Source organism: Chrysochloris asiatica, unplaced genomic scaffold, assembly GCF_000296735.1.
Source record: "Chrysochloris asiatica unplaced genomic scaffold, ChrAsi1.0 scaffold00174, whole genome shotgun sequence".
NCBI lineage: Eukaryota > Metazoa > Chordata > Mammalia > Afrosoricida > Chrysochloridae > Chrysochloris > Chrysochloris asiatica.
Window position 1 is genome coordinate 4,073,649 of NW_006408692.1, and position 59,375 is coordinate 4,133,023.

The 59,375-nt window shown below is 41.1% G+C and overlaps 2 protein-coding genes across 2 annotated transcripts in view; one reads left to right on the top strand and one right to left on the bottom strand.

The window, feature by feature from the left end:
- Positions 1-19,072, top strand: part of AMDHD1 (amidohydrolase domain containing 1) — a 33,873-nt gene extending 14,801 nt beyond the window's left edge. The window contains exons 3-9 of the mRNA XM_006871800.1: positions 1,260-1,324; positions 3,185-3,462; positions 6,162-6,387; positions 8,891-9,015; positions 16,802-16,895; positions 17,780-17,940; positions 18,985-19,072. Of these exons, the coding sequence (XP_006871862.1) occupies positions 1,260-1,324; positions 3,185-3,462; positions 6,162-6,387; positions 8,891-9,015; positions 16,802-16,895; positions 17,780-17,940; positions 18,985-19,072 (1,037 nt within the window). The remainder of the gene's footprint in view (positions 1-1,259; positions 1,325-3,184; positions 3,463-6,161; positions 6,388-8,890; positions 9,016-16,801; positions 16,896-17,779; positions 17,941-18,984) is intronic.
- Positions 19,073-27,568: 8,496 nt separating this feature from the next.
- On the bottom strand, positions 27,569-58,982 carry HAL (histidine ammonia-lyase). The gene is made up of 20 exons (XM_006871801.1): positions 58,736-58,982; positions 57,754-57,814; positions 57,618-57,645; positions 57,008-57,082; positions 56,844-56,916; positions 56,684-56,750; positions 56,288-56,325; positions 55,521-55,646; positions 53,344-53,483; positions 47,003-47,050; positions 45,829-45,976; positions 44,669-44,764; positions 44,514-44,572; positions 42,023-42,103; positions 38,961-39,026; positions 38,721-38,886; positions 37,482-37,616; positions 30,600-30,708; positions 30,441-30,510; positions 27,569-27,709 (listed from the first exon to the last, which is right to left on the bottom strand). Exons 1-20 carry the CDS (start codon positions 58,980-58,982, stop codon positions 27,569-27,571), a joined length of 1,974 nt encoding a protein of 657 aa, XP_006871863.1.
- Positions 58,983-59,375: the final 393 nt, after the last annotated feature.

Genomic DNA, 59,375 nt, shown 5'->3' on the forward strand with positions numbered 1-59,375 from the left:
TATACATATACATACCCCTGGTGTGGCACTGTGGGTTAATGGGTTAATGCATGTGCTGTTCTGCAAAGTCAGTTTGAACTGCAAGGTCAGCAGTTCAAGTTCACCAGTTGCTTCTCAGAAACCCTATACAGGGTCACTGTGGGACGAAACTAGCTTGGCAGCACTTAACAACAACATATACAAAAATATATATAATGGGTAGAAAGATGAGGCTTTCTGCTCCCATAAAGGTTTACAGCCATCCACTCAATTCTGACTCACAGCAGTCCTTTAGGACAAAGTAGAAGTGTCCCCATGGTATTTCCTAGGCAGGGAGCAGACTGCCAGGTCTTTTATCCTACAGAGTGGTTGGTGGATTTGAATGATCAACCTTTGAGTTAGCAGCCAAACACTTAATCATTAGACTAAAAATTTTAAATGTATAATGTACACATCTGACAGAACTTCTATTCTTTGCCTCAGAGGGGTCTTATGAGAAAGAACAGAATTAGTAGAAAGCAATCTGAATAGGGGCTTTGGATTTTAGTTCATCCTGAACTGCTAATGAGCCATTTAATTAGTTGTTGATTAGACCCTATGTATGTCAGAGTAGAACTGTGCTTCCCTCAGTTTTCAATGCCTGTGACTTTGCAAATGTAGATGCACAGGCCTATTCTCTGAGGTTGTACTTGAACCTTCAACCTTTTGGTTAGCAGCCAAGTTCATTAACACTACCTCTCATGTACTCCTATTTAATCCAAAAGACATTTTAGATATTCTTGGCGAACATGCTTTACTGAATTGTACCTGGATGAACAGAACTCTAGTGATTGCTTTACTTAAATATATTTAATTAAAATATATTTCTTTGTTGAAGAAAGCTTCAGAATTCTGATTTCACATTTTCCATAACAAAGTTGGGTGGGGGTTACATTATTCTGTTTTTACACCCAGATGATGCCTTGGTTTTGCTCAACTAATGGATTTGACATCCTGGTTTAAGTCTGTCTAGTGAGTATGGAGTTAGTGAACAAAAGGAGCTGGCTGTACTTCCTTTAGGGACACACATCATCTCTCTCTCCTTTATAGCCATCTAAACCAGACACACTGTCTTTTTTCCTCGGGCCTTGGCACTTTCTGAGGAAACCAGACAAATTCTTCCTTCTTCAAGACACGTGCCTATCCACCATATTTTTTTCCCTGAACAATCTGGTGAAATCTGCCTGTTACCTAAGCACTTTCTATTATTAAACTAACATGCCTTAACTTCTTGATTACAGGTTTGGTGGACGCACACACACACCCAGTGTGGGCTGGTGAGAGAGTTCACGAGTTTGCGATGAAGGTAACTGTAATAAATGAGGAGAAGCGGAAGTAAACCACAAATATAGATATGTTTTTTTCTGAAGAGTTCATAGGCTCTATCAGACTTTGCATGCCTACACATCTTGTTAATGGATATTTTTCCTGGCTGGAATCGTGGAAAATAAATAACAACAAAACTAACTTATTTGTAACTGCCCCAAATCTCTACACCATACACAGGGCTAGCAGTCATTTGAAATATCACTGTTGTTGTTGTTAAGTGCCATCGAGTAGGTTCTGACTCATAGCGACCCTATATAGCGTTTCTGAGGTACAATAGTCCTCAGAATTGTTTTGCTCTAGAATCCTCTATTGAAAACAGAACTGAGCTGCCTTGTCTGTTAATTTCACCTCTTTACTTCTCCCCTCTTCCATTCCAGTTCTAGAAGCCTTTGAAAGGTCTCCAAGAAACAGTTTAAAATCACCTTTCATTAGAGTCTCTTGGAAAAATAGATTACTAGTCACAAAAATAAATCATATTACTCTCTTCCCCACCCCAGGAAAATGAACTTAATTAATAATCTTTAAATATAGTCTATAACCATCATTTATTAAACATAAAAACCAAACCAAACCCATTGCTTCTGAGTTCAGTCCAACTCATGCCAACCCCATGTGTTACAAAGTAGAAACAAACTCTATGGGGATTTCTTGCAAATCTGTAGGCCTTTCTACTGGGTGAGTTTGAACCACCAACATTTAGTTTACTAGTTCCGTGTAAACCACTAACACCATCTTGTTGTTGTATGCCTCAAGTCGGTTCATAGGGTTTATGAAGAATGGCTTGTAGGTTTGAACCGCTGACCTTGTGGTTAGCAGCCCAGTGCTTATCCTACAGTGCCATACCAGGACTTAGATTGTTGTTGTTGTTAAATGTCCTTGAGTCAGTTCCAACTCATAGAGATGCTGTGTAGGGTTTCCAAGGAGCGGCTGGTAGGTTTGAACCTCCTACCTGTGGTGAAAATTGACCTTGCATCTCAGTGCTTTATCCCACAGTGCCACACCAGGACCTATATTAGCCAGCATCAACACACCTAAATCCATGGTTGGAGCCATTTTCACTTTTTTTTTTTAAAGTACATCTCAACAGCTAAATTGGATTCTTTTAGTAAAACCACACTTTTTTTCTTCAGGTATTGTGTAACTTCCTCAATAAACTGGAGTTTTTTTGTTTATTTTTTAAGACTATTTTATGAAACCACAGAATTTCCAAACCAAAAGCAACCGTAGAGATTATACTCTGATCTCTCATTGTATATATAGATTGGAGAAAGTGAGGTACAGGAATGGAAAGGGAATTGACTGAAACCACCAGAATCCAGACTTCCTGGCCAGCATACTTGGTTAGCACCACACTCCTTGCTGCCCAGAGGAATTGGAGGCCAGCACAAAGAGTCTCTGTATTTGCTTGAGTGAGAGGCCAAGCCCCAAACTCTCCTGGTCAAATATTCAGATATGGAAGTAGTATCCAGGTCTCTTCAGAGAATTGGATAACTGCAGAATGGTTCTCTGAATTTCCCAGACTTTATTTTCTCAAATCACTGAGGGACCCAGAGAGGGCTGAGATTCAGCTGGTACACACTGGGGCCAACTGGGTTGTTGAATATTGAAATACTTCTTGACCAGGTGGTAAATTGCCATTGCCTTAAGAACCCAAGTGTCCTTCATTAGGGATTCCCCATCAGGGTTCCCACAATCCAGCCACTGGCAGAGTAGAGCCTCCAAAACTGTATGACCCAGCATCCTTTCTGTGCCACATCGGTAGGCAAGCATCTTGACTATGTTCCCTGGGCGTGGTTTCTGTGCATTGACTCATCCTAAGCGGTGGGCCTTTGTTCAGTTGGCAGGAGCCTCGTACATGGATATTCACCAGGCTGGAGGAGGGATCAACTTCACAGTGGAGTGCACTCGCCACGCCTCTGAAGAAGAACTATTAGGCTCCTTCCAGCAGCGCCTATTGTGCATGATGAGGGCTGGAACCACGCTGGTGGAGTGCAAGAGCGGATATGGCCTCAACCTGCAGACTGAGCTCAAGATGCTGCGCGTAATTGCGCGTGCCCAACGGAAACTGGACATCAGCATTTCTGCTACTTATTGCGGAGCTCACTCAGTGCCCAAGTAATTTCAATTTATGCAGTCAGGGTTTGATTCACAGCCTAATCTGGGTTGAAGGGGATGGAAGGGCATCAAGTACTTTGTAACTCCTGCAGAGAGACCAGTAGAAGAAGCCTTTGCAAAAGTTTTTGTATTCTAAAGGCCAGTCATCGCTCTTAAACATGGTTTTAGGAAGGAGATCCACCAGATTCATCAATTTGCTAGTCATTTAATGATTCATCATTAAAGAAGAGCATCTGTCCAAAGCTTTTGGTTAACAAGAACAAATATACCTTTTGTAGCCTGAATAGTTTCTTATGACATTTTATTAGCATAAAAGCAGTTCAGAGATCAATAGTAACAACCTGAAGAGTCAAACCTTGAAATGTCCCTGACTTTGAAGATTTTTGTTTTAGTCCATCTTGTGTACTTGGTTAATAGCAAACAGTTTTTGTTTTATTAATGTAAATATTTGTCACCTTTCAACTTTAGGGACCTTGGTTGACACAAACTGTTAATGTGCTCAGAGGGGCCTCAGAAGAAAGAGCTGGCTGTCTGCTTCTGAAAAATTAGCCATTGAAAACCTATGGCGCACAGTTCCGTTCTGAAAACATGGGGTTACCATGAGTCAGACAGAGTCTACTTTACAGCAATTGATTTGTGTGTGTGTTTTACCTAAACTGTTTCTCCTACTTGGCTTTACTATGGAGAATTCTGTCCCCTTTTGCACCTGCATTTTATCTGTCCAGAGTTCCTCTTGCTCCTGGAATGACTGGACAAGAAGGCCTTGAGATACCAGAACTGAAAGAAAAGAAAATGTAGATAATACATTTGGTATCCCCAATGTCTTAGAGCCATTTTATATTTAATTACTTTTGAAATATAAATACTACAGATTTATAAAAGTATTTGAAAGCTGAATCTTTTAAATTTATTTTACACTTATTTCGTTTAGAAAACTTTCAAAAATACATCTTTAGATTTTTTTTAAAAAAATTGTTTCATTCAATGTTTGCCATCTTCAATCAAAGGAACTAAACCCATCAACATTAAAATCTATTGTTCAAAATTCACAGATAGCTAGAAAAGAAACATAAGTACTCTGTTTCCAGTGATGTCTGTTACAAGTTTTTGGTTTTGTTTTAGCATTTATGCTTCTGAAATTCTTAAAGCTTAAAACTACACTAAGACTTTGGGGACAGCTTGTCTATAGGAAACAATAGATGTTTTCAAATGGAGTACAAGGTAAGTGGTAATCTATCTGCTGGTTTTTCAGGAGGGAACGCAACATGGCATAATAAAAAAGGCTCAGGCTTTGGAATGATAACAGATCTGAGTTTTAATTCAACTTACTACTTCCACCTGGTTCTTGGGGCATCGACTCACTTACAAAATAGGACTAATTAATAATAATAATAATAATAATAATAATAACAGCAGTTCCGGTAGTAGCATCTCCAACTCATAGTGACTCTGTGGGTGTCAGAGTAGAGCTGTGCTCCATAAGGTTTTCAATGGCTGATTTTTCTAAGACTTTTCTTCCAAGGTGCCTCTAGGATAGACTTGAACCTCCAACCTTTTGGTTAGCCACTGAGCATTTGTTAACAGCTTGCACCACCCAAGGACTACAGGCCTAGATGTCATTCTGTTTATCTGATGGTCTTGAGAATTACAATGTACGTACGTGATCACCTTTCTCAGTCCATCCCCAGGAAAATCTAGCCATTTTGTTGAGCAAGCACCTTTTGTGCGCTCATGTTTATGAGTCTCTGAGTTCTGAGTTTTGATTCCCACTGATAACTTCTGAGTTTCAGAGCATGTTCTTGTTGTTGTTGTTAGGTGCCATCAGTTCCAACTCATAGTGACCCTATGCACAACAGAAGGAAACACTACTGGGTTCTGTGCCAGAGCATACTGCTGTTGCTTGCCATCAAGTCTGTTCTGACTCATAAAACCTTGTATATGTTTCTGAGACTATAACTCTTTATAGGAACAGAAAGCCCCATCTGTCTCCCATGGAATAGATGGTGGGCTTGAACAGCTGGACTTGCAGTTAGCAGCCCGAAGTATTACTCACTACATTGCAGGATTCCTTCCAAATCATGTTTTGTTGTTGTTGTTGTTTTTAAGTGCCATTGAGTCAGTTGCTAATGTGTCCTGAGTTTTGTAACCAATAAGGGTGGAATGCTATCAGAATTCAAAAGTCTATCCCCTTTCTCATATATAACTCCCCCAGGACTTCAAGAGAATCTCATGACTTTCGACAATTTTCTTCCCTTATTTCTTCAAATAGTGAGGCAGGGGGGCGTAAGCAAATGCTTTGGAAAACAGTATGGAGGAGGAATAATGGCAAGGGGACAGATGAAACCTCAGTTGGGTTGTCAGGGAAGCAGCCAGGATGCTCCCTGAGTGTCCATGATGGGAAGATTCAGTTTCTCAGCTAGATGGCCTTGCTGGCATCCTAAAAGACCACACGGATGTTCCATATAGGTCTCTGGGTATATATGGTCAGTGCATTTACAAGTCTTGTTAATTCCTCTGCCATGTAGCATGCCCCAGTTGTCATGAGTCCTGGATAACAGCTTGAATTATTTTTCCATCATTTTGAGGCTTGAAGTCACTTTCCTCAACTGTTTCTCAGATTTTTATGGGTCAAATAAGCCTTTTCCCAACTGTTTTATTTTTAAACATTTGCCTCTGATAATCTTACTTTCTTTCCTTAGAGGAAAAACTGCTGCTGAAGCTGCTGATGACATTGTCAATAACCACCTCCCGAAGCTGAAGGAACTTGGCAGAAGTGGAGAAATACATGTAGACAATATAGATGTGTTCTGTGAAAAGGGCGTCTTTGACCTCGATACCACCAGAAGGATTCTTCAAAGTGGAAAAGACATAGGGTTACAGATTAACTTCCATGGGGATGAGCTCCACCCAATGAAGGCTGCCGAGGTACAACTACTCTTTTATTTTGATTTGGGCAGCGTGAATTCTCACACATTTGCATTGTGGAAAACTTCATGAGTTTGTTCAAAGTTTGGAGTAGTCTTCTGGAAAGATAGAAAAGGGAGACGTTTGAACAGTATACAGATTAATCTGGTAGAACCTTGGAAACCTTGATCTCCATTAAACTTGCTATTCTGCTGGTCATTTATTTTTATTATCATATGCTGGCAATACTAGTAGAAAAAGAAATAACTATAATCTTAATCACTAAAATCACAACAGCATGTTTGGGTGAGCTCATAAAGCCACACGAGCTCCAGCGTGGTATATTAATATCTCACATAGCTTTTAGTGTCTTTCTGTGGCAGCATTCACATAAATTTTGTTGGAATGTGCCAAAAATGGCTTTTAGATATACGTTTCTTGACCAAATTAATTTATTCATTCTTTCAACAAAAATTTGTCTACTGTGTGCCTGGAGCCCTGGTAGCACAATGGATAAGCCTTCAGCTATTAAGTAGAAGGCTGGTTGTTGGAACTCACCTAGAGACTTCATGGGAGAACGACTCCACAATCTGCTCCCATAAAGATTACATTCTAGAAAACCCTACGGAGCAGTTGTACTTTGTTCCATGTAGTCGCTATGAGTAGAAATCAGCTCAATAGCACATAACAACTGTGGACCAGTCACTGATCTAGATGTTGAGGATACAACTAAGAACCAGCCCAAGATGCTGGCATGAATCTAGGTGTCTCTCCTTAAACAAAGTATAAACATCTGCCCTCAGACATAAGTACAGATATGTACACCCTGCACGTGCCTCAACCACCACATGGCTAGCTGGATCTCTTAATCACTTCCAGTTTTCTTGCTTAGTTTCCTGCCCTAATAATTGACTCCATGATGTAGCTGTTATTTAAGTAAGAAACCTGGGGCTCATTCTCCTCACCTACCACACTTCAACCAACCACCACATCCTCCCAATCCTCCTAATTATCTCTCTGTCTGCTTCTATTTACCCTATTACTTAATTCAAACTACTACCAAATCTCATCTAGATTCCTGTAATGACTGATCTCCGTGCCTACAATCTTGCCTTCTCATTAATCCATTCCCTTAGTGCATCTTGTACTTTCTATCCTTCACTTTGTTGTTGTTAGGTGCCATGAACTGTGCTCTGTTCTGACTCATAACCACCTTATCTATCTATCTATCTATCTATCTATCTATCTATCTATCTATCTATCTATCTATCTATCTATCTATCATCTATATTGTTGTTAAGTGCCTTCCAGTTGGTTCCAACTCAAAGCAACCCTGTATAGGTTTCTGAGGAGCAGCTAGTGTGTTTGAACTGCTGACCTTGTGGTTTGCAGTCCAGTGCTGATCCTACAGCACCACACCAGGTGTCCAAGATATACATAGAGAGAAATACATATGTTATTGTTAAGTGCCATTGTTAAGTTCCAATTGATAGCGAGGAGCACCAGGCTTCCTAGCACCCTTACCTAAAATACTCTTAGACCTCAGCAAGCGCTGATGAGGGAGTCATATCCTCCTGTGACTAGGGGGGAGAAGTCTCCCTGGATCACAGTGAAATGTCAAATATCAGTTCCTTTCCTTGTAAGGCTTAACATAACACTTTTTAGCCCAGGACTCTGTGTGTGAAAATCTAATTAGGGATAAAGTATATGATGGGACCAAGATGAGGAGAAATATCTTTTAATATATAAGGCTGCTTCAAAAAGTTCATATAAAAATGAAAAGAAAATGGAATTTTTCAACAAAATTTTGAAGCCCCCTAGTCTGCTTCCATTATCACCACTGTGTTACCTCCTCTGGGTTTTCTTCTAACACTCTAGCCCAAAGTTTCCATCTGGAGAAAATTTAAACTCAAGTAGATTTTCTCAAATTATGTCAATGATTCTAAATTAAATTTTTTTTGTTGTTTTTTAAAAAATCATTTTACTGATTTGTTTTCACTGAATGTAATGCCAATCCAAGATACCTTTCTTTATTGTATTTTTATGATGCTATAATATTAGATTTCATTACCAATATCACACAAAGTTTTATTCTGACCTGAATTTTCTGTTTTCAGAAGATATATCTGAAGCATATAAGAAAGCATTTGTGTTTAAGGATAGTTTTTGAAGTGGCATGTCAGCTGACTTTCAATTGGATACCCATGAAAACCATCACTGAGAACTATTTTCCCACTTTGAAACCTGTACCTACCAAGAGGTGGTGTTGTTAGGTGCCATCGAGTAGCTTCTAACTCATAGCAATGCTATGTACAGAATGAAACACTACCCAGTCTTGTACCATCCTCACAATTGTTATTGCCACTGTGTCGTTTCATTTCATTGAGGATCTTCTTCTCAAGAGGTAGTTGACAGGAGATCTTAATAATAGAGTACTGCTTGTTTTTGTTGGAAAACAACTGCATGGTTCCTTATTGATTTGTTATTGCAATTTGTCAAATTTCTGTCTGCACATTCTGCTTAGCTTGGGGCTGAACTGGGCGCCCAGGCTATCAGCCACCTGGAAGAAGTGAGTGATGAAGGCATCGCTGCCATGGCAACAGCCAGGTGTGCTGCTGTGCTTCTGCCCACCACGGCCTACATACTGAGGTAACGTAGTTTCTCACCCTTGTACACAATTGCTGCCAATACCAGCGGTGAAGATAAAATGTCTTATATGCCTAGACATTGTTTCATTGCTCTTAACAACCACTGAAAAAGCAGACCAAGAAAAATTAGTTCATGGGAGGTGCCGACTCTGGAAAGATCTTTAGGTGATGCAAATGGTTTGCACTCAACCGCTAACCTAAATGTTTCAAATCCACCCAGAGGAAATGCTGGTCTGCTTCTGTTACAGCCAATGTGACCCCGTAGAACAGTCCCACTCTGTAACATGTGGAGTCACTGTGTGTTGGAAAACCCCCACAGCAGACAACCACACAACCCGGAGGAAGGAGCTTAGACCACAATGGCCTTTGGGGGGATCTTTGGAGAGGGTGGTGTTTTTGTTTTCTTTTGTCTTAGTTTTTGCAATTTTCCAAATCCTTACAAATTAGTATGCATTAGTTTTATGGTCAGAAAACAATAAAGTAGGCTTTCAACTTAGAAAAGCATGAGAAAGATGTTAGGGGAATTTAACCATATTCTGAATCTAACGGAGCCAGTTTTTCTACTGGGCTGCAGGTGCTACCGTAACTGTGTACTAGAATCCTCATCACTCCTGGAAGAATGGGAGGAAATGGGGACATATAAATCTACCCTGTGAAATATCCCCAGGAACTCTGTTGTGTATCCTCTATAGATTGAGTACATCTTTTAAGGAGTCCTGGTAGTGAAGTGGGCTACACACTGGTGGACTGAAATCCACTGAGAGCCCCATGGAAGGAGCTCTTGTACAGTAGTGGTTACGAATCGGGCTGCGAACCACAAGGTCAGCAGATCGAACTACCAGCTGTTCCATGGGAGAAAGATGAGGCTTTCTGCTCCCGTAAAGATTTACAGCCTTGGAAACCCTGTACAGGGTCACTATGAGTCGGAACTGACTCCACGGCATATAACAATAACAACAAGTGCCACATGGAAGAAAAGTGAGGCTTTCTTCTCCCATAAAGATGTAGTCTTAGAAATCCTATACGGGGTCACTGTGGGTCAGAACCGACTCAACAGCATATAACCACCTCTACCACTCTGTCTATCTTTTTAACTTCTGTGGCCCTAATTCTACCACCCATGGGACCCGAGGTCTCCTGAGCCCTTCAACTACTCCACTTATATGACAGCCACCAAGTTTGTGATCTGAGAGGCCAGCATTCTAGAAGAGGTTTGTTTTCTCTTAATGTTGTTGTTAAGTGCCGTAGAGTTGGTTCCAACTCATAGCAACCTGTTTAGTGTTTCTAAGGAGCAGCTGGTGGGTTTGAACTGCCAACCTTGTCATTTGCAGTCCATTGCTGATCCTACAGCACCACACCAGGAGTCTACTACTACTACTCTCTTAATTTAAAAGGTATATACAATCTAGATGACAAAGCAGGAATATCAGTAACTGTTCTCAGTATGACCAAATGTTTTCTTACAAATCCCAATAGTCATCAATTTAAGTCTGGTTTTCTACCACGGGAGGAAACAGCTTATTCTCTCTATATAAAGGCTTCCTTTAACTCCTCTTGAATTTCTGAAAATGGAGCAAAAACCTGAAGCTTCATGGTAGTTGAGGGCAGTTTAGCATCAAAAGTCTAAGCTTTGCCCCTTTGCCAGTGGTGGCTGTCACCTGTCATTGCCCTTGCTTAGATAGCAGGATGATCAAAGGGCAGGCCTCACTCACCTCCCTGGCTCCTCTGTTCCTGTTTTGTCCTCATGCTTCCATCTGGAGGAACCCACAGGCCCCCTGCTGCACCCTGAAACCTTGACTCTCGTTTCTAGAACACCCATTGGTTATGTTACATAAGGGGAACCTTGGTGGGACAGTGGTCAGAGTGCTTGGTGGCTAACAAAATGGTCAGCCGTTTAGACCCACCAGCAGCTCTAGGGGAGAAAGACAAGGCAGTCTGCTTCTGTAGGATTACAGACTTCGAAACCCTATAGGGAGGGCCTGGTGTGGTGCTGTATGATAATGCACCAGACAGCAGGGCCTGGTGTGGTACTGTACAATAATGCACTGGACAGCAGGTCGGTTGAACCACATACAAGGTCAGCAGTTCAAACTCACCAGCTGCTCTTCGAAACCCTATGCCAGGTCGCTATGCATTGGAACCTACAACAACATAGGGTTGCTATGAGTTGGAATTGACTGTCAGAATCAAATCAATGACACTGGATATGTCCTAGGGGTGCTTGCTCCCTTTAATCATGTGTATATATATTTACCAAGAACTAAGAGCCAGGAGTGGACTGCATCCTTTAGACTTGGGGTCCCTGCGCTGTGATGATCCCAGATCCAGAGGAAGACTGATGCGAAGACACATGAAAAACTCTAAGAAGTTCTGAGCCTACTAATGCGAAAGGAGACAAGGACCTTTCTTGAGAACCAATGCTCTGAACTCAGACATCTAGCCTCCTAAACTGTGTGAAAATAATCTCTATTTATTAAACCAAAGAAGAAAAAAGTCATTTAGGAAATACTCACTGCCATTTTCCATAAACCCAAACCCAATGCTATCACATCATTTCTGACTCATGAAGACCCTATATAGGACAGAGCAGATCCTCACGACTGGAGCGATACATACCATCATGATAAATGGAGAAAAGATCAAAGTGGTTACAGACTTCATTTTGCTTGGGTCCACTATCAACTCGTGGAAGGAGCTGTCAAGAAATCAAATGACGTATTGCACAAATCTGCTGCACAAGACCTCTTTAAAGTGTTCAAGAGCAAAGATGTCAGTTTGAGGACTAAGGTGTGCCTGACACAACCCAGGGTCTTTTCATCAGCCTTATGCTCCATATAATAAGCACTGGACTGCAAACCACAGGGTCCATAGTTCGGGCCTGCTAGCTGCTCCACAGGAGAAAGATGAGACTTTCTGCTCCCCGAGAAAGCCTCAGAAACTCTATACAGGGTTGTTATCAGTTAGAACTGACTCACCAGCACTTAACAACAACTCATACAAGTAAAAGTTGGGCATTGAATAAGGGAGACTATAGAATAGTTGATGCATTTGAGTTATGGTGTTAGAGAAGAATATTGAAAGTACCATGGACTGTCAGAAGAACAAACAAATCTGTCTTAGATGAAGTATATCCAGAATGCTCCTTAGAAGCCAAGATGGTGAGAGTTCATCTTTCATACTTCAGATATGTTATCAGGAGGGACCGGTCTCTGGAGAAGGACATCATGCTTAATAAAGTGTAGGATCAGTGAAAAAGAGGAAGGCCCCAAGGATATGGTTTGTCACAGTGGAATCAGCAATGGGCTCAAACGTAACAACAATTGTGAGGACGGCACGGAACATGGCAGTGTTTCATTCTGTTACACTTGGAGTTGCTGAATCAGAATCAACTCGATGGCATCTAACAAAAGAACTCCCTAGGATTTCTGAGACTGTAAATTTTTACAGGAGCAGAAAGTCTCATCTTTCTTCTGTGGAACAGTGAATTTGTTTGAACTGTTGACCTTGAGGTTAGCAGACCAACATTAATAACCCACTATGTCCTAGCGTGGCACTGTGGGTTAATGCACTGGACTTCAAAGTCAGTTTGATCCACAAGGTTGGCAGCTTAAGCTTACCATCTGCTCCTGGAAACTCTATGCAGGGTTGCTATAGATTGGAACCAACTCAATGGCACTTAACAACAACAACATGCCACCAAAGCCTCCTGTTCCCAGCCCCACTAAGTAGTCCTAGAAGGGGAGGGGAGATCATCAGAAAGACCAACAGGGAAGTTTTAAGCTATATCCCTTCCTCACTCACTCTCTGCTTCACTTGTTTCCTCTCCTACATCCTTAGAAAACATTAAGTGGTCTAGAAAATTATCAATCACAAGCTAGAATTCTTTGTGTGCGCTTATTCATTTGCTAGTGAATGCGTTCAACACAGGTATTTAGGGCCAGTTACCTGTCAACACTGTGCTAGGCACTGGAGATTCAACAGCAAACAAAACAAAATCCTTGCTGTCTGATGAACGGCAACACAACATTTAGACAAAGTCTAGTGCTAGAAAGAGAAAGCAAAAGAAGGCTGAATAATAGAAATGGGGAGAATGCTATTATTTTTCTTTAGGTTGTTCAGGGAGGGTCTTTCTGATGATGTTACCCCCAAGCTGTGGTTCTGATGCCTTGGAGCAATTGAGTCCAATTAACAATCACTCCAGATAAACTAAGAAAGAGAAAAGTCTTTATTATTATTATTATTAGGAAGTCGGTTACTGGAACCCCTCACAGCAAGCAGGCTGGTTTAAGTGGTGTTCAGCTGCCTCTTTGTTACAAGCAGTATTTATACTAGCTTTCAACAATGCTAATTAATACAACTAGTGGGCTATAATGCTATCATTCTAACATTACACTGAATCACTAGCTGGTCATGGTATCCCAGTGACACATTAAAAGAGAAAATATGATTAAGTCTTTCGGCACCTGTTTGTCCAGATGGCTACTCCTTATCAGAAGTTTTACAAATAGCTTCAGGCTCCAAGGAGAGCTTGGCCATTAACATTCCAAACTAAAATACAGCATACATCTGAGAAACAAGGACCGATTGGGAGGTGTGTATAGGATGCTTTTAGGCAATAATTGATTATATTCCCTCTGGTTGTTAAGTATCCTCAGTCTGTTCTTACTCATATCAACTCTGTATAGGGTTTTCAAGGTTGTGTGGTGCTATAGTATAAACAGTCAACTGTAAGGTCAGTTTGAATGGCAAGGTTGATGGTTCAAACTCACCAGCTGTTCCTTGGAAACCCTCTACAGGGTTGCTATGAGTTGGAACTGATTTGATAACACTTAACAAAAACAATGACAAATCTTTGTGTGAGGAGAAAACCTCATCTTTCTCCAGAAGAGCATCTGGTGGGCTCGATCTGCCAACCTTGTGGTTCCACAGACCAGTGCTTATCCTATGGAGCACACGGTGGTTTATGTGCTCAAAACAGCTACATTTATGCTGGCCGTGGGAGGGCATTTGACAGAGACCTGCAGGAAGTGAGACAGCGAGCTGAGTTGAAGGAGCAGGTACAGGGCTGTCCTGAAGAGGCAAGTTGAGGGCCAAGCTCAGTGGCAGCTCATTAGGTGTGCTGGAGAAGCAGCAAGGTGAGTGACGCCTGAGTGACTGGACAAGGAGGGACCTGTAGGTGAGCTGGTTAGAGAAAGAGGAGCCCATGGGAAGCCCTCAGAGGATTTTTAACAACACAGAGACACAATCTGACTTACTTCCCTTGTTGTTGTTGTTATGTGCCATCGAGTTGGTTCCGACCCATAGCGACCCTGTATAGGGTTTCCTAGACGACCCCTAAAGAATAGATTGTAGGTGCTGAAGTGAAAGTTAGCATGACCTTGCAAATATCCAGGCAAGTGCTAATGGCGACTTGGAACCATGCAGTAACCAAGATTCCAAATCAAACCCTTCTGAGTCGTTAGACTCAGACCCGATAGGGTTTCCGAGACTGTAAATCTCTACAGGAGTAGCAAGCCTTGTTTTTCTCCTGTGGAGCAGCTGGCAGGTTTGAACTGCTGACCTTGCAGTTAGTAGTCCAGTGCTTATCCTACAGAAATCCCAGGGCTTCTATGGTGGTAGTAGGGGTGGTATAAAAGAAAAGAAAAATAGTTGGATTCTGTATATGTTTTTAAGCGGAGCCAATTTTAAAAAACTTTTAATGGCTTGCCTATAAATTGTGAGGGAAAAGAAGAGTTCCTGAGTGTCTGACACACAGCTCACCCTAATTAGACACTTTTGGAATGGCTAGCTGAATTAATGATCTATCAGGTTTTATTGAGCAGTACATGTGAGATCCCAGACTCTCTTTGGAGGAGCCACAAGAGGTCCCTGTGTTTGGGGAAGAAAATAAAACATGAGTCTTGTTATATTAGACAAATATCTATTGAGCAGTTATTTATGCCAGACAGTGTACAGGGTGCCAGGGATGCAATGGTGAATAAGGCATGACCCCTGCCTTCATGGAACTTGTAGACTACGTATATTAAGTGTGATAATTGAATACACGGTAAGAGCTATAGAACTTCTAAGAGCTATCTCTTTCGGTTGGGAGACCAAGGAAAGGGATCATGGGTAGGCAGGATTGAGCTATGAATTGCAAACCACAATGAATTGCAAAACACAAGACAAGGAAGGGCAGATATTCCAGACAAGGAGAATGGAAAGCTCAGAAATGTACAAGGTCTGATGAGTTCAGTGTTTAGGTCGGGCACTAAAACAAACAAAAAAGGAATCTCTGGGTGGCATAAATGGTTGCAAGCTCAGCTGCAAACAAAAAGTTAGGAAGGGTCAGGCAACCCAAGGGCACCTTGGAAGAAAAGCCTGGCAATCTGCTTCCAAAAAAACCAAACCAAACCCTGGGGAGCACAATTCTATTCTGACACACAAGGGATATGGTGATAATGGGAAATGTGGCCCTAAAAGGAGGAGGTTGAGCTAAGTTGTGGAAGGCCTTGATGCCAAACTCAGGTGGACTTTATTTAAACCGTTAGCAGCACCTAGATGTTTCTAGCACAACCTAAAGTGATTATGCTCCACTAGAACCAGGGCTAGGTCCTTAGACAAAAAGAATGACTCCTCTCAGTGCTCCTTAGTTCCTGCTGAACTTTCCAATAGTTAGACAGAGGCAGTAGACTAAACTGTTTAATCACTGGCTTGGTGAAAGCATCGCTCAGTCAAAAATCAATGTATCATTGTTAAGTGCCATCAAGTCACTTCCAACTCATAGTGACCCTGTGTAGGGTTTTCGAGGAGCAGCTGGTGGATTTGAGCTGCTGACCTTGTGGTTTGCAGTCCAGTGCCATACTAGGAGTCCATCACAAAGGGGTAGGAGGGACCAGGCTACCCTCAGAGTTGTGTCCAGCAGTCAGCAGACAGACTGAATGTTAACCCAGTGGCATCATCCTGAAAGGATTACAAAGGCTAAACTGGAGTCCAGAGTCCTATGGGAGTCCAGAGGAAGTAATGGTTAACAGAGGCAGGTGGGGTTGGTTCTCAGAGGAGGTTACATTTGAATGAAAGATATTTTCCCAGGGAGGTCAGTGAGGCACCTGGTCTTGGAAAAAGCATAAACCTTTAAGTCATTAGATTTATGGGCTTAGAAATTTCAAAGAACCTGCAAAAATGTTTAAGACCTAAAAGGGGATGGGGTATGAATGCAAAATGGAAATGAATAAATGTAGCCATTGTTTTAACCTCATTCATTCATTGTTAACATTTAGAAGTCACAAAAAGTTTATTACATTTGAAAACAGTTTGTAGGTTATTGTTTTCTCTTAGCAAGAATCTCTGACTCTCTGTAAGTGCTTCCAAGATAGACATTCACAAAGTGAACAAGTTAGTCATATCATAGAGTGATTAAATCACTTTAGCTTATGGTCCTGAGCTTCACACCAATTAACCAAAAACCAGTTACCGTTGAGTCCTTTCAGATTCATGGTGACCCATGTGTCAGAGTTGAACTCTAGTCAGTAGGGTTTTCAATGGCTGATTTTTTAAAGGACTGGATCACCAGGTCTCTTTTCAGAGGCACCCCTGAATGGACTTGAACCTCCAACCTTTACTGTTAGCATCCAAGCTTGTGAATGGTTCAAACCACGCAGGCACTAACCACTAATTACTTAATCTGTTTTTGCTATTTCTTGTTCTAGAACATGAAGCGTGTGGGTCTCTCAAGCTCTCCTATCCTGAGTATTGATTCTTCGAAAGTTCCAGCTCTAGAGACTGATCTATTTTTTTCCTCCTCTTAGACTGAAGCAACCTCGAGCCAGGAAGATGTTAGACGAAGGAGTTATAGTTGCTCTAGGAAGCGATTTCAACCCTAATGCATATTGTTTTTCAATGGTAATTATTTTTATTTTGTCTTTCTTTGTAGAATATCAAACTTTTACCAAGCATCTAGAAACTTAAAATATTTCACTGTTAAAAGCATTTTCCTGTGTGGATAGTCATGTCATTGGATATTTCTATGTCACATGAATACCTCCAGTCATAGAAGAAAGTGGGTTCTGTTTACATTATTTTCTGATTCAGCCTCAAGCATTGTCGTTTTACAATAACCCATTTCTGTTTACAGAGAGAAAAAAATTGGAAGTTCAAAGAGGTGTTAGCAAGTAAGGGTGTAGGTGAGGTGCATCTTACACAGTAACTTGAAAAGTTGTAAATTGATGTACTCAAGGGTTACTCTCTCTAATATGGGGCATTGGCAGTTCAAAGGTAGGATTCTTGCCATCCATGCTTTAGAATGGAGACCCAGGTTTGATTCCCAGCCAGGGTACCTCATGTACAACCACTATTCATCTGTCAGTGGAGGCCAAGTGGGGTTATGATGCAGAATCGGTTTTCATAACACTTACAGACTAAGAAGAAAGGTCTTGTGATCTACTTTAAAAAATCAGCCAATGAAAGCCCTGCAGATCACAACAGTCCAATCAGTCCACAGCCAGACATACAGAGGGTGCAGGACTGGGCGCAGTTTTATTCTATTGTGTATTGGTGTGCCGTGAGGTTCCTCAACTCAACTGCCAACAGCAACAATCCCTATAATAAAGGAATCTTTTCTAAAGCATAAGATTCTGTATGTGTACATTTTTATCTTCCCTTACCAATTTCACCAGTTCCTCCTATACACTGAATTGACACTATTTGTTGTGTTGTGTTGAGAAATGGCCTCAGTAGCAGTGACCATTTTGTGACTTTCCTATAACGCTTTTTTCCTCCCCTGCTAGCCAATGGTCATGCACTTGGCATGTGTCAACATGAAAATGTCTATGCCGGAGGCCTTGGCGGCTGCCACCATCAATGCAGCTTATGCCCTGGGAAAATCTCATATACACGGATCTTTGGAGGTTGGCAAACAGGGAGATTTCCTCATCATCAATTCCTCCAGGTGAGTGGACTCCCAAGTTGGCTTTTTTTTTTTTTTTTTTTTTTAATGCCCATTGTAATATGTCGATTTGGTCTAAGTCTTCTTCCTACTAATTGTTAGTGTTGGGTGCTGTCTGGAGTGTTGTGTAGGTTCATAAGCTACCCAAGCCCCCTTTTTCTTCACCCCTTTCTACTAGAAAGTCTACCTGTTGTTGTGTGCTGAAGACAACACTGGAGAACTGCCCCATAGGCTAATGTAGGCTGCAATGTCCAGGAGCAGACCGCCAGGGGGCTTCAAAATGCTGAGCTGTGGTTTAGTAGCCCACTGTGCCCCAGGATTACAGTGTAGACTGAATGTTCGGGCCTCCTCATCCCCCCTACATCTTTCATAGATCTCCAGGGTCTTGCCCTGACTGTTTACCTCGACTTTGGACTTGTGCCTCTGGCACGAGTTTCTGTTTATCCTCTGGACTTCTGAACCCATGCTTGCATGGGGTCACACATGTCCCAGCTCTGGCTTCTCACCCTGGTTCTAATTCAGAACCTCTCTGACTTCGCATACCTACTGGATCCCAATAACCTGGCTTCAGTTTTCCTCTTCTGGCCTCATTATTTTCCCAGTTTTCTGCCACCTGTGCTCCCAGTGTGATGACTGGAATCTGAATTGTCTGAAATCTAGAATCCCATGATTCCTTGATGCTGGTGAACATTACACAGCTCTTGGACTTCATGGTCAGTAGTTATATATAATTAATACAGTTATATAAACCTACTCTTCATACTCATAAACCACTCTCACTATTGAAAATAATGCTGACATTACCACTTGTACCTCACTTATAAAGTGACTATTGTAAAATCAAATACTTACATCAAGTGATATTATTAAACAGCATTGGACTTACCAGAGGGCAGATAATTACAGCCTGTTTTTATTTTTTAGAAATCTAAATGCTAATGACTGAGTGTAAAGAAATTTTTTGGATAATGTGTTTTTAAATAAGTATTTTTTGCTAGGCATATTTTTTGCTTGTGTGCATTGATGTAATTTGTTATTTCTCTCTAGATGGGAGCATTTGATTTACCAGTTTGGAGGCCATCATGAACTAATTGAATATGTTATAGCTAAAGGAAAAGTCATCTATAAAAAATGAGAAGAAAGAGAAGACTCTGTAACTGTATAAAATAAATCAATGCAACTATATTAAAAGTTAAAACACCAGAACTATGTCACTTACACTTAAGCATATTTCAATTTTTGATAATCAGTTCAAGAAGCTAAGGGGTTAATTCATTAAGACTAAGCATATGCACCTGAACATTTAAACAGGTACTATGATGCTAACCTCAAAACATCAATTTATCTCACAAATATTTGTTAGCCAGGTTCTAAGATTACTATGATGCAATATCACAAACATGCCTTTGTGGGGAACGGCAGATGGGAATTAGACAGGCATGGCTTGAAATTTCTATTTTCTGTTGTTAAATTTTTAAATTACATTTAGTAAGCCTTGGGAGATGGATGCAAACCTAAGGGCTATGCCTAAAATCAAGCTAACCTGCATAGCTGCTAACCAAAAGATTAGAGGTTCAAACCCACCTAGAGGTATCTCAGCAGAAAGGCCTAGTAGTTTACTTCAGAAATACCATCCATTGAAAACCCTATGGAGCATACTTCTCCTCGGACACATGGGGTCTTCATGAGTTAGAACTTACTCAGTGAAAACTGGTGGTGGGCTTCTATAATAGGCAAATAGTATTCCCTGTTCCTCCGTCTCTAGTTTGTTTTTCAAGGTGCTCTTGAAATGAATGAGTATCTCTTTATGGACGGTATCTTTCCATATCTAACTTTTCAACCCTAGTAAATCTTCACACCATAGTTCAAGACTTGTCATCTTATACACAAATACAGGTCCCTTCCTGAAATTGATGCATGTCACCAAATCCAGTAATATGATTTCCTTGACACTGTCTTTAAGTTTTTGATTCTTGAGATTACAAATGTATAAAAATCATATGATAGCTCTCAATAAATATATACTGTAGCTGTTGTTGCTTTTTCTTAAGTCCTAGAAGCAGATCAGTGGTATTATCTAACAGAGCTTTTTAGGAAACACACCAAATAAGAAATCATTTGTAAAAAGTGTTTGATTATTGGTATAAATGAGTATTTCTAAAGTCATGTGAGTTTACTTGAACTCTTTTAAAACATTTTAATCATTATCTTCATCATCTCAACTACATTTCACTTTGTCCTATTTATGAAAAAGTCGTTGGAGATGTAAATATTAACTATCCAAATGATTACCAGTTCCAGATTGGTAGAACTTGAGTGACAGGTTTATGCTATTGAATGATAAATCAAAGCAAGAGGCCCTTGTTGGGAGGTTCAGGGTAGCATGTATACATTGCTGCTAGCACAGACCTCTGGCACTCAGTTCATGTGCACAGGAGTCTTGAGGGTTGGGGCCCATGGTTACTGTGGGTGATGCCTCCCCTCTAACCAATCACCTAGCCAATGATGAAGTTTGGAGTGCTGGAGATAGAGATAAAGACCCAGACTAAATGTTAGGTCTGCTCTGGAACCCAAACCACACAGATATAAGAAGTCAGAGAGCTTCCTGTTTTCCCTTCTAGGAGATGCTTTCTCAGACAAGCAGTGTTTAGGTCTGATGTGAATGAAAACAGAAGAGACACCCACTCCAAACTGCTTCAGTTCTTTCAGGCCCTAGGGCTGTTATTGTTGGCTGCTATCAGCCGTTGACTCCTGGAGACCTATACATAATGGAACAAAATGCTGCCTCAGCCTGCACTTGATTGGATTATTGTGATCCAGAAAGTTTCCACTGGTTGATTTTCAGAAGAAAATTGTTATCCTAGTCCATCATAAGGTCTGAAAGATCCTCTGAAACGTGTTCAGCATCCTAGCAACATGGAAGCCTCCACTGATACACGGGTGGAGGCTGCACATGAGGTACATTTGGCTGGGGTTGAACGTGTGGCTCTTGCATGGAAGGTGAGAATTCTACCGAACTGCTTATATCCCCCACTGTAGATAATGGATAATTAAATATTTGTTGTGTGAGTAAACTCTAGAAAGACACCTTAGGTTTTCTTCCTACAGGATATGGAATGGAGTAGGAAGTATCAGATGTTTAAAAGACCTGGTGGAACGTTCTCAAAATATCAGTGTAAGATGGGAAAAGTCCTTATTCTGTTCTTCACAGAGCACTATGTTGCTGGGTTACGTGCTGTTGAGTTGGCACCGACCCATAGTGACCCTATGCACAACAGAACAAAACACTGCCCAGTCCTGTGCCAACCTCACAATCGTTGCTTGAGCCTACTGCTGCTGCCACTGTGCCAATCCATCTCATTCAGGGTCTTCTTCATTTCCACTGACCCTCCACCTTACCAAACATGATACCCTTTTCCAGGGACCGGTCCCTCCTGATAATATGTCTGAAGTATGAGAGATGAAGTCTGGCCATCCTGGCTTCTAAGGACCATTCTGGCTATACTTCTTCCAACACAGATTGATTTGTTCTTTTGGCAGTCCATGGTACTTTCAATATTCTACTCCAGCACCATAATAACTCAAATGTATCAATTCTCAAATCACAACTCAAGTAGCATTAAATCAATGTTTCTCAACCTTTAAAATATATTGGCCTCCTCAGGAGAAAGTATAAATTTAACTAAAATGTAAATGAAATATAATTTCTCCCTTGTAAAAATAATGCAATGCATGACATTTAACCTCCTCTTCCTTCACCAGGGTCAAGAAGAATCAAAATCAGCATCAACCCCAGGCTGATTCCTATGAGGCTTAGGTTCGACATGCCTCTACCCTCTGACCTTCCTTACCAATTCTGATACCATCCTTTCCTCCCACTGTACTCTCTGCCTCTCAGCTGGGTTTGAGAATTCATCATACTGGCCACACAGAACTCTCAGACAATACTCACAGTTGTGGGGTTTATTAGGATCAGATATATTCAGTGTACAGTACTTTGGTCAGCGTAGCCTCCTCTTTGCTGTGGCCGCAGGCAAACCTTAACTCATCGCTCTTAGGTCTGCTTTTCGGTTCTGCTGCTGTTATTTCTCTGGTGTCACAACTTCCTGTCCCGGGAGTGACTGAAAAGTCACTGTGTAGGGATCTCAGGGCCCAAATGACACACTTCATTCCTGACTCTTCGTTCTGAATGCTAGTGAGAGTCTGTCATTCCTGCTTCAGTAATGGCTCATTTTATACCCAGCAGGATGTCAAAAATGACAGGATGTCAAACAACTACATTATTGTTGTTGTTAAGTGTTGAATTCGTTCCAAGTCATATATAGTTCCAAGGAGTGGCTGGTGGGCTTGAACCTTTTGGTTAGCAGTCCAGTGCAGATCCTACAATACCATACATAGTCTCCCATATTGGACCACCAAATTTTTACAATCACAATTCTGTGAACAATCACAACTGAATCATAATAATTGGCATCTTCCCCCACCTTCTCTTACCCTGACCCATCAAGAAAAGAAGGAGTATGCCCAATCTGTTTGGTGGGAGTTAGGAGAGCCATATCAAATAATCCACTGCACCACATCCCTGTACTAAGGACAAGGAGCTCTGGTGCAGTGGTTAAGTGCTGGACTACTAACCATAAAACCACCGGCTGCTTCTTAGGAGAAATACGTGGCAGTCTGCTTCTCTAAAGATTTACAGCTTTACAAACCCTATGGGACAGCTGGATTCTGTCTTCGAAGGTCACTATGAGTCAGAATCGTCTCCATGGCAGTGGGTCTGTGCTAAGCACAGGCATATCTTGGATATTCAAGTTCAGTTCCAGACTACTACACTAGAGCAAATATTGCAATAAAGCAAATTCTGTGGATTTTTTTGTTGTTATTTCTGCGCTGGACTTCAAGTCGGTTTGAACTGCAGGTTCAGTAGTTCAAGCTCACCAGCTACTTCTCAGAAACCCAACACAGGGTTGCTATGAGTTGGAACTGACTCAATGGCATGTAACAACCACAGTGTGTATAAAAGTGATGTTATACCTATATTGTAGTCTACTGTGTGCAGTAACATCAGGAAAATTTTTTGAAATATTATGAGAATGATAAAAAATGACACAGAGACACAAAGTGCACACATGCTGTTGGAAGTTGGTGTCAACAGATTTGTTTGACACAGGGTTGCCACAACCTTCAATTTATGAACAATGCAATGTCTATAAAAATATATCACTTATGAAAAATGCAATAAAATGAAGTACGCCTATAAATTCTAAAGGATAAGATTTTGTTGAGTAGAATTGAGCTTTGTAGGATCACAAGCCATTGTAATAGCTAAGATTTTTTTCCTTCCCAGAACCAGGTTTTCTTGACCTTGTTAAGAATGTATACATTAGATCCTTTAGAAACTAGCCAAGGCAATATGGTATAGTGAAGGGGACACAACTTTGGGACTTAAAATCTAGGCTTTTATTTCATCTTGAAGTCCACAATGTAGAGACTATCTGTAAAATGTAGAGGATAGATTCTATCCCCTCATTGAAATTAAGATTCTAAACTGGGTCCAGCTTTCATGGAATTTACAATACAACACGGCCAATTATACTGGTATTGAAGAGTAGAATCAATACTAGCCAGCATTAAGGGCCAAGTCTCTGAAGAGAACACACTCATGGTGAAACACAGTAGTTTTCTTACTTAAATTAGTTTTACCAGATTTTCTCCAAAGCATTCAGGTCATGCAGGAGAGAGGCTGGCTTTCTTGGCTCTCAGGAAAGTAACCACTTTCTCAAAAGCCTTAAAAAATATCGGTCCTTGAAATTCATTGGCTCAAGTTGCAGCCTTTAATTGAACTAATTAATCACTAGGTAAAGGGAACAGGATTTCTCTTAACAAGGAACCTGGTGGCACAACACTTAAGCACTTCATTGCTAACAGGTTGGCAGTTTGAACCCACCCAGCTGCTCCACAAGAGAAAGACCTGGAGATCTACTCTGGTAAAGATTACAGCCTAGAAGACCCTATGGGGCAGGTGTAGTTTGTGACTATGAGTTGAAAACTGACTCGTTCGTCCCTAACAACAACAATCAGGCCCATCCCTGAACTGATATGAATCGCTTTCTACTGTTTTGCTGCTGCTTAATGGGAAAGAGAAGCAAAGTATACTGAGTTAATTTCATTTTTCCAAAGACCCTTCTCAAGTTTTAGCATTTGTTGATGGAATCTTCCAGACACATAATTAACTGAAGTTATAATAGTCTTTCCCTAAAGAGGAGTTAAACTGCATTCTAAAAATCTAAAAATAAAGTGAAAACATAAGAAAACTGAGAATTACGTTATTCCATATTTACATTGAAATCACCTTGACGGCAATGTCAGTTACTAATAGAGCCATATGTAAAATTCAGTGATGGATGTCATTGTGCCCGAAAGGACCAAAGGGGCTGGTGAGACCCAGCACTCCCCAAACAGGAGTGAAGAGCAAGGGTTTACTGGATCAACTGCAGCTCAAGATTAACAACCAAGTTCATTCCATGTGTGGTTACAGTTTAACAGAGAATGATACTGTAGTGCAGAGACCTACTTCCTATGGCTCATCTCCCATAGTTCTTGCAACTCCCACCAAATGACTTTTCCTGGTGGGTCTGGGTAAGAGAAAGTAAGGGAAGATGCTGATAGGATTATGTGATTCAATTGTGAGTGATTGTTAATAGGCTTAACTGTGATTATAAAAAATTAGAATGTAATATGGAGCTATCCTGCTGTGACCAATAAACAACATTCTTTTCAATGGAGAAAAGATTGAAGTTGTCAAGGACTTCATTCTTCTTGGATCAACTATCAACATTCACGGAAGCAGCAGTTAAGAGATCAAATGACGTATTGCATTAGGCAAATCTGCTGCACAAGTCCTTTTTAAAGTGAAGTGGTAAAGAGCAAAGATGTCAGCTTGAGGACTAAGGTGTGTCTGACCCAAGCCATGGTATTTTCAATAACCTCATATGCACGTGAAAGCTGGACAGTGAATAAGGAAGACCGTAGAAGAATTGATGCCTTTGAGTTGTGGTGTTGGAGGAGAATATTGGAAGTGCCATGGGCTGCCAAAAGAACCAATAGATCCGTTTTGGAAGAAGTGCAGCCAGAATGCTCCTTAGAGGCCAAGATGACCAAACTTCATCTCTCATACTTTGGACATATTGCCAGGAGGGACCAGTTGCTGGAGAAGGATATCATGTTTGGTAAGGTGGAGGGTCAGAGGAAAAGAGGAAGACCCCCAACGAGATGGATTGGCCAGGTGGCAGCATCGATGGACTCAAGCGTGGCAACAGTAGTGAGTTTGGCCCAGGACTGGGTGGTGTTTCCGTTCTGCTGTGCATAAGTCGCTGTGGGTCGGTACAAACTCGATGGCACCTAACAACAACAATCCTGCTGTGTATAAAATGAACCATCTCAGAAGTAGGAATGAGGGGCTCTCACTGTCATCCAGGAAGAAGAGCCAGAAGTGGAGCATGTCCTGTGGACCCTAAGATACAGGAGACAGTGCTGTGATGCTAGAAGAATGGCAGAGGGGCAGCAGCAGAACCAAGAGCCAGATTGGTGACTTCCCTGGCCCACAGAGCAAATAAAGCTGAATGCCTTCATGCAGGAGGCTTGCTTGTGGAAGGCAGTGCCTGCTGACCTTAATTAGGGGAGCTGAATGCCTTTTGGCTGAGACTTACAGTCCAGTGGTGTGTCCTTCAAGCATCAGCAATACTGAAAGAGTTTTGTAACAGTGTCAGAGCAAGACTGAGGCCAGAGAGAGAGCTCCCTTCCTCCCTGCCTGCCTTGCTCCCTGCCTGCAGACATGGCTGGGACGAGGTTGCCCTGATTGAAGAACAGTGTCTTAAGCATTTCTGATGCTAAATTATAACTTGTTAACTCCCCTAATAAACTCCATCTTCATGAGTATCGTCAGTGTGTTCTGTGTGGCCGTTGGAATGAATTATCCAAGCAGCTGAGAAGTAGAGAGTATTGTTAGAAGGCTGGTTGTTTTCCAAGTTGGTAAGCAAGATTGGAGGATGAAGACATGCCTGACCTCTACCTCCTGGCTGTGGGTTGATGCTGAGGTCAGACACAGTCATGCCATATTTTTACAGACACTAAAATCAACCGTTAGGCAAACATGCATTTTTTGTTCACGGAATTACTGTAGGCAGTTTTTACCTGTCTCCACCTTTTCCAAATGTTAACATGTTTGGTCTAATGAGTGAAAATTGTGACATATATTGTTGGACCACTTTAGGTTGTAATTAGGTATGCAAGTTAGCAAATGTCTGTCCCTTTAAAAAAAAAAAAATCGACTGTAGCTATGAGTTCAACCAGCTTGGATGAAGAATGTTACCATATTTCAAGATCGTATCTTCTTGGAGGAAAAGAAAACAGATTAAGTTACACATCCTAGGGTCCCACTTGACCTTTGTCAATAAGGCTTCATTTTAATGATTACCATTACAAGTAGGGAGTTGGTTAATTTCTGAGTATCAGATTTCTTAACCAGAATGAAAGGCTTCTGACACCAGGCTATTACGGGAATGAGAATAGACTAGTAACAGGTGGTAAGAAAGTGACAATCCTAACTTCAAACTACTATTTCCTGATATGTGCATTGATATTTGAAAATATGAGATACATACTTCAAGGGTCACTGAAATAATATTTATATTAATTTATAAGGAACTCCGGTAGCGTAGTGGCTCCGAGTTGGGCTGCTAACCTCAAGGTCAGCAGTCTGAAACTACCAGTCGTTCCACAGGAGAAAGATGAGGCTTTCTGCTCCCGTTGCAGGGTTGCTATGAGTTGGAACCGACTCCACAACACCCCACCGCCACCACCACCATAATCATTTATAAATTCTATCCACATCAAACCTCTTGATGGTTTTAATCACCTTTTGGTATAATTGCGTAAGATTTCTTGATTATTTTGTACTGTAACTTAATGAATAGAAGATGAGTTTAAGGGGAAATATGACTTTACGATGGTCATTTGTAAAATCATTTGCCATATGATAACACAGTATAATCAGTGAAAGAAAGTTAATGAGTGGAGAGATACTCAAAGTAAAAAATAAAAATATGGTTCATAAATCTAGTGTTTGTGGAAAAGAATGCCGCCCATTGGTTTCCAGATTTGAATTCATCCAGTGTTGAGCCCTGGTGGTATAGTGGATTATGCATTGGACCACAAACTACAAGATCAGTGATTCGAATCTACCAGCTGTTCCACGGGAGAAAGTTAGACTGTCTGTAAATCATTTATTTACAATCCCAGAAACCCTATGTGGCAGTTCTACTTTGCGCTCTAGGGTGACTATGAGTCAGAATTGTCTTGCCAGCAGTGGGTTAACAGTGAGTAGAAAAGAGACTCGGGCAATATGTTGATATTGTTAAGAAACTCTTATAATCTGAAAATACTTGGAAAGTCTTGAACCATGTCAATAAGAGCACAGTGCTGGATTTAGCAACTGTGACAGTGTGAACACAGTAGGTTTTAAGAGAACTGAATTATGTAATAGATTGATCTGCCTAGGAACGTTCTCAGGTCTCTCTCCTAGCATAATACTACCACAGATATCTGATCCGCTCATCCATGACAAAGCCCACTAAAGGTCGCCCGACTCTGGGAGTCTGGTGGAATTCTTCTGTAAAAACTCCAGTGAAAAGGCCGTAGGAGAAACAGGTCTTGATTCTGGAATATGTTCCATTCTGTATTTTTCTATGTATGGGGCAGCTACTTCCCAAACCTGAGAAACAAGGACAGAACAAGGTTGAAATGTTGGCAACACTCTTCACATGGCATTAAACATCAGTTTCACCTGCAATCAAAACGTTATCTGACATGTAGCAGCTGTTTGTTTATTTTTCAGTTATTTGACACACGATCGGTGCCAATTAGTCTTTGGTTACCTTAACAAAGTCCAAAATTTTGCTAAAGCTACTCTGACGGCTTTCAGTTGCTTACTCTTCCAAAACGCCCAAACTAAAAGAATAAAAGCAAGTCAAGAATTAAATCAAGAAGCAAATCTTACCAGACCAGGATAAATAGACTTAAGAAAGGTTGCTCAAGAGTATGATCTTGGGTTTTCTGAAGCCTAGTCCTTGTGTGCTGTTGTAGGATAAGCACTTAACCATAAGGTCAGTTTGAACTGCAAAGTTGGCAGTTCAAACTCACCAGCCGCTCCTCAGAAACTCTGTACAAGGTCGCTATGAGTCAGAACCAACTCAACAGCACTTAACAACAATCCTTGAATGATAAAAGGCAATTTGTTGGGTTTCCCCAGTGCATGTATTCTGTCTGTCGAGGGCTTTGAATCAGTTCATCCTGGGTTTGATGCTCTGCTGGGAATTTGCATTTATGTACTGAACCAGAATCTACATTTTAGCAAGAGCTATAAGAATCACCTGGACATCTTAGAAAATAGATTTTGACTGAGTGTATTTGAGATGGAAATGCATATTTCTATCAGGGTCAAACTGAAATAAATCAGTTCAAAGCTGTCTTTGTCCTTAGACACCCACCACCCTTCCTGCTATCGAAGTATGGCCAGTGGACAAGTCGCATCAGCATCACCCGGGACAAGGCAGACTCTCAGCCTCCAGCCCAGATCTGGAATCCTTGGGTGATGCAGATGGTTAAATGCTCAATAATTAGCCAAAAATTTGGGCAGTTTGAACCCATCCAGAAGGATCTCAGAAGATGGACCTGGTGATCTGCCCCTTAAAGATCACCCTGTGGAGCACAGGGCATCTCCATGAGTCAGAATTGATTAGATGGTAACTCTGCATCAATATTCCAGACCTTCTGAACCTGCATTTTAATCCGATCCCCAGAGTCATATACATATGACAGTTTGAGAAGTACTGCCTTAGATCCTTGTTTGGTGTTTATCTTCACCCACCAAACTATTCCCTTTTAAGCACAAAATCTTCTCAAATTCAGGCCCTCTTTTTGGCTTACCTGGTAACTCCCTTAATAAACTCTATTGTTGTTGTTGTTGTTAAGTGCCGTTGAGTTGGTTCCAACCCATAGCGACCCTGTACAGGGTTTCCGAGGGTGTAAATCCTTATGGGAGTAGAAAGCCTCATCTTTCTCCCGTGGAGCGGCTGGTAGTTTCGAACTGCTGACCTTAAGGTTCGCAGCCCGATTCGTAACCACTACGCTACCAGAGCTCCTAATAAACTCTATAATCATGAGTATTGTCTGTGAGTTGTGTGTGGCCATTGCAATGAATGATGAAACCCAGCAGAGAAGTATTATGAGAAGTCCATTTGGTAGAGGACTGGCTGCTAACAGCTGAGGAGTCTTGCTATGCCTTTGGGTGACTGTAGGAACAGGTGTTCTTTCAATAGAACCAAAGTTGGCAGCAGGCAAGGACTTTCCCTCGAAGTGGGCAGGCAGGCTTAGGAATGACACGTGTGAAAATCATTCCCCAAGAATGAAGCAACTATTTCAGAGCAAATCAAATTAATCTAGGGAACAATGATACCCACAAGTCACAATCAAATACTTAGAGAATTTAATATACAAACATATGTGTGCATATATATACATGTGTGTTTATATGTGTATAGATATGCATATACACATTTATATTTCATTATATGTACACATGTTGGTGGTGGTGGTGGTTATGTGTTGTGGAGTCGGTTCCGACTCATAGTGACCCTGTACAGGGTTTCTGAGGCTGTAAATCTTTACGGGAGCAGAAAACCTCATCTTTCTCCAGCGGAACAGCTGGTAGTTTTGAACTGCTTACCTTGCGGTTCGCAGCCCGATTCGTAACCACTGCGCTACCAGAGCTAACACATGTTGTTAGCTCCCATCAAATTGATTCTGACTCATAGTGACCCCATGTATTTCAGAGTAAAATCGTGTTAGGTTTTTAATGGCTGGTTTTTCAGAAGTAAATCACCAACCTTCCTCCCCAGACACCTCTGGGAGGATTCAAACTGATAACTCTTTAATTCATCATCTAGCACTTAACCACTTGTGCTATCCAACAAAGCAGCAGCCTTGGCGACATCTGTACCTTTCAGTGAGAACCTGTATCTCACTAGAGCACTAAGCCAACACATAACCCTTTAAAGCGAAAACCTGGGAGATGTTGTCCCTCCAGGTCTATGCAGCCATTAGACCCAGTGGTGGTAGTTACAAAAACAACACCAGAAAGAGAAAGTGCTTTTGATGAAAGCGGACATTCTTGGGGAGGAAGATAGATGAACCATTCATGAGTGTTTGTCTTAAAACACCATTACAAATCCATTTCCACTTCCAATTCTTGGATATACTATGTTTGAGTGCTACATGGGGCAAGCCTGACTTCTTAGTGGCCTTGTATGTGACAGTACATTTTGGTTCACTTTCAAGAAAATAGCAAGAAATTGAAGAAAACGACTATGGTTTCTTCTTTCCCCTCCCACCTTGCTTTCCCATCCCAACCCAAAGCCATGAAATCAGCCAAGTAGCCAGCTTGCCTTCTGCTCTACCAGCAGCCGGTGTGCAGCCTCGATGTCTGGGGCCATGAAGCGGTCTTTCATCCAGGGTCTGGAGAGGAATCACACCAGCCAAACATTAACCACTGCCAGGTTCCCAGTGCTGAAACGCTGTCCTTTCAGGGGCGTGTTTGACTTTACCTTACAACAGAGCGCACCAGGTCATAGACCTTCTCCAGAGGAGTGGTTGTTTTCAGGGGGCGTAGAAACTCGATTCCCTGACAGGCTGCAAGGAGCTCGATGGCTAGCACTACACCAAAAAATAAATAAAAATGTGAAGGATAGCTGATCAGAGGCCGACCTTACACGTCAGGAAAATAAATGACACTAAAGTTAATGGTCATTGCCAGTCAACGAGCAGCTGGTTGGGTCTATATTGGCAGAATGAAGCTGTCTTGGTTTTTGTTTGCATTGTTAATGTTTTATTAATCTCTTAGATGTATCTTTTATGTTGCAGTGGTTTGAACAGTGTTCCCTCAAAATTCACATCAACCCAGAAGCTGAAATTGCCATATGACCTTATTTGGAAATACAAAGGGCTTAAAATTTTTCATGGAAAAATGGCATTAAAAGATTATAGAATTTTTCCACAAAATTTTTGAAGTCCTTTTAGGGCCCTCATATATGTAATTCATTTAAATTAAAGATTGGTGGTGGTGGTGTCTGTGTGTCATGGAGTCGGTTCCAGGTGAAGACAGAGGCAGGTATGGGAGTGAGGCAGCTAAGGACTGCTAAGGAATGCTGGGAGACACCAGAAGCTAGGAAGAGGTAAAGAAAGACTCTCCCCTAGAACCTTCAGAGAGGGCATGGTCCTGATGTTCTCTAGCCACTGGGACTGTGAAAGAACATATTTTTGTTGCTTAAAGCCATCCACTTTGTGGTAATTTGTTTGGGTAGCCCTAAGAAACTAACACAGATGATGAGAAAGGATAAATAAAGCACTTACCTGACTAGGTTACTAGAGCTCCTAAACCACCCAAGAAGCTGCCCAATAATTTATGCAAACAAAATCTGCTCTCTCTCCAATTCACATCCTGAAACCCAGAGGCCAGGTTTATTTCATATTGTTAGGGGAGAAAAACAGAAATACTCCACAATCCTGAAGTTGAACCCTAATTCTGTTAAGTAAGTTTGTGCCTTTGGTTAAGATCCTTGACTTCTTGGCATGCATATGAAAGCAGGACAGTGAAGAAGGACAGCTGTAGAAGAATTGATGCATTTGAGTTATGGTGTTGGAGGAAAACAAACAGATCTGTGTTGGAAGAAGTACAGCCAGAGTGCTGCTCGGAAGCTAGGATGGCTAGACTTCGTCTCTCATACTTCAGACATGTTGTCAGGAAGGACCAGTTACTGGAGAAGGATATAATGCTCAGTAAGGTGTAGGGTCAGAGAGAAAGAGGAAGACCCCAAATGAGATGGATTGGCACAGTGGTAGAAGTGATGGGCTCAGGCTTAGCAACGATTGTGAGGTTGGACTGGGTAGTGTTTTGTTCTGTTGTGCACAGTGTCGCTGAGTTGGTACCGACTCTATGGCACCTAACAACAAAAACAATAACAACTTCTTGTCAGTTTCTGTTTCCTTATCTGGAAAGTAAGGGACTACACTAATCCTTTCTGGTTCAAAATGGATTCTGTAACTTTGCTTTCATGGTGAGTGTATAATGGGCTTCAAAATTTAAGTATATGTCAAGTGTTTTTAATACATTATTCAGGTTAACCATTTAAATGGTCTGGCCAACTGTAAGCCTTTAAACTATTTCCCCAGCAAATAATGGAATCTAAAGTGGATTAATTTTCAATTATCTTTCTATTTAAAATTCTTTGTAATTTGACTGTATCCAATGTAGAGAAATTTATTTTTCTCAATGTCCCAAGTTTATCTCAAGGTATTTTACATATTATGAGTTCTTAGCTAAGAACAACCATGCAAAGATTGTTTTACTAAGAAACTTAGAGTTGGGAAGATACTAATTTCTGGAATTTTCCTTTTAGTGGACCTCAGCTTTGAGTTTGAAAGCTTAAAATGAACATTGTAGAATTAATCCAAAGGTAAGCAAAGACTCATGCATTACTCATTCATTGCTTCCTTCAAACCTTTGATGAAGAGCTATGTGCCAGGTATTTCGGGCTAAAGAGAAGAGCAAGCTAAAAACAAATTGAGATTTACACAGAGGAGGTAGGTAATAGGTAGCAGTAGTCATTCATCTTGATCCAGAAAGTTGAGTTGGGGAGTTGATGAGGACAAGAGATTTTTGGTCTAAAGCTACCAAATGATTGGAACAAATCCTGGGTTATTGGTAAATTTATGACCTTATTCCATAATCTTCTCATGGATATTACGAAGATCTGACTAAACTAGCATACTCTTAATTTATAGAGATTTCAGTTTGGATGACTTCTGCAAGAGTACATTACAGAACAGTCCTGAGAACCGATAGGATGCTGGTTCATTTATGTAAACAATACAACAGTATAGAGATGTAGATAAGACAACAAACTTGACCAACTGCCTGGGATTGAGTCCACACTCCGCCATTTACAAGCTATCTGACCTTGCACACACTATTTAATCTCTGCTTTGGTTTCCTGAGAGTGCATCTCTTCTTGAGGTATTGTACAGGTTAAGACTGTAAATGTCTGACAGTGGTTAATGAAATGATGCTACCTCAAAAGAGGGCAGTGTGGGAGAGAATGTCAAAGACAGAAAAACTGGGAAGGTTAGCAAGGTCAGACACAAAACATGAGGCAAATCTTATATGGCCATCTCTGTAACATGTTGTTAAATGTTCTTTATTGCTGTCCACAAGTTGCAGATTTAAAAAAGTAATGCTCTTTGTTGTTTGTTGTTGTTAGGAAGCGTCGAGTTGATGCCAACACTATGCACAACAGCAACTTTATGTGCAACAACAGGAAATGCTGCTGCGTCCTGTGCCATCCTCACAATGGTTGTGTTTGAGCACACTGCTGCTGCCACTGGTATAATTCCATCTCATTGCGGGTCTTCCTCTTTTTCACTGACCAACCACTTTATCAAGCATGATGTCCTTCTCCAGGAACTGGTCCCTGCTGATAACATGCCTGAAATATGAGAGACGAAGCATTCTGACTGTACTTCTTCCAAGACATATTTGTTTGTTTTTCTAGCAGTCTATGGTACTTTGAATATTCCTCTCCAGTACCATAACTTAAATACATCAATTCTTCTATGGTCTTCTTTATTCATTGTTCAACTTTTACATGCATATGAGACTACTGAAAATACCATGACTTGGGCCAGGCTCACCTTAGTCCTCAAACTGATATTTTAGCTCTTGAAAATTTAAAGAGGTCTTGTGCAGCAGATTTGCCTATTTGATTTTTTGCCCGCTGATTCCATGAGTGTTGACTGTGGATCCAAGCAAAATAGAATGTTTGACAACCACAGTCTTTCCTCCATTTATCATGATGTTACTTATCGGTCCAGTTATGAGGATTTTTGTTTTCTTTACATTGAAGTACAATTCATACTGAAGGCTGTAGTCTTTGATCTTCATTTAAAAGTATTTAAGTCCTCTTTGCTTCCAGCAAGCAAGGTTTTGTCATATGCAGATCATATGTTGTTAAAGTCTTTCTCCAATCCTGATGCCACATTCAGTCTTCTTATAATCTAGCTTCTCAGATTATTTGCTCCACATACAGTAATAAGATACAACACTAGCACACACCTTTCCTGATTTTAAACCATTCAGTGTCCCCTTGTTCTGTCCGAATGACTGCCTCTTGATCTATGTATAGGTTTTATGTACAGTATAAGCACAATTAAGTGTTTGGGTATACCCATCTTCACAATGTTATCTGTAACTTGTCATGGTCCACACAGTTTCTTTTGTATAGTGAATAAAGCACAAGTAAACATCTTTCTGGTACTGTCTGCTTTCAGCTAAGATCTGCCCGATGTCAACAATGATATCCCTAGTTCCATGTCATCCTCTAAATCTATACCGTTGCAACTATTATTGAGTTATATTCAGCAAAATTTTACTTGCATGTGATATTAATGATATTGTTCAATGATGTCTGCATTCTGTTGGGTCACCTCTCTTTGAAATGGTCACAAATAATGATCTCTTTCAATCAGTTGTCCAGGTAGCTATCTTCCAAAAATTTTAGCATAATTTAGTAAGTACCTCCAGTGCTGCATAAGTTTATTGAAAGATTTCAATTTGCATTCTGTCAACGTCTGAAGCCTTGTTTTTCACCAGTGCTTTCAGTGAAGCTCAGATTTCTTCCTTCAGTACCACTGGTTCTTAATCATATGCTACCACTTGAAATGTTTGAACACTTACCATTTCTTTTTGGTACAGTGACCCTGTATATTCCTTCCATCTTCTTTTGATGGTTTCTGCCTCATTCAATATTTTGTCTATAGATAGAATCCTTCAATATTGCAAGTTGAGGTTTCAATTTTTTCTTCAGTTCTTTCAGCTTGAGAAGTGCTGAGTGTATTCTTTCCTTTTGGATTTTTAACTCCAGGTCTTTGCACATTTCACTATAATATTTGACTTTGTCTTCTCAAGCTGCCCTTTGAAATTTTTTGTCCAACTCTTTTACTTCCTTATTTTTCCAGTTTACCATTTCTATGCTGGAGAACAAAATTCAGAGTATCTGTGTCATCCATTTTGGTCTTTTCTTTCTTTCCAGCCTTTTTAATGACCTTTAGATTTCTCTCTGTATAATGTTCTTGATGTTACCCCACATCATTTTTGGTCTTTGGTCATTAGTGTCTAATACATTAAACCTGTTCTTGAGATGGTCTCTAAGTTCAAGTGGTATACGTTCAAGATAAAATTTTGGCTCTTGTGGGCTTGTTTTAATTTTCAAACTTGCATATGAGCCTTATTTTGGCTGATGATATGGAGCTTTTGCACTGTCTCTTCCCACTGAGTAGTCACTTTGATTCCTTTGTATTCTATCTGGGGATGAAACATCATTGGTCTTGCAAAATTCTATCATACATTCTCCAGCATATTTTCCAACTACTGACCCTTCCTCTTTGTTTCCAACCTTTGCAAACTACTTAATCTCTTGAACCAACTACCTGGGATCGAACCTACTGCTGAGATTGAATCTAAGCTCTGTCATTTATAAGCTGTATTACCTAGCATACACTATTTAATCTTTACCATGATTTTCTGAGAGTACATCTCTTCTCAGGTTATTATGCAGGCTAAGAGTTGAACACACATTGTATATATTCAACAAAGGTTAGTGTTATTTCAAAAGAGGAGCAGTCTGTGAGATAATGTCAAAGACAGAAAAACTGGGAAGGTTAGAAAGATCAAACACAAAACATGAGAAAAATCTTACATTGTCACCTCTGCAACATGTTGTTAAATGCTCTTTATTATTGTCCACAAATTTCAGTTCTGAGATTTAAGAAACTAGGCACTTGGTCATTACAAATTTCAGGAGCTCAGTATATCTTAATTTAACTGGATTTTTCTAAATGTTGATTTCTCTCTCTTTTGAGAGAAGCTAGTATATTGTAATTTAATAATAAAAGTGAAAAATATCCTAAGAATCTAAACCTTGAAAGTACCTTTTACTCTGTATGACTCTTTTCTTCTTGTAAGCACATGGACCAGCAATGACCTAGGTGCTGCTTCCAGGGCAGAGAATGGGATGGAGAGAGATGGCAGCAAGAGGCAGACCTCAGGTCACATAGAGCTTTGTAGGCTACAGTAAGGAGGCTGGATTTCAGTTCAAGGAAATACCTGGCAAAGTTTCATTGGGGCATGATGTCTAAATGGTGTGTTAAAAAGCTCAACTTGGTTGTTGTGCCTGGTGACTGCAGAGGGACAGTAGTGAAAACAAGAGGACCAATCAGAAGGAGATGACAGAGTTTGATTCTGTGTCTTTTGAAGGTACGGTCGATTTGCTGATGTTTGGATATAACACACATGAAGCTAGATAAGGGTAATCTAATCACCTATGCATTTGACCAGTACATGATTTTCAATGGAGAAGTCATTTTAAGAGCGAAAATTAAGAATACACTGTGCTAAGTAATAAGTGTGGTGAGGATTTGGGGGAAATCAGAACCCTCATACTCTGTGGGTAGGAATGTAAACTGGTGTGGCTGCTTTGGAAAACAGGGCAATTATTAAAAGTTAAATATAGAGTTACCATTTGACTCAACAATTTGACTTCCAAGAGAAATAAGAACATACATCCACACAAACATGTGTACATGAGTAAGTCATATAGCATCATTACACATGTTACCCATCCCCAAAGTGAGACCAACCCAAAAATCCATCACACCAATGAATGAATAAACAAGATGTAATCTACCCATCCACGCTGTAGAATATAATTCACCTGTAAAAGGAATGAAGTCCTAACACATGACACAGATGAGCCTTGAGAACACTGTGTTAGGTGAAAGAAACCAATCACAAAAGACCACATATTACAGCATTCCATTTACATGAAATGTCTAGAATAGGCACAGCTATAGAGACACACAAAATATGAATGGCTGCCCAGGGCTGGGATGGGCTTAGAAGAGGTTGGGAGGGGGTGATAGCTAGGAAGTAAAATTAATTGTGGTGATGGTTGTACAATTCTGTGGGTACGAAGACACTGAATACCACAGAACTATACATTTTAAATGGGTGGATTGTGAATGATACCTCAATAAAAGTAAGTGGAGATCAATAAAAAATTGTCTCTTCATATATGTTTAAATATATTTTAAATTCTCATTAAAACAAAAAGAGGCTGATAAACTGGCTTAACTCAGCTCAGAAGTTCTTAACCTTTCTGGAGCTTCAGAGTCACCTGGAGGGCCCCTTCAGACCCAGCAGGCTCCCGTCTCCTCCCTTGTGTTTCTGATTCAACAGGTCTAGGATGAGACCTGAGAATCTGCATTCTTAACACTTTCCCAGGTGGTGATGCTGCTGCCACTGGGGAATCTCCCAGGAGAGCCACTGTCCTAGTCGTTTATTAGCAGTGTCTGCCACCTGGGCTGACTGACATTACCTTGCTCCACATGCTCGATGACCCTGAGCGCCTTCCTGGCTGCCCATCCTCCCATGGAGACATGGTCTTCTGTGGCGGCGCTGGTGGACAGAGAGTCCACAGACGAAGGGTGGCACAGGGCTTTGTTCTCAGAAACTGCAAGAAGCCAGTGCAAGTTACAGAAAGACTTGTATAATAGTATCCCACTACCAAAGTAATGCGCTGACTTTCCCAAAGCGCTCCACAGCAATGGAAGACCCTCTTCAGTGGCTCTTGGTCATTATCCAAGCACCAGCGAATCCAAAGCTGCTTTGGGGGAAGACGCTGGTGATTTTTTCCCCCTAAAGTAACAAAGACTTTAAAACTATTTGAGTTCTGAGATAACACAAAGATGGGAAACAGTCAGATTACCCACTAAGCAAGGAAAGCACAGGCTTACGTTTGCTTATTTATCTATAGTAAACAATTCCACTTTTTTTTTTAGCCATATCAAAGTTTCTGCTTCTAGGTATGGCTGGCACCTCACCAATCTTTCTCCCAAATCCACAGCACCTTACTAAGAATCAAAGCCTCTTTTCAAATTTATGGTCCCTAACAAAGACGGATTAGTGAGTAAGCATAAATAAGCCCATGAGTACCTTACTTATTGGGTAATCTGCCCCCAATGGGAAGCTGGAACCCCTAATATTATAAGGTCAAGTTGAAAACACAGGAAGTTTTTAGTATGTCAGGAAAACTAAGGACAAAAAGAAAACAAAACGTGATAGCCATCTCCAGGTTATTTGGGAATAATTTGACTGGGTGTAGATCACCAGAGGAGGTGGAATTAGAATTCAGGAGTGGCATTGGTGATTGAAGCTGAACAAGATCTTGGGCAAGAAGATTTGACATTCAGACCATGCAAGGATGCTATTAAGTATGTATGCTCTGTGTTTAAGCAATGGTTGATGGCTGCCAGTGATAGCTTCGAGAGGGAGGAGCCCTTGCCACAGCCTGGACTAGTATTGGTGTCAACTCTGGATGGTTGTTATTTTTATGGGTTAGTGTAACATTAGCAGATATTTGCTTCTCTTTTTCTAAAACATATTAAAGAAACACAACCCTTACCTCTTTCTCCCCTGATTCATTTGTATTGAGCAAGCTAGGCAAATCTGCTCTTGAAATTACATCTTGTTCAAAGACAACATGTGCCATTTGTAAGTCAATGGGAAAGATGTATGGAGGCAGACTTGCACTCTGAGCAATGGGCATTGCCCTTACCTAGGGCTGCAGCCGTGCAGTGGGCGATCATGAACCCAGAGTTCAGACCACCTTCAGACACCAGGAAGGCAGGCAGCTCACTCAGGGCCGGGTTACAGAGTCTTTCAATTCTTCTTTCACTAATCGCAGCAAGTTCATGCACACCAATGGCCAAATAGTCCAGGGCCTGAAAGAGTCTCAATTCAGTCAGCCTGACTTGGACTATATTTCCAGGCTTAGAAACAGTTCCAAAAAGCTTACTTTGGCTGGGTATTCTCCATGGAAGTTTCCTCCAGAAACAGTCTCTCCTCTGCTAGCAAAGACCATCTTTCAAAACAGATTAAGGCTTGAAGGTAACATTTATGGATCTCTTCAAGTTTAACTCCTTCTCCAAGTGACTGTTTTTAATGGGATGGTGACCCTAGTACAGATGTGGGGTGGAGCAAAGAAAGGAGCTTTTCTACAAGCAGATGTCAGCATAAAAGACACAAAAGCATAAAAACCTTTAAGATTGGGTGTCAAAGAAACATGCAGCATGATGGTCTCTTGTGGGATTAGGTGCCTAAGCACTGTCGCTGTTCTAATGGGGTGGTTAGTGTTGCCTTTCAAAACGTTTTATAACCTGAAGCTCAGACCAGGGCACCAGTTTAATTAAAAATGAATTTTGTTTTTCAGTGGGCACTGTGAGCTTGTGCTTCATAAGAAAAAATGACTAAACCGAAGACTCTACTGATGAGTAACTACCAACACGTCTGGAGCAATCAATTCTGAGGGAATATTCCAATTCAGTAGCTCTCTGCCAGTGTTCAGAGCAGATGAGGTCCTCACAGTCCTGCTTAAGTAGGAGGTATGGCCCTGTGGGTTAATGTGCTAGACTGCAAGGTGGGTTTGAAGCTCACCAGCCACTCCTTGGAAACCCTATCCAGGGCCTTCTATGCTACAGCCATCTGTCCAGCCACCATCTAGGTATGAGTGAAGGCTTGAATGCAGTCACAATACTGAACAGATTTCTGCACAACATCCTAAGACCGACTAGGGAGAAAGTCCTGGTTATCTGTTTCTGAGAATCAGTCAGTGAAAATGATATGGATCACAATGGTCTGATTCACAATAAATTATGGAGATGGTACAGGAATAGGCAGGCTCTCATTCCATTGTGCGTGGGTCCCCATAAGTTGGTCCTGACTCAACAACAGCTAACAACAACACTGTTCTCTGGTTGTTCCAAATGTGTTTGTTGGTTTCTCAAACTAGGTTACTAGTGATTAAAATTTAACTCCCATGATACTTGGCACTATGAAGTAGGTATCGTAGAACTGCAATTGAAAACTGAGAAAAATATTTCTGACAATACAAGTATTGCTGAAGAACTCCCAAATATTAAACCATTGAAAATTGATTCAATGTAATGAATTCAATGATAAACAGTTTTTAAGACATGAAAGAACTTTTTTGCTGAAACTCTTTCTGGGCAGGTAGGGCATCGAGTAGTAAATTATCTCTTCCCCTAAATCTAGTGCTTTAACAGTAATTTTATTTTTACTCTGCACGATATCCATTCCAATCCAAATTAGGTAATTATAAAATGTGTTGGAAGAATTATAATCAGAGTGTTCCTTAGAAGCCAGGATGGTAAGACTTTGTCTCTCATACTTCTGATATATTATCAGGAGGAACCAATCCCTGGAGAAGGACATATGCTAGATAAAGTGGAGAATCAGTGAAAAAAAAAGAGGAAGACCCCCAACAATATGGATTATTAGCACAGTGGCAGTAGCAGTGGGCTCAAGCATAGCAATGATTGTGAGGACCAAGCAGTATTTAATTCTGTTGTGTATCTTGTGGCTATGAGTTGGCACACCTAACAAAAGCAACAACAGAATGGATATCTTACCCCTACAGTGCAAGTACTGATATGTGAAACAAACTCCATTTGTAGTTTAGTGATTTGAAAGACCCACGATCCTAAGGTCACTTTTTTTCTCCCCCGATTTACACCCTCGGAAACCCTGTACAGGGGCGCTATGGGTCGGAACCGACTAGACGGCACTTAACAACAACAACAAGGTCACTTAATACAGAGTTGACTTAGCTGAAAAGCAACCTAAGAGAACATAAAACACACATTCTGAAGCAGGTTTATCAGAGAAGGCATACAGAAAATGTGCTGTGAGTTTGCATAGCTGCTGTCAAGCCATCTGCTAACCCACACCCTGAACTCCAGCTTCCGCGGGGCCTCTAATTCAGCCCTTTCTCCAGTGTTAAGAATGGAGGTAGAGCCATAAAGTAGGAGAAATTTATTCTTAGGAAGTCTGATGGTCTTCAAAGGCAGTATTGTCTCTGCGAACACTTTGCCAGTGTGGACTCCTGTCCAATCACACTAGCTTCTGGGAAACTAAGCCATTAAAGAATATTCTATAAGCAAAACGAGGGTGACCTTGAGATGAGCCACAGCATTAGGGAAAGAAGAACTCCATCTTTGAGAAATGCAAGTACTCTTACTTTTCTCTTATATTACAAATATGTAAATGTGGAGTTGAATAGAGCCAATTTCAGAAATAAAGACTTGGGATCTGGGAGGCCATAACTGTTTGGCCAATGCTTTAGTAAATGTTAAAAGGTTGCCTCTTGCTAACCGAATCATGACATTACTAGAACCAGGAAGCATTGCACAAACACCAAACTAACCAATCACACTTGGGGCAAGGTGGGCTTCATCCTTCTACTAATGACCTCAGCAGAGGTTTTAGGACAATAGTTTTTATGAAACATCTCAGCCAATGCTAGGAAAACCTCCATTAATCTTTAATGGGTCCATTTTGAAAGCACTGTATGTTTGATTCAGAACCCAAGGTAAGGCTCACAGGTCTGCTTCCGCTGTTTACCAGCTCTAACCTGGAGAAAGTCACTTACTCTTGGAGCCACAAGAAATGGAGAAGTTGAACTGATAAGTATATAGAATAATCTCACAGCTAGGATTGAAATTACCAGCTGGAATTCTATACAACCATTTAAGACATATTTGAATTACAATGAACTGCATTTATGACTAGGTGTTTTGTAAGTAGTAACATGTACTACTTACAAAACACCTAGTCATACCTAATGTGCCGATGTCATCATTCATAGGTCAACCCCCAAAGGCAAATCAAGATTGGATTTATAAAGATACTGATAATAAAAGGCAAAAACAATAAACCAATTTTTAAAAGAAGAGGCATAGGTTTAGGTCAGAATCGGCTTATGATGAAATGATCAGATGAAATCCTATTATACGTGGGGGACTGTATGTAATAACAAGACAGCAAACAATCAAAGGATACAGGATTGTCAGTGGCACTGTTGAGTTCTGTGGTAATGATGTTCTTCACAAATGCTATTGTGTCATTTACCACACCATGGACCTAAAATACAATCAACAGATATGACCATTGAGGCCCTTAAGTGTATTCTCAGGTACCAATATTTTTTTAAAGTCACATCTTCAGTCTTTCTCCAGAAATACTTTACAGTTATTACCACGAAAAGTCTGTTCATTTGGAATTTGAAGATTATTTTGCTATAAATATTCTGGATGCACACTAAAACAAATGAGAATGAATCCATTATAACACGGGTCCACATGAGATCTGTCTATATAATACAACATTATTATATAGATGGATTGGTACAGTAACAAAGGGCCCACGTGTAGAAAGCATTGCGAGATTGGCACAGGACTGGGTGGTTTCATTCTGTTGTGCAGAAGGTCATTATGAGTCTGTACTGACTCAATGGCACCTAGCAACAGCAACAATATATAATATATAGCACAGTATAGGAGAAAGAATATCAACTTGGGAAAGTGACATTTATTGTTGAAACAGAAACAGAGTTAGAAAACAGACAATAGAACTTACCTTATGGGTTGTGACTAGTAAATAAAATCATTTAAATGAACTCTTAGACATGACACAAAGAAATCACTCAGATGGAAGCTGTTATCCAAGGAGGCTAAGTTTGTGAAGTATGAAGGTCCCATGTTGGAAGGTACTCATGAATAAGGCAGCTACTAACTAACCAATCCCCAAGCAGTCACATGTTCTAAGGCAGTGCCTGTCCTCTAGATTCTCCCAGAAGTAAAGGCAATAAAGGCCTAGCTATGGGACCTCAGGCAAGTTACTTATTTAACTTCTGTGCCTCAGTTCCCCAACTGAAAAAATGGAATAAGGAAAGTTATCTGAAACCTGAAGCATTGATGGCTCAGTGGTAGAATTCTCCCCTCCCATGAAGGAAACCTGAGTTCGATTCCTGGCCAATGCACCTCATGTGCATCCCCGACCTGCCTGCCAGTGGAGGTTTGTATGTTGCTGTGGTGCTTCCAGAGTAAGGCAGACTAGGGAGAAAGCCTAGTGAGGTTCTACTGACAGACAGCCAATGAAAATCCTAGGGATCATGACAGAATATGGTCTCCCCAGCCAATCATAAATGACTGGGCAGCCTTTTGTTCGATTTTTTCCATGACAGCAGCTAACCATAACAACATCTCATAGTTGGGAAGATTAAATGTATTAACACCGGATGATACTTAAAATGGTGCCTGTCACATAAAATATCCAAAAAACCAAACCTATCACCATCGAGTCAATTTCGAGTCCCAGCGACACGACAGGACAGAGTGACCACAGGGTTTCTAAGGCTGTCGGTCTCTATGGAAGCAGACCTCTGCACCTTTCTCACGTGTAGTGGTTTGTGGGTTCAAACACCCTTCCGTTGGCAATTGAGTGCTTAACCACTGTGCCAACAGGGATCCTTTATCTAATATCAGGGTGGTTATGAATCGGGCTGCGAACCTTAAGGTCAGCGATTCGAAACTACCAGCCGCTCCGCGGGAGAAAGATGAGGCTTTCTACTCCCGTAAGGATTTACACCCTCGGAAACCCTGTACAGGGTCGCTATGGGTCGGAACCGACTCAATGGCACTTAACAACAACAACAACAAAGCTAGGATTTAGTCTTAATGTAGACCTAATTTAACACTTCCAGAGAGGTTTTTCATCTACACAGGGGCTTTTCATCATATATATATATTTCTTTAAATAAGTTACCTAGAATAGGACTTGTGAAGTAACTGCAAATAAGGGCTTTTATGCTAGGAAGGACTCACTCTTAGACTACAGACTTTAACTGGGCACAAACTTAAGTACTGATTCATTTTTAAGATCCTTATTAATTTTTCACTCAACTAATTGCCAATGTCAGGTCACGTAGCCATCTGGTAATGAATTATAACATCTGCCAATACCCACAGGTCATCTACATGTTTTATTTAAAGTTACATCTTACATATTCATTTATAATGACTTATCTTTGACCATCAAATGCAGATAAGGCAAAACCACAGATGTGTACTTGAATTTGGAAATGATACAATTAGATTTTCATGTAAGCATTCCTGACTGGCTGTCTCCAATTCTGTCCTAACAGGGAGTACCAGTATAACTCCACGAACTGGCTACAATGTCATTAAAACTAAGACTTTAAAATGCTTATGGTGTTAAACCAACACATCAAGCAGGCTCTTGGCTTGCTCTAATGTGGGAGTTGAACAGAGCATTCTAGAGAAAGGCAATATCTTACTATAAAGAATAGAAACTTTATAGAATGGTAAATGGAATTAAAAATGATGTTATATATACTCATAATTTTTAATGGACACTGTAAAGAAATTTGTATTATAATTGACTTCCTATGTGATTCTTTAATTTGTCTTTTTTTAACTTCCTCCCTGAATTTGTAGGGGGTGCAATAAAGTGTGCTATTTTTCGTTTTTACCTGTGGACAGCAGCGCATGGTGTATGCATCTTGAACACGATCACAGAACCGGTGGCTTTCTGTGGAAAAGTTGGAAAAGGTAAAATGGAGACATGTTACTAATTCGTTCACTCAACATGCCACCAAATGAACTCACTACATTAACATGTCCAGACCTGCTATTTCTGAAGGGTGATGATCAGAGTCCAAGAGAGACCGAAACCGAAAAGCGACTTCAATTTGCCCACGATGAGGGCGAACGGCATGAATGTCTACAATTGATGAAGGAGAAAAAATCTGAGCATTTCTTTTATTTGAAATCTATTATAAGTAATAACTCCGAACTACCCTATCTGCTGTCACGGTTCAGACATCCTTAACCACACTGAAATTTTGAAACTGAACTCCCAAAGCAAATTTCTCTTTATTGACTTTCTTCCTTCTACTTTAAATAAATGAGGGCAAACTGTGTGTTGAACCCACTGGGACTTCAACTCAAGACAATGTGTTTACCCTTAGTGAGAGAGAATTTGATGGTGACGCAACTGAACTAAGAAATTTTTCTGTCTTCTGATAATAAGAAGCCCAGTTGGTACTGTAGGATAAGCACTGGACTTCTAACTGCAAGATCAGAAGAATTCAAACCTACCAGCTCCTCTGAGGGAGAAAGATGAGTTTCTCTGCTCCCATAAAGATTTACAGCCTCTGAATCCATATACAGGATTGCTGTGACTCCCAATCGACTCGATGGAAATTAGTTTGGATTTTGGTTTACTTCTTATAATAAAAAGTCTTTCAAATTCTTTATACTCTAGATAAGGTATGGTTTCTTTCACATCTTTCCCCCCAGTTTTCTACTGGGGACCAACCCTAATCCTACTCTAGTACTAAAACCCTGTGAACAGATTCCTAAAACAAAGCATAGCTTGTTGGAAAATGGACCTGTGTGATATGGGACAGGTTATTTAACACCCAGGGTGAATTTTTTCTGGAAAACATGGTTGTTTCAAGGATCAAGTGTGGCAAAGCTCAGATGAAGCTGTAGCCAAGTTGGACATGACATAGACACTGGGCTTTCTCTTCTTCTTTCTTATTACCATGTGGTGCTGTGGGTTAATGCACTAGACTGAAAAGTCGGTTTGAATCATAAGGTCAGCAGTTCAAATTCACCAGCCGCTCCTCAGAAACCCTATACAGGGTCGCTATGGGTGGGAACCTTCTCTATGGCACTTAACAACAGTGACAACAACCACTCCCACATCTACAGACCTTAACTATCCCACCCCGCAGGCTTCTGGCTGAAGGAGTAGCAATGAAAGAGAAGAACCATGCAGACCCGTATCAAAGGCTTTGGTGGTGCCCTTGAGCACCTCCAGGGTCAGGGCCGCCACGATGTCCGCCTGCCGTGCAATGGCACTAGCTCTCTCTACAGCCTCACAGCCCAGGGAAGTGATCATCTGAGTCCCATTGATGAGTGCCAAACCCTATAGGACAGAGAGAAATGTTTCCTATTGTGTTTATTGCAATTAACCTACATACAAGTTAATTTCGTATCATTTGCTTTCATGAGAGAAAAAACAGCAAGTCAGCTGCACTATGTTTATTCAAGTATTCTAAAGTTCAGGACAGAGTCCTGGTGTGGTGCTATAGGATAAGCACTAGACTGCTAACTGCAAAGTCAGTGGTTCAAACCCATCCATTGCTCCTTAGAAACCCTATACAGGGTTGCTATGAGTCAGAACTGACTTGACAGCATTTAACAACAAAGTACAGGGCACTCAGATTTACTTATATAGTTGAAGGTTAAGTACTATCATATGTGAAAGCTTTAGCACAAACCTGTTACAACATCTGCCCAGTCTTAGGCACCCCTGAATGGCAGTAAGGGTCAATGTGCTCAGCTGCTAACTCAAGGCCTTAGCAGAAAGACCTGCAGATCTATTTCTGAAAATTCCACCTTGAAAATCCCATGGAGCACAGTTTTACTCAGGCACAAATGAGGTTGTCATAAATTGCAGTCAACTCAATGGCAAGTTGGTTTTATCCTCATTCTCAAGGCAGCAGCGGGCGCTTTGAATTCAGTCTCTAGCTCTTAGTCATGTTAATTTCTCCTTTAATTTGTGAATACTGCAGACAAGAAACCCGAAGTCAATTCTGGTTAGTGTTTTGGATCTCAGTGAGGGAACCCCCAAGCATTTCTGGCATGAATTATTGAAATGCTCGTCGAGGAAAGTGATTCACCAAGCATTAAAACACATGTGTTTTAAGGAATCATTGGTAATACTAACTGTGAAAACTGCAAAAATAAAAATCTGTTAATCTCATTGATTCTGACACATAATGACCCTACATTACAGAGTAGGACTGCTCTGTAAGATTTTCCAAAGCTGTAACTCTGCACAGAGCAAATGGTCATGTCTTCCTTCCATGGAGCCGCTGATGGGTTCAAACCACAAACCTTTCAGTTAGCAACCTGCTCATAGCAACAAAATTTCTTTTAATTTTCCTACCTCTTTTGGTTTCAAGACAACTGGTTTCAATCCATGGGCTTCCAGTACCTGGAGGAGGATTAACAAGATTAAAATGTTTATTAAGTAAAATACCAGGCTAGTTCTAATTTCATGTGGAACCTGAGAGGTTTAAACCCAAGTGTTTTGTGACAGATTCTCTTCATGGTCTCTGCTCTATTCTCTTATCCTGTTTTTCATACTGAAACCAGACTTACCTTTCAAGAAAATTTTGTACTTAAAAAGAGCAGGGGCCCTATTTCTTACAGAACAACACTCAATTTTGGTTTCTAGGTCCTTTGTAAGGGGCCCAAGTTACAGTGGTTATGTGCTCAGCTGCTAACCAAAAGGTCAGAGGTTCAAACTTACCTGCAACTCTATGCGAAAAAAGGAAAGGTGGTCTGCTCCCCAAAAGATAACACCAATATCAACAACCAAACATCCATTGTTGTAGAGAGGGTGCTAACTCATCGCTACCCTGTAGGCCAGAACAGACCTGCTCTATAGGATTTCCAAGCTTATAAACTTTTATGGAAGCAGGCCCCCACATTTTTTCCTGTGGAGTGGCTGGGGGTTTTGCCCTGAACCCTCAACCTTTCACCCAGCAGCCAAGTACTTAACCATGGTATACTGCTGTCGTTAAATGCCATCAATGTGGTTCCAACTCATAGTAACCCTCGATAGGGTTTCCAAGGAGCAGCTGGTGGGCTTGAACAGTCGACAATGTGATTAGCAGTCCTAACCATGATATATTGTTGTTGTTGTTAAGTTGTGGAGTAGGTTCCCACCCATATCGACCCTGTATAGGGTTCCCAGGAATCCTGGTGTGGTGCTATGGGTTAATGCACTGGACTGCAAAGTTGGTTTGAACCACAAGGTCGGTGGTTCAAGCTCACCAGCCACTCCTTGGAAACCCTATACAGGGTCGCTATGGGTTGGAAACAATTCAACAGCACTTAACATCAACAACAACATAGGGTTTCCAAGGTGCAGCTATTGAGTTTGAACTGCTGACCTTGCAGTTCAAACCAACCTTGTGGTCAAGTGTTAATCCTACAGCACCATGCCAGGACTAACCGTAAAATAGCCATAGTAGCCATAGGCAAGCCTATGGGGCAGGTCTACTCTGTCTACCAGGGTTGTGATAAGTCAAAATCCACTCAATGGCATGCAACAAAATCAAGTCCTTTTTATTCAGTTTCCACCTAGCGATGTATCTTTTGTCCTGCTGCTTCCTAACACACACACACACACACACACACACACACACACACACACCTGTCCTGGTATAAGTCTGGGCTCCTCATGCTTGCCTACTTTTCTGCCTGCAGAGGTTGACCCCAAACACACTCCTCACCTCATTTCTGCTCATCTAAACACCACCCCATGCCTGGAAGTGTATCCTACTTTAGTGAAGTAAGTGCTGCAATGATGCTGGAAGGTCAAGTTCCAGCAAGGTTACCTATGGTGGACAGGTTTCAGTGGAGTTTCCAGATGATGACAGACCAGGACAAAACAGCTGGTGATCTACATCCCAAAATTGTGCCTGTGGCTCACAATAGAGTATTGTTCAATATAGCACTAAAAAATGAGCCCCTTTACTTGGAAAACACTCAACACACACAGTAGCCACAACAGACTCAAACTTGCCAGTGGTCATGCAGATGGCGCAGGTCTGGGTGAGTTTTGTCTGTTATACGTGGGGTTTCCCTGATGGCAACTATGGCGCTGTAGGATAAGCACTGGACTGCTAATCATAAAGTTGGCAGTTCAAACCCACCAGCCACTCCTTCAAAGCCATATACAGGGTCGCTGATGAGTCAGAAGCAACTTGAAGGCACTTAACAACAACTGTACTTTACAGATAACTTTATGTAACTTACCCAACTAGTAATTCAAGTAGCCTGCCTAGAAAAATTATTCATTTAATGATTATATTATACTGTTTCGTGGAGTCCTGGTGTGGTTCTGTAGGATAAGCACTGGCCTGCTAATCAGAGGGTTAGGAATTCAAACCCACCAGCTTCTCCTTAGAAATTCTATACAAGGTTGCTGGGAGTCAGAATTGAGTTGATGGCATGAGACGGCACTTAACAAAAAATAACAGCAAACCACTGGCAGCCTTCAGAACGGGGTTCTTCGCTTGCGTGACAAACTTGTGAGAACCTAGGAAGAAGCATATTATGCCTAATAGATAGAGACAGATTCCTGAAGTGAGAAACAGAAATGGGCAGACCAACCTTGCCCTGAAATAAAAGAAGTAAAAACATTTCCTAAGTTAAGGCCCCTCAATGAAGGAAGAAAACATCTCTGGGTGCTGCAAACAGTTTGAGCTTGACTGCCAACCTAAAGATGGGCTGTTCAAACCCACAGAGTGGTGCTGTGCAAGAAAGAGCTGGCAATCTGCTTCCATAAAGATTACAGGCGAGCTGTAGGCCTAGCTTAGACCTGGCCGTAGTCCTAACCCTAACACCTCACTCCTACCCCGCCTCCTCCATCAAAGGAAAAAAGAAAAGATTACAGCCAAGAAAACTCTAGGTAGTAGTTCTACTTTCTAAGATGTGCGATCACTATCCATGAGTTGAAATCACACTGAGGACAAGTAACAACAATATGGAAGAAGGAAGGATGAGTTAAAGATAAAGAACCATCTAGTATTTCAAGTGGACAGGTATGTGTCAGTATCTGTTACCTATCAGATTCTGTTCTAGGTTTTAGAGCAAAGAGAGGAGCAATCTCTGCCTCATATTTTGGAGCTGATAGCGGGGGTGAGAAAAATGGAGACAGACAAGCTAAGTGGCAATTATAGGGATAGTATGTTAAATGTCCCAGAAAGTAGGGAGTGGGTGGGGTATGGTAGGGAATGATAAGATGATAGGAGTGCACAGAGGAAGAGTGAAAAAGACTTGGGGTAGGAAACAGAAGCAGAGACACACAGAGAGAAGCTTCCTAGAGGACTTATCAGAAAGAGGAGCAGGCGTGAGCAGGCGCCTAGCATAGAACATTGCAGCGATGTCTGTAACATAGGACCCTGTGGGTAGGGATTGCAGGGAATAACACGACTAATAAGATTCTTATCAATTACTTTCGACTTTTTCCTAAGGACAATGAGAAGTCTTACAGGTATAACTAGGACATGTTTGGATTTGTTATCTAGAAAGATCAGGCTGAGGGTTGAGCATAGGAAAGAGGCTGGGTGGAAGAAAGAATATCTAGAACCTTGAATGTTTCCCTCCTCCAGAGCCCTCTGCCACTTTAAAAAGAACATTTCAAGACCTATCTTGAAGTACAACACTGTCTGTGATAGGATAATATCCATACACCTACAAGAAAGGCCAGTTAATACAACTATTATTCAAAGTTATGCTCCAACCACTAAAGCCAGTGATGATGAAATTAAGGAGTTCTATCAGCTTCTCCAGTCTGAAACTGATCAAGCATACTATCAAGATACAATGATATTTATTGGTGATTGGAATGAAAAGGTTGGAAACAAAAAGGAAGGCTCAGTAGTTGGAGAATATGACTGTGGTGATAGAAATTATGCTGGAGATCCCATGATAAAAGTTTGCAAGAGCAATGACTTATTCATTGCAAATGCCTTTTTTAAGACCACAAAAAGATGACTATACACATGGACCTCACTAGATAGAATATACAGAAATCAAATTGACTACATCTGTGGAAAAAGATGGTGGAAAAGCTCCATATTATAAGTTAAAAACATGGCCAGGGGCAGACTATGGAACAAACCATCAATTGCTCATATGCATGTTCAGGCTGAAGCTGAAGCAATTTAAAACAAGTTCATGACAGCCAAAATATGACCTTGAACATATCCCACATGAATTTAGGGATAATCTCAAGAATACATTTGATGCATTAGACACTGATGACTAAAGACCAAAAGAGTTGTGGGGTAACATCAAGAACATCATGCAGGAAGAAAGCAAATGGTCATTAAGAAGGAAAATAGGAAAAGATCAAAATGAATGTCAGAAGAGATTCTGAAACTCACTGACCAACATAAAGATGGTAAAGTAAATGGAAGAAATGAAGAAGTCAACGAATTGAACAGGAAATTTCAAAGGGTAGCTCAAGAAGACAAAGTCAAATATTATAATGAAATGTGCAAAGACCTGGAGTTAGAAAAACCAAAAGGGAAGAACACGCTCAACGTTTCTAAAGTTGGGGGAACTGAAGAAAAAATTCAAGCCTCAACTTGTAATATTGAAGGATTCTATGGGCAAAATAATGAATGATGTAGAAAACATCAAAAGAAGATGGAAGGAATATACAAAAAAGAAATGGTTAATGTTCAACCATTTCAAGAGGTAACATATGGCCAAGAGCCAACGATACTGAAGGGAGAAGTCCAAGGTGCATTGAAGGAATTGGCAAAGAACAAGGCACTGGTAATTCAACAAACTGATGTGGTACTGGAGACACTCACTCATCTATGCCAAGAAATTTGGAAGACAGCTATCTGGCTAATTGATTGGGAGAGATTCATATTTGAGACCATTCCAAATTAAGGTGACCAAAGGATTCATTGTCCAATTTTCACATGCATAGGAGGCTATTGAAAATGCCATGCTTTGGGCCAGGTGCACCTTAGTCCTCAAACTGACATTTTTGCTTTTGAACACTTTAAAGAGGTCTTGTGTAGTAGATTTGCCTAATACATTATATCATTTGATTTGGTGACTGCTGCTTTTATGAGTGTTGATGATTGATCCCAGCAAAACAAAGTGTTCAATCTTTTCTCCATTCATTTTGATGTTATTTATTATTCTAGTAGTGAGGATTTTTGTTTTTCTATGGCTGTGGTCTTTGATCTTTATCAGTACTTTAAGTCCTGTTGGTTTTCAGTAAGTAAGATTTTGTATCATCCACAAATTGCAGGTTGTTAATGAATCTTCCACCAATCGTGATGCCCTGCTCTTCTTTATATTGTTCAGCTTCTCAGATTATTGGTTCAGCATACAGATTGAAAAAGTGTAGTGAAAGAACACAACCATGGTATACACCTTCCCTAATTTTAGACCATTCAATGTTCCCTTGTTCTGTTCAAATGACTGCCTCATTTGAACCTCATGTACAGGTTCCTCATGAGCACAATAAAGTGTTCTGGAATACCCATTCTCTGCAGTGTTGTCCATAGGTTGTCATGATCCACACAATCAAAGCCTTTAAATAGTCAATAAAGCACAGGCAAACATCTTTCTGGTATTCTCTGCTTTCAGTGAAGATCCATTTGACATCAACAATGGTATCTCTCATTCCATGTCTTCATCTGAAGCCAGCTTAAACCTCTGGCTGTTCCCTGTGAATTTTTTTTTTTTTTTTTTTTTTGATTCACAGCTCTGCCCCAGTGAGACTAGCTCCTAAATATACTTGCGGTGGTATGTGACCCCCACTGCTGACACTGGCTGGACTTCAGGTACAGAATAAATCCCTGGGATCAATACTAACTGTTGTTGATGCTAGCTATCTTCAAATTGACCCCAAACTCATGAAAAAAATTGTTGCCTAGTCTTGTACTATCACCACAATCACTGTGGATTGAATCATTGTGATCCACAGGGTTATTCATTGATTTTTGGAAGTAGATCAACAGGACTTTCTTTCTAGTCTATTTTAAGTGTAGAAGTAAGTTCCTCTGAGACTTGGACAGAATCATAGCAACGCAGAAACCTCCACTGACAAATGAGAAGTGGTATGCAGAAGGTATTGGCCTGAGGTTCCTGCATGCAGGGCAAGAACTCCACCCATGAGCCAATAGGACCTCGTAGACCTCATTTCCCTGTTAGCTGTACCATCTTACCAACGTCATCACCAAGTGCAGAAGGCTGACAGTCTGGTACAGGTGCTCATATCCTTGCTTAGTTTGACTTGATTAAGATCGTAGTGCTTCTGCAACAACAGATTCAAGCATAGCAGTGATAGCGACTATGGTGGAGGACCAGGGAATGTTCCATTCTGTTGTACATATGAGTCATTATGAGTCAGAACTGACTGGATGGCAGTTAACAACAGCCTCTCTCATTGGACAGTTGGGAAGATGAAGTGATCAGGATAAAAAGCACACTAGTGACACAGTGGTTAAGTGCTTAGCTGCTACCTGAAAGGTGAGTACCAGCTTCTCCCTGGGAGAAAGATGTATCTGTTTGCTTCCATTAATATTTACAGCCTAGGAAAGTCTATTCTGTCCTATATAGTTACAAGTTGACTTGATGGCTTTAATAAGGATTAGGTGATTATGTACACCCAGGGATGAATCTAGGGAAATTACTCTAGGAAATTATTTTAATAGCAGATGGAAGATATTATTAAAATCTTACATATTTGGCATCAGCCCAGCCACTCTTAGGAGACCACATCTTCCCTTCTCCAATTAGTCCAAGAGCAAGGTGAGAGAGTGGGGCAAGATCTCCACTGGCACCAACAGTTCCTTTCTCTGGAACATAGGGCAGGCAGGAGGCTAGGAGAGAAGGCACAATTAGGAGGACTGGAGTTCATCCTGGCTGTTCCTGTTTTGCCAGTGAAACTTCCTCCTCTCAAACCCAAACTCTGTCTAGTATCACTTTATGGCATAAAGGCCTGGGGAGAGAGAGACTTTCTCAAGCACACTAATGCCTAAGGGACCTGGTATAGGAAGAAAGGAAAAGATGAAGGAGGGCATAAGGAAAGGAGGGAGGGAGGGGAAAGGAAGGGAGCAAAGCAGAGTGGGAGGAAAGAAAGAAGGGAGAGGGGGAGACGAAGGAAAAGGGATACAGGGAAAGTGGGCCCTTCCAGTAGCACATTTCTTTTTTTTTTTTTTTTAATGTACCTGTTCTAACTTGAGTGAACACTTCAATTTCTAGAAATTTTAGCAGTGCATCTTAAAGACCTGATCAGGAACGAGCTGTTTTTCATTACAGCCTTGTTTATAAGAACAAAAAGTTTGAAATGACCTAAATATGAAGTTAAGGCACATGCATGTCACTAAACAGGACAGAATCATTAAAAGCTGTTGAAGAATGTTTGGAGACATGTTTATACTACATAGCAAAAAGCAATATTTTAGAAAATCATATAAACTGTTCTAGAAGGATATGTACTCCAAAGTGTTAACAAGGGTTCTCTGGGGAAGTAGTGTTATAGGTAACTTGTTGTTATTAAGTGCCATCAAATCGGATCCGATTCATAGTGACCCTGCATAGGCTTTCTGAGGAGCAGCGAGAGAGTTTGAACCACTGACCTTGCAGTTCAAACCAACCTTGTGATCCAGTGCCTTAGCCCACAGCACCACACCAGAACTCCATAGGTGACTTAGTCTTGTCTTCTTTTTTTGCCACTTTCTAGTCACCTACTCTATCACCTACCACTTATAACTGAGCCCGTTCTATTTTGTGATACCTTTCCAATATGTTACCAAAACAAGGCTTCATTTTTATAAAGTTGAATCAGACTCATGGTATTCGTGTTTCTTCCAACTGCTAAATAATATCAGTAGGATAAAGCGGTGCCATCCACAAGCCAGCTTCCAGATCATAGCTTATCTTGGGGAATTCTCTGAGGTGCCTTTCACTCACCCATACAGCACGAGGTCAAAGTTGTACTATGTGAAATTTTAGGCTTATGAGAAAGGCAGACCCAGGAAGGAGTAAAAGTGGGACTTAGAATCACTTTAAATCTGGTAAGCATGATCCTATATACTATAGACTATTTATTCAAATTGATAGTCACCAACTAGCATATTATATTTAGGGGCCCTGGTGGTACTTTAGGATAAGCACTGGAGAGCTAACCACATGTTGGAAGTTCAAGCCCACCAGCTGATCTTCTTGAGAAAGATGAGGCTTTCTACTCCTGTAAAGATGTACTGCCTTGGAAACCGTATACAGAATCACTATGAATCAGAATCCATTCACTGGCAGTGTTTGGTTTGTGTGTTTAGGGGGTTGGTCTGTATGGAGTGTTTTGGTCGCTGTGACTTTTTAGTCCTTTCTCTTCCTCCTACTTCCTCACAGAGTCTTGGGGCCTGTGAACTTCACAACTCTGCTGATCTACAAAATTTATTGTAGTCTTGAGAATAGACAGTGGCCTCCCAAGCTTTTCAAAATTTGGGATTTTCCTTTCTCATGAAGTAAGCTCTAAAGAGTCGCGCTACCTATCTGCCACTAGCTGACTTTGTGATCACCAGGAAGACAGTAACCTCATTTCATTTCTATTCTACTTTTGCAAGAAGTTGGATTTCAATTTTTCAAGTCTGGGAAGCAATAAGATTTCAGGTTCCAAGGCACCAACCAGATCTGAGTTGGTATTTGGGTTAAGCGTCCAGAACTCATTATGTTCCCCAGATTATTCAATGCATGGAAGTGAGCGTTCATGTTCCATTGGCCTGCCTCCATCTTCTTGTCAAGCCATTTTCTTTTCATTCCAATTATTTCAGATCTTTTATCACCATCCCATCAATTGATTCTACCTTGTGATACATGCCCAATCTCTGTGGCGGGGTCCACCCAGGAATCTTTACCATTAAATGCTTCAATAACTTGCTTGAGGGTCTCTAAGGAAATGCCACTATATCCTTTGGCTAAGACATTTATCCTTAAAGCCAAGAGCATCCGACATCTCTCAGGGATTAGTGGTTTTCCAACACCTATTAAAAAAAAAAAAAAAAAAGAATTGATGTTTTCTCCAAGAAAACGAAACCCTTTTCCACCTCAAGTCTACCTTGATCTCTCAACTCATTTTCCATTTCAATCCAGTTTCTTACCTTCTCTTTCCTCTTGACTCAGGTAGTTCTCCATTATTCTTGTCTGATTTCTCAAGGTCCCATCTTCCGAACAGATGGGACCTTCTCACTTCCTCTTAAATTTCCTACACCTCCTAAATGTCCTACTCCTCAACACAAGCTCCTTCACAACTTTAAGGGAACCAACTTTTGACAGACTTTTTCATCTTGTCTTGCCCCTCTCAACTATTCCCCATGTTCTAGTCAGGAATTTAGTTTTCTGAATACACCATTCTCTCAGCATGATGTTACATGTGCTCCTGTCTCAACCCCACCTGACGCATTCCTCCTTTTGAGAGTCAGCTGAAAGGTGTTCTTATTTAACGTTTTTGACTTCCCTTTCATTCTTGCAGTAGAATTTGGCAACTAGTCTTTGGAATGCAATAGATCCTCCTTGAAATTGTTACAGGAAGAAGCACACTGTGCTGAAGTTTCCTCATCTAATTATACAAGATCTAGGTTAGCTTCTGACATCAGACTGCACCCCAACAATTTGAATGGATTACCTGAAGAATGTGAACGGACTAAGTTGACCTGGAGCTCCCTGGAAAAAAAGAAATGATGGAGAAAGAAAGAAATAAAGAAAAAAAACCTGTTTTTAAACATCTTGTGAAATGTTTGCTTCACAGGGGTAATGAGGGAAGAATCACAAATTCCTTAATAACAAATAAAAAGAGGTAATATATTACAGTGGAAGTAATAGTGAGTGTGTGTTTTCAATCACAACTTGTATGTGAGTTAACTCAAACCTCATCCTCCTGGCTTATATGCTGGGATGATCCCCAATTTCAGAGCAGTGAAGGGTGTGTTAGATGAGCCTGGGAACCCACATTCAAATGTTAATCAGTTCTCTTGTTGAAACATCTTAAAGAAAGGATGGGAGAGAGTGAAATCAAACTTACTCTAGCTTATTGATAGGAATTACAGTTCTGGCAAATTTCCCAAAACCTGTAGTAATGCCATAAACAACTAGAATAAAAAGCAGACATTATAAAATTAGATGCAAGCAAATTTTTAAGAAGTCTATAAAAAGAATTCTATTACATAGACAGAAAAAGATACCAGTTTTTTCTTTCACGATGCTATCTATGACTTCTCTGGATTTCTGCACCTTCTTTTCAGCGGTTGGGGTGAGCTAGGAAAATGTTCTGAGTTGAGCACATTAAAGTCTTTCACATGTGGCAAAAATGGTCAAAGAGGACCCCTTTTTCCCCTTTTCCCTGTACCTTTATTTTGTAGTGGCCCTTTCCCAAGTTAACCAGATCCTCTGTGGTCAGACTGTCCCCATCCAAGGCGATGTACTGCACAAAAGAAGTCTCAGTGAGTTTGAACATCTTAGTTACTCTGGCATGAATAAAGGGATGCCCTGAACTGAATTAAACATTGACCCTTCCGAGATTCCATCCCCGGGGCTGCTATAACTTGAAATCCACTGGCTAACAATAAGTTTGGTTCTGAGTTCTTTGAGTTGATGAAATATTAGTGTGATAATGAACATGGCAACTTTCTTAAAGAGTCCTGGTGTGGTGCTGTAGGATAAGCACTGGAGTGCTAACCACAGTGTCTGTGATTCAAACTCATCAGCCACTCATTGGAAATCCTATACAGAGTTGCTATGAGTTGGAACCCACTGAATGGCACTTAACAACAACAACAAGTAAGAAATGTTAGAAACTCAAAAGCACAGTGTCTTGACAACTTCTTTTTCTCCAAACTGAAGTTGTCCTAATTCCTGGTTTTTACCCATAAATTTTGCAGACCCTCTCTCTCCTTACGTGAGGGCTGCAAAGACCTGATTTCAAATTTTCAACAAAAAGAAAGAGATTTGAACTTTACCTTTTCAGGTTCCCGGTATTTGCTGTATCTGAGCCGAGATAAAGGAAAATATTGGATAAAGATGGAAAAGGCTCAGCCCCATAATCTGGCAGGGGTGACCTCACAGAGCAGGTCAAAGAGCCACTGTTAAGGATACAGGTAAACTCCTTCTGGTTGAGATGGAATGAAGTCTGGAGACATAGCATCCCCTTCTATGACTGAAACAATGGAAGGGAGACTCTATTAGAGGGCACAACATGGGACCACCTTATTGTTAAACCAAGACAGGGCGATTCAATTGCACCAACTTTATGGCTGCTTGAAAACAAGCGTGTTGTTATTGTTATGTGCCATGGAGTCGGTTCCAACTCATAGCGACCCTGTACAGGGTTTCTGAGGCTGTAAATCTTTACAGGATCAGGAAGCCTTATCTTTCTCCCACAGAACAGCTGGTAGTTTTGAACTGCTGACCTTGTGGCTCGCAGCCCTATTCGTAACCATTATGCTACCAGAGCTCCTAAGTGTTCTTAACCCAAGTGTGATGCTGTAGGATAAGAATTGGACTGCTAACCACAAAGTTGGCAGTTCAAACCCACCAGACACTCCTGGGAAAGTTGAAACTGACTCGATGGCACTTAATAACAACAATAACAACATGTCTTTACATAGGAAGAGAGCAACAGGCAGACATGTCAGGGTAGAGACACAGGGATTTAAATGAAGTTCAAGATCTATACATCCACCCCAGCTTTAGTTTGTTTTAAGACTGAGCTCCTTGTGCCTCTGTGCTCCTGGCCTCTAGTCTGGTGAGGTTCTTTCCAAGGAGTAAAGGACCTTCACAATGATTCCGTAATAGCAGGGCTCCAGCCTGCAGTCTTGGATTCAAATCTAGCCAACCCCATCTAAATCTGTTGTCTCACTGTAAAATGTGGGCAAGAATCTTACCTGTCTCATTGCACTGTGAAAATTCAAGCCACTTGGAACACTTAGCATGGTGCCCGGCAGACAGCAAACCTTCAGAATGTGCCACAGCTTCTTAGCATTTGCCCTGAAGCTAGGAGAACGATAGGACCTCCCTCCCTGGGATGACCAAGTATGACCACAAAACATCAGTCCACTTCTCTCCTGCAGACACTTACCCACTTCAACAAACTCATTATCCTCCAGGGCCACCTCCAACAAGTCCTCGTTGTCTAGCAGGCCTAGGCCCTTGCACCGGCGCACAAGGAAGCTCACAGAGTCCACCGAGTCGAAACCACCATTGTCAGGCTTGTTCTTGATGTAGCGCCGCACGGCCTCCCGGCCCAGCCAGCCCACAGTGAGCTGAGCATCCTGGCAGGGCACAGCCAGCCATTCCCCGCGCACATGTACTGTATACCTGGGCATGGCCCTGTCACTGTAAACACTTCAGACTAATGAGTTCACCTTAACTGGTCTGTGCCGTGCCTGCCCTTCTGCTGGTGACTGTGACACGAGGGGAGTGTTTTATCCAGGAGTGATTGCCAGGGTGTGGCCAGGTGGAGAGGACAAAGATGGACTTTCAAAACACGCCCCCTCCCTCGCCTTCACTCATTTAGGCGTTGAGCAAATATTTATTGAGGGTCCCTTTGTTTATGTGTTTTTACAGCCTACCTAGGGGCATGGGAGAGGGACACAGGCAGCTGAGTGTCCTGTCCACCTGTGACTCAGTTCCTGCTGTCAGAGAGGTCTGGGTCTGAATTGCCAGAGGTCCCACCTCCTATGTGACACCTTCTTATCAGGGTCCCAGATTTCTCCTTC

What these genes read in the sequence shown, in the direction of transcription:
- HAL (XM_006871801.1), bottom strand. Translation starts at nt 58,982, where the DNA reads ATGCCCAGGTATACAGTACATGTGCGCGGGGAATGGCTGGCTGTGCCC. An exon ending in AGTCCGTTCACATTCTTCAG is followed by an intron (nt 55,647 to 56,287) that starts GTAATCCATTCA and finishes TTTTTTTAATAG; the next exon opens with GTGTTGGAAAACCACTAATC. An exon ending in GGCTGCTGGTAGAGCAGAAG is followed by an intron (nt 27,710 to 30,440) that starts GCAAGCTGGCTA and finishes CTTGTTTCTCAG; the next exon opens with GTTTGGGAAGTAGCTGCCCC.